The following is a 72,089-nucleotide window of genomic DNA, read 5'->3' as shown; positions in this document are numbered from 1 at the left end:
CATTAGTCCTGAATTTCAGGATACCTCAGACATCATCTATTTGAATTTGTCTATTTTCCCAGTGGTTTTCCCTCTCAGTTTAAGAGTAACCAGAATTATGCCCCATTCTTCTTGCCCAGGTTTTTCTCACTATTTACTAGCATGACTTTCTGACTCAATAGAATTGGTTCCACTCCCGTGTGTATGGCCCCAAGGAAATCTCCCTAAAAGGGAAAGGGAGACAACAAAACAGGAGATAGGCCATCCCAAGATTTGTTGGTTTTGAAGACAGAGGAAGAGATCCATCAGCCAGAGAATGTGAGTGTCCTTTGGAAACTTAACAATATATATAAAAAATCAAAATGTCTTCTCCCTTAACGCCCACAGATGGAATTCAACCTTACAAACATGTGACATGCATCCAGGGAGTTCCATTTCAGAGTATCATCTCCAGAAATGTGGCACTATAGATGTGTTATTTTAGCCATGAGATTTGTGGGATATAATGCAGCAGAGACAGGAAATGATTATCGGTCTATTAAGGGCTCTCAGAGGCTCTGTTGGAAGTGGTCAGAGGCTGGTAGGATAAGATAGTAAGAAGCCTTGTAAGCCAGGCCATCTGTAATCCTAGCTACTTAGGAGGCTGAGATCTAAGGATTGGGATTTGAAGCCATTTCCTGGCTGGAAAGACTGTGCTACTCATATCTCCAGCTAACTACTAAATATCCAGAAGTGGAGCTGTGTTCAAGTGGTAGAGTACTAGCCTTGAACACAAAAGCTCAGGGACAGCACCCAGGCCCTAAGTTCAAGACCAGCACAATAAAAAAGAAATAAAATGAAACCTGTATGACAAGGACAGTCATTATCTCTGGAACTGGACCTGGTTCTGTCAGCTCTACTACATGCTTGCACATATTAATCAGTTTCTTTAACAATCAACCTCTATCTCTCACTGGTAGAGAAAGGAGGTTTTACAAGGTATCACACTTAAAGGCTTGTTTGGAATGTTAAACACCTAATGTATTAAATTCTAAATTCTTGGTAACGTTTAATTAAAAAAAATTGTTTGTCTCTTGAAAACCTATTTTATGAAGATGGCTCCCGCTGCTCTTAAAGAATTAAAATGTCATAGAAGGTTTAAGGATGTAACTTGATGAGCTGGGTTGAACTTCCAGTAACAGTAAGACAAGTGGAAAGATGTTAGGTTTGTAAGGCCTTTAAATTGAAAGAAGGTAAATGAGGGCTGGGTAAGCTAAGGGATAGAGAGAAGATAAAAGCTCTTTAAGTAAGATGTGTAGATTCCACTGACTTTAACATCTAGGCAGGTAAGAATCTCTAGCTATTGTTGGATGATGTTGAACGTGAGGCAGTGTACTCTCAAACTAACACGTTGAACTGAAACCCTTCTGCACAATGATTTAAAAGATTAAAAAAAATAAAGAAAGAATAAGAGAAGCAATAGCTACCCCTAGTGTTGAAGAATTGTCCTGCAGCGGAGGACAAACAGCATGTCTTGCCTGCTTTGTGTGGCGTCTCTGAGCCTCTTAAAGTACCTGAACCTGGATGATCAGCTCAGTCATGGCATCACAGATACACAGATAACCCATCCACGATTAGTGCAGGAAACTCTACGTGTATTGACAGGAGCAGCATCACAGCATGTAGGTTCAGCTTTCAGCTCTATCCCTACCAAGTTCAGCAAGAAACTAGAGACCACAGGTTGCATGTAAGGCTATGATGACTTGAGAGGCACATTTCCCCCAGGAATCCTAGTGGAACTGGAAGGCCTCGATGCTTCTATATATTTTTTTTTATTTTTTATTTTTTTTGGGTCCGGTCGTGGGGCCTGAACTCTGGGCCTGGGCGCTGTCCCTCAGCTCTTCAGCTCAAGGCTAGCGCTCTACCACTTGAGCCACAGCGCCACTTCCGGCTTTTTTCTTTTTGCTTATGTGGTGCTGAGGAATCGAACCCAGGGCCTCAGGCATGCAAGACAAGCGCTCTACCACTGAGCCATCTTCCCAGCCCGATGCTTCTATATTTTTAAACAGACATGCACAAAAACAAACTTTGATGTTTGAATCAAAATCTCCAGGCTCTGACATTTAAAAAATGATCTTGAATATCATACCTAACCTAAAACAAGAAAACTTTGGACAAATTAAATATCAATGACTGCTGGTGTTTCCCGGAGGTGTGCTCACAGACATACACAAAGAATCTGCTTACCTACAGCAGAGGCTGTAAGTTACACCACAACAGGAGGTAGAAGAATCTACCTAGAGATTGTGATCCATTGCTAGAGGTTGAGTTTGAGCGCTTGGGGAAATAAGAGATTGTAGGGGCTGAGATGGGGCGGGGCGGGTGTGTGTGTGTGTGTGTGTGTGTGTGTGTGTGTGTGTGTGTGTGTGTGTGTAGGGGTTAGGGGAGGTAATATATCTCATACTTAGGAAACCCACCTGATTTTCTCTTGAAAAAGATCTGGAAGGATTGCCTCACGACTCTAGCAGGGGAGAGGGAAGAATAATCATAATCATGAAATACCCCAGGGTCTCCTTGATAACGAAGGCTGACTCTCCAGGAGAAAGACTCAGCTGAAGATCTACTGCGGTGGGAGATAGGCCACAGCCCCAGGATAGCTTATACAGATTCTGCACACTGAAGTCTCACTTACCTTAGTTCCTCTCAACCCATGGACATGTGTCTGACTTCCATGGGCTCTGCAAACCAAACTACAAGACAAGAAAGAGCACAAGGTAGACAGATCCATCATCAGAAGAAGACTTAGATATGAGTCATATGGTGGAGAGATTAGGCAAGGTGTTTACAGTAAGTGTGCTTAATAGTTCAAGAATTCTAATAAAAAGTGGAAGACAAGGCATAAGATCAGATGGGAAATGTGAGCAGAGAGAGAGAAAAAAAACCTCTAAGAAAGCAAACACTAAGAATCAAAGACAGAAGGACAAGAACACCTTAGGAATGGAGAACATCAGTCTCTCTCTCTCTCTCTCTCTCTCTTTATCACTCTCCCTTTCTTTCTCTCCCTTTCTCGCTCCCTGTCTCTGTCTCTATCTCTGTCTCTGACTGTCTCTGTCTCTGTCTCACTGGAATTGATCTTGATAATAATCCTTCTAGTTAGACTTCCCACCATCATTAGAAATGACATATACCACCAAGACCAACTTTTCTGTTGAGATGAGGATCTCATGAACTTTATTTTTTCCCTGGCTGGCCTAGAACCATGGTCTTCCCAATGTCAGCATCCTATGTAGCTGAGATAATAAGGATGTGTACCATTTACCATAGTGGTTGAAGGAATGTCTCATGGTCATTTTTGGCCTACACTACCTTATATCACCTAAATTTAGCCTAATTTATCCTCCTAAATTTAGCCTCCAAAGTAACTAGAATTAAAGTTCAGATTAGACTCATTGATTGTGAAGTTAGGTCAATGGAAACTTTCCAGACTCAAAGTGAGCTGTCAACAACAAGAACAAACAAAATGAAACAGGAACCCAGAGCAGCCCCCATTATCGAGCTATTTTAAACAGGACAGCATACTCATTATTGTTATACCAGAGGAGAAAAAAAGAGCTATCAGAGCACCAGATACAAGGGAAAAATGAATTCTTAGGCAAAATTTACAACTACATACATATTGAGTAAATCTTCTAACAAGGTATTGAATTACAGGACATAAAATTATATAGAATAGCACATACTTCCATGATTAATGAGTTAGAAGATAGTAATAGAAAAGGAGCAAAGGAAGGAAAAAAATGTGAAAATGACAAATCAAGGTAAAGCAAGGAGGATCGCGAACATCAGGTTGTATGATTAGACTAAAGTCCAAAATCTGTGATGAACTTTTGCATTAAAAGAAACTAGATTTGGGCTGGGAAGGTGGCTCAGTGGTAGAGCGCTTGCCTTGCATGCCTGAGGCCCTGGGTTCGATTCCTTAGCACCACATAAGCAAAAAGAAAAAAAAGCTGGAAGTGGCACTGTGGTTCAAGTGGTAGAGCGCTAGCCTTGAGCTGAAGAGCTGAAGGACAGCGCCCAGGCCCAAAGTTCAGGCCCCAAGACTGGACCCCACCCCCCAAAAAAGAAACTAGATTTATTCACACACCATAACACAATGCTGGAAATCCTCTCTGGTAGTTACTGTAAAAGTCTAGGGAAAAAGAAAACAGTGTCAGATACAGAAAAAGCAATCAGAAGTAAGCAGGTAATGGATTCACATTGAGAAACTCTACTGACCATCACCAATAGAAAAATACTCTAAGCAAAGCAATTTCAAATGTGAAGTTTTCAGAACTGTAAGAAACAACAACAACGTATCTAAACCTTCCTCTGGAGAAGAATAACAAATGTCTTAATTACTCCTGGTAGGACCATGAAAATCATAAAGAATTTGGCATTGATAAAGAGTGCTGAATAATGCAAATGTGACTGTTCTCTAATTTTCTGACTGGCTTCCCTCATGAGGTCCTGAATCCCACAAGTACAGTTGCTGTGGGCATCTGCCTGGCTGGCTTCAACTCTCCAATTACCAGTTTTCTTTATGGATGAATTATTTGAGTAGCTGTAGCTGCATGATTTATCCTGATTGTCTTCATGGTGCATCATTTGCAGATAGCATACTCCATGACAGCCATTTTTAGCCACAGCTAGTTGGGCTGCCTTTGATATACATGTAGTGTCATGGCCTGGCAGATAAATCCTAGATATATGAAGCAGCCTTCCTTTTGAGAGGAAGCTGAGGAAAAATTTTATAGAGTCAGCTCTATATACCTGCAGCTTCTACACCTAACGATTCAGCCCAACTATATATATATATATATATATATATATATATATATATATATATATATATATAATATAGAATAGCACACACACACACACACACACACACACACACACACACACACACACACACACACATATATATTGGTGGGGGGGCCTGGGGAGGTGGCTCATTAGTAGAGTGCTTGTCTCGTATGCATGAGGCCCTGGGTTTGATTCCTCAGCACCACATAAGCAGACAAAAGCTGGAAGTGGTGCTGTGGCTCAAGTGGTACGGTGCTAGCCTTGAGTTGAAGAGCTGAGGGACAGCGCCTTGACCCAAAGTTCAGCTCCCATGACCGACAATTCCAAAAAAATTCTATAGGGCTGGAAAGGTGGCTCAGTGGTAGAGTGCTTGCCTTGCATGCCTGAGGCCCTGGATTCCAATCCTTAGTACCACATATGCAAAAAGAAAAAAAAGCCAGAAGTGGCACTGTGGCTCAAGTGGTAGAGTGCTAGCCTTGAGCTGAAGAGCTGAGGGACAGCACCCAGGCCCAGAGTTAGGCCCACGACTGGACCCTCCCCCCCAAAAAAAATTCTATATTAGGGGAAGCTGGGCACTGATGGCTCATGCCTGTAATCCTAGCTACTCAAGTGGCTGAAATCTGAGGCTCATGGTTCGAAGCCAACCTGGGCAGGACAGTCTGTGAGACTCTTATCTCCAATTAATCACAGAAAAAGCTGGAAGTGGTACAGTGACACAAGTGGTAGAGAGCTAGCCTTGAGCAAAATGGAGCTCAGGGATAGTGCCCAGGTCCAGAGTTTGAGCCCCAGGACCAGCAATTAGGGAAAAATTGTATTTAAACTGAATAAGTACGGATCTTTCTTGTTAGTAGGCCCTGAAAATAGGTGGTAACAACTGTTTTACATAGCACTTAGATTGTACTAGTTACTATAAGTAATCAAGAGTGCTTTAAAAAAGAGTAAGGTGTATAGAAATGAAAATGCCATATGCCATTTTATGTTAGGGACTTGAATATCCATGCAGGTTGGTGTTTGCTGGGCATATTGGAACCAATCCCGTAGCTACTAAGGGCAAGCATACTCATCTCATGTGGAAAGATGGTCACATTGCTTTTACAATAGGGAGTTTTGAATAGCTGGGACAAAGGAGTTACAAATCAATGACTCTGTGGATCTGGTCCAGCCCCCCAGATGTGTTTTGCTTAAACTTTATCATGTCTTATAACATTTTAAATAAAGGCAAATATTCCTCAAAAAAGGATAGGCTTATATCATAATCCATTTTTTCTTTGAATATCAGCGAGCTTGGCAACTCTAGCCTTGCAATTCTGAGCATCAATCAGACCTCTTCCATAATCCCCACCTCCGGAAATGCATTCATTCACATTTAATCCCTGCTATCTTGCTGGCTTAATGTTTTTGCATGCTTCTTATTTCAATTATCCAGGGCTACCATAAAAAATATACCACAGACTATGTTATGTAAACCATAGAATTTTATTACCTCAACTCTGGAGATGATAAGTCTAAGACTGAGTGGTGAACAGGATGAGACAGCTAAACACCCTTACCACTCACTACCAGATTCTTTTCTTTTCCATCACATGCTTCTGATTGATTGGCTAGTGTCTATGGGAGGATTTTGTCTGGTTATGACTCATCACATTATGAAATATTTTTTAATGTACATCCCAGGGAAAGATTTTTTTTCTGATAAGGCTGCTATAGCTGCCTGATGGGTCCTCCAGTCTTATTTGTTGCTATTTGAATTTTTTGGAACAATAGGTATTTCATAAAAGCCAACCTTTTCCTATTTGACTCACTGATGTAGAGTTTAGAAATGAATGTGTGGGGAGCCCAGATCACTTAGTGATCAAGAAAGGCCTGGAATCTAAATGGTGTAAACAGATTACCCCATTGTCTAAAGATTTTGACCCTACAATAATTAACAATTTGGATTATTTGTATTCAGTGAGGAATCCCCAGAAAAATAATAATTATCCTGACTGGATATAATCCTCAGTAGTACCAGTCAATCTACCTTTGTCTGCTTGAAAAGAGTGGTTAATATTGGAACACTGAGTTTCCTTTAGCCCATGTCCCGCGTCTGTCCCGTACACCTGCTATGCAAGGCTCCCAGGCTGAAGATGATGTGCCTTTAATCTGCATATCAAATTAAACATTTACTTGAGCCAGTAATCAAACACATGTACCACCTTGCAAAAGAAGAAGTAAGCAGAGAGTAAGCATGGATCTCTAGGAAGACACCTTCATCATGGGAAAATACTTCAACTCTATTCTGGATTTCAGTCTGGTCATGTTCCTCATGCAAAGCAGAAAACCACTCTGTGATGACTAAGATAAAAAATAATGAAGCTGTTTTCCAGCTTGTCTAAGATGATGGCGTAATTCACTGATAGATGTAAAACTAAATGAATCCCTCCAGTTTGGATTGGAACCACCAAGCACTTATCAGAAATGATGCTCCGTTTTTCAGAGAAGAATGATAGGCCTAAGCTTAATCAACCCTCCGCAAATATAATATACATCCATAGAAATATCTGTAAAAATATATCCTGAGGACTTTATCTTGGTGGGAAATAATCGCATACTCAATTATACAGGACAGGAACCATTGAGCTTGTGTCTGGAGGGCTATTAAGTTCCCCAGGACATGCTATAATGAAGATAAACAGTTTAACCTTTGCTAGACTTGGGACCTGGTTACCAAAATGTCTCATTAGGAAGGAACACACTTAGAAAAGGCTTAGCTAAATGTATTATAAAGCATTGTGGCTCAACATGGTACCAGAAGGCTGGCTGCTTTCATGCTTTTATTTTTTTTTTCAAATTTATTGTCTCCTAGTCATTTTCCATCGCTAGAAAACTGTGCTTTTAATAAAGTTTTTTTTATTGTTGTTAACAAATTATCAGCTTAGATTTTGAGGATTAAAATCACCTGCATATTGGGATAATAGCTTACGATGTAATTCATAAACATGAGGTTTTTTTCTTTGTTGCTTTGTGCAGAATTTTGCCTTTCTTCTGTTGGTACTGTTGGCTTACTCACATACAGATTTTAGTATTTTGAATATTGTTTAGCCATGATCTTCCCTATGAAATGTATTTTTCAATTGTTTTAGAATTTTCTTCAAGTAGTTACACAAAGGACTTGCCATGGAACAAAGCAGTTTATGAAGACAATGTGTCTTGATCAAGTCATCCCCTTTTAACATTCTTACCTATCCCTCCCAATACACCCCTCCTCACTCTTTTCTTAATTTTATAGGATATACATTGAATTCTTGACTGCAGCTCTGTTACTATATGTCATCAATATCTGAATTTCTGTCCCTATTGTCTCTCCTCAATAAATATTCCTATCCCCTTTTTGATCTTCTCTTGTATTCCATAGTATTCTTCTTGAAACTCAATTTTGAACATATCACATTTTATTTGGTCTTTTGATCATTTCCTGTATTTGTCACAAAAATTCAAGGTATCTAAATACAGGACAGAGAAAGTGCTTCATGCTCTTACACTGGTCTGCTTCCAGCCTTGTCTTTAAATACGCTGAAATATTTGGGAGAAAAATGGAGCTAGAGAAATAGGAGGGATGGGTGGGGTTGGGAGAGATGCAGGGAGAAGGGCGAAAGGGGTGGCATCAGCCATGATCATTGTACTCACGAAATGACATTCTGAATTGAAACCCCTTCTTACAGCGATGGAAGTAGAATCAACATGCAGGAACTTCAAAGAAAAGGAAGAAGTCACTGGGAGAATCTGTGAAGGTCCCTCAGCATCTGTGGATAGGATTCTTTTGCCTGGATCATCTGTCCAAAGCACTTGTCAGTTTCACCTTCGTCCCCCGTCCTGCTCCCTTCCCTGCTTGCCATGCATCCTCTTCACTGTCCCTCAGGAGTTCCAGGCGCTGTCCAATGTTCTGTATCACCTGCCCCATCCCTGGGTAATGGCCCTGCCTTTATTGCATCTCTGTATCTAAACACTGTCTCTCCCACACATTGAGCGTTTGCTTAGGGCACTGTTCCACTGAGCAGCATTCTATCTCTCTAGAACCTGACACAATCTCTAAAACCTGTGAGAAATGACAATGAGCCTTGGAAGAGAGAATTAATGAGTTTTTTTTTTACATTGAAAGGGAGGTGAATATATTTCAGGACTTAACACATTTAAGGTTGTGCCAGTTCATGTATTCATTTGATACTTTATAATAATAAGAACTGTTACCTATTCTTAATAAGAAGTAAAGACAACTTAAATTAACGTTACTACAATGAGATGTCATTTCGGGAAGGCTGTGAGGTTTAATATTGAGAACCATGTGGGAAAGTGTTACTCTTGTACAGTACTTAGAGGGCCTAAGGTTGCCAGGTCCTCTTGCAAAAGGTATTTGGCAATATTTTATATAATTAAAATTCACAGATCTTATTACCCCTTAATTTAACTCCTATGAATATATTCAAAGATGTATTTAGGAGCATTCAGTCCAACACTGGGGAATGGTAGGGATTAGATAGAAATGGCAGAATGCATAACTACAGAGGGATGACCCTAACAGAACAAGGTGGAGTCATACAACACAGCGAGGCACGGTTAACATTGTGAAGCACACAGACTTTATCGTTTTAAAGACAGGAGAATTGGCAAACCTACAATGGAAAGATGGTTATTATCCTATGTACCCAACCAATGTGATGTGTGTTTATGATACACATACATTGTGTTGTTGAAATGATATAGAAATTAGGATGGGGAAATACCAAACCAATTTTGTTAAGTATCTCTAGGCCAGGGTGCAATTGGTGAGTGTCAGGAAGTGGCCAGAGGCCTTGATTATCTTTCTTTCTTAGGAAATTAATAGGAAGTGTTGGGTGATGGATACAGATGTCCCCCATTCTGGCACTGGAAGATGCCCGCACAATCTTATCAGCTAGAGAGGTGCACAAGCACCAGAAAACCAATGGCTGGGGAAATTGAAGGACAAACAATTGCTCTGAAGATGATGGAAACACCATTGGTTGAATGATAGTTGCTGTTGCTGAAGCCAAAGCATGGACAAGCAATCAGGCAGAACCCCAGGTCTGCTGATTACAGATAAGATTTTTTTTTCATTCAAGACTCAGTGTATTGAATATTTAAGTAATCAACCAGCACTCCTGGCCCATAAATATATTCAGAATCTTTCTCTCTAGCAAAAGAAAGGACCTACTCTGCTCTAAGACTTTCTCACCACCCATCCCCATGTCCAGGGCCCAGAGAACACAGAGTGGGCATCAGTTCTGGATAGCTAGTATACTGGTCTGCTATTAATATTTATATGTACTTTTGGCATGAAAAATAAATCTACACATATAAAGATAAATTGTATATAGTGCCTATAGAGAGCAGGTCAATTACTCATCATTAAAAATGGTTTGAAGTTTCTCCAGTAAGTAGGAATTTTACTTATAAGATATTCTACTACAGTAGACATTAGCTGCAGGCCAAAAAAATTAGTAACATGTTGTTTTATTTAGGAATTTACCTCATGAAACTCATTCATACCCACCTGTAGGGTTTTCTCATTCCAATGCAATTGAAAGTTACCTTGGATATGTATAATCAATCAGAAATATCTATTTTATATAATACAAAAATGTCAATTATACATATATGCTTTGGTAAATAATAATGTTTTGATGCTATGAAAATGCACCTACAGTATGTTTTATAATATATAAATAATATACTATACATAATATATAACATATTATATATATATAATCTAGGGAAGAGGACAGATATTGTTTACTTCATATTGTTTTGCTATTTGATATCCTTTTGGTTGCATAGAAGCTAGGACTACCTAGCTACCTGTTAGCTATGCTACCGGTTCCTCTGGAAACTTAGATAGAGGCTTGTGACCTAGACATGACTTTTTGAGTATTGAACTACAAACTGAGTGAACGGTTATCATACTTTGTCCGTTTCTGCCTTGGTAGTGGTAGATTTGTCCAGATTTTGGAGATGCCATCACTCCAAGGTCAGCTAAAATCCCACATTGTATTGCCAAAGCTAGTGGAAGCAATTGTAAAGTTAGATCCTGATGTCCTTTCTTGCTTCTGGGGGTGTTTATGTGTCCCTGATAGGCAATGCATAGTATAGCATCTTTTAATGAGATATTGTTTCAATCGACACATACTTGTCTACTTAGAGCCTCACAGGTAGCCAGACCTATCTACCTACATATACATATGGGGCTCTGCAGATTATATGAAGGTGAAAACAATGTTAAGTACTCAGAAGATTTAGTTGACAAAAAATTAAAGCTGGACATGATGGAACATATCTGTAACCCCAGTATGTGGAAGGCTGAAACAGGAAGATCCCCTATTTCAGGCTAGCCTTTAATAGATACCTAATTTCAACACACATTAAGTGTGCAATGTTCTTGGTTTATTTTATTTTATTTTTGCCAGATATCAATACACTGTCTCTGCCCCTTAGCCACAACAAAACTCCAATTTGCATGAGAGGGCAGGAAAAAAAGTAAGAGTGTATTTTTATTGATGATTTTTCAAGATTATCGGTAGTGTTCCATTTACTTTAAAATAAATATGGACTGCCGGTTTTCTAAACGCATGGGACCAGACTTTCTATTTTAAAATATTTCACAATTGGAGATGTGGCTTAAGTGGTAGAGCACCAACCATGAGCACAAGTGCCGAGTGAAAACACAAGGCCGTGAGTTCAAGCCCCAGTACCAGAACGCACACACATATTCAGAAGCATGTAACAGGGCCCCTCTTTCTCTCAAATAAAGGCCCTTAAAAGCTATTTTAGAAATGACCTCTTTCCTAGCTTGGGTCATTTTTCTTTGACATAAATACTGGAAAGTAAACAACAATAACAACAAAACAGAGGGGAAAAAACAATCACACTCCACCTTGCTAGATGCATTTTTCCAAAGTGAGATGTTTGTCCCTTTGTTGCATAAATGTAAGCCGTAAAGAATACTAAATGTTGACAGCTTTATTCCACCTGAAATTTACATTAGAAAGTTACTGAGCTATGAAAGGTACAATGTCTATGAGAGAACTCATCAAAAACACAGGTATAAAACACATACCTGCCTTTTGTCTCAGAAGGCTGAATGACTTTTATCTCAGCCCATAAATAATGGAGGCATCTGCACATTTATCTGCACACAATAACAAATCCCATCCTCCTGGTAATTGTAAAAACACTGAAGCCTGCTATTGACCTTGTATAAAATGTAGGAATGAACAAAAAAGACGAAGAAACTTTTTGTCTGTCTATCTGTATGCCTAATGTCCCATCATACACTCTGAAAACCATTATACTAAAAGCCAACGATGTGCAGAGGAGGAGGGAGAATATATTATTGAATAAAACAAAACTGACAAGTTAAATCAAAAGATGCATTCATCTACACCATGTCACTCAACACTCCAATTTGCTCTGCAGAAGTCCTTCTAGAGATACTTGCATTAAAGAAAGGCCGGAGACTTCAGATCTCAAAGCTATGGCTCACACTGTTACTACTTACAAGCTTTTACTTTGCCCAATTGTGGTAAATGAATGGTGTCTATGGATACAACTTCAAAGTATGAAACCCTTCTAACGTGGTTGGAGTCCAGCCATTCTGACTGAAGCACAGCAAAAAACGATTAGTAAATACTCATCGATCAATACTTGCAAAACTGTACTATATCTCCTACCTTTTCTCTCCCAGGTTCCATGGGCAAGGCAGTTTCTTTGAGCAATGAAAAGAAGCTCTTTAAGAAAGATGGGGTTTGAGCTGAAGGAAAGGGGACATCAAACCATAGGAATGTTTCTGAAATATAATTCAACTGGAGAGATCAATAGGAACCTGATGTGTGCCCTAAGGACCAGATGATGGGTCCACTTGGGAGTTTAAGGAAAAGTAACATTAGGTAAGAAATCCAGTGAACAATTGTGAATGATCTTCAAATACTCAGTAAACAATAGGAATTTGACTTGAAAGATGAGGGTCAACAAGCATTCAGATGATCAATCTCAATAGCAGCCACCATGATATTGATCCAAGCTCTCTGTTTCCCTGGACTCCTGAATTTTTGACATTAACAACTCATACAAATTGGCTCATAAAAGTAATTGTCTGTAGCCTCGCAGGGTTCAGGTAGCCATTCTGAACCATAAAGCAAGATGAAAGCAAGCTTATGCAAATAGTTGTCATGAAGGCTGTATAGTTTACATGTAAAAATATTCCAGAAATAATCCAGACCATAGATCTAGGAAAATAATTAAGTAAAATGGGTAGATTCTAAAGGAAAATGCATGAAAGGATAGGAGAGAGTAGACAGTTGTATATCCTAGCTGTAATCTCAGCTACTCAGGTAGGAAGGCTGTGGTCTGGGGCAGAAATACAAGACCCTATCTGAAAAATAATTAAAGCAAAAGAGGCAGGGGACATAGCTCACATGGGAGAGTGCTTATATAGCAAATGCAAAAAGACTAAAACCTACTACATAAGGCAAAGACTAAATGTTCACTTAAACACTTAACCGAGGCCAAAGGGAAACCCTTGTACCTAAGATATGTGATATCTCTATAAGGCTAGAACACTTGAAAATTTTACATGGATGAATTCAAATCAATCCTTTGTTTTTCTCTTTTTATGAAAGATTGAGATTTCACACACACACACACACACACACACACACACACATACACATTAAGACACGTGCTCTTAGCTTCTCCTCCGCCATCTTCCCGCCCTATAGGAATATGGTCTTTCAACTCTAACATACTCCTCTCTAAAAATGAGATAATCAGGAGGAAGAAAGCTAGGGGAAATCCCCAGCCTAGCTGAATTTATATGAAAAATATTGATTAGGAGTTATAACTTCATCAGTCACTTAGTACTAGGAAGAGTTTATTATAAAGTAACTATTTTCACTACTCTTCTGATTTTGAATTTACAATTGGTGTAATAACCTAAGTACAAAAGATATATTAAGCTTGATAGCAATGAGCCTGATGATATCAAACTTTAATTTTGTCTAAATTTCAAAACGCATTTAACAGGTATGTAATGGGATTTTACCAAAGAAAATAAAATAAGCATTTTTTCAAGTCTTCTTTAGTACATATAGGCACTTATTTGAGTCATTCGGATACAAGACTAACTGCAGGGTTTTCTTTGGGTATTTTTTGCTGTTGTTTTAATTCTTGTTATTTAAGATTAAGGCTGTTAATCAGTATCTCTATTTATTATGTATATAGTCCACCTACAATGTCAATAATTCACAATTGTTATGAGCTTTGCTGGTGACAATGTTATTTTTCAACCTTCATAATAAATTTACCCTTTAAAAAAGATTAGGCTGTTAGTTAATTTTTTTAATTTTTATTTTTTGCTGTTGTTGGAGATTGAAATCAGAGCTTGAACTCAGGGCCTGGGCACTGTCTACGAGCTGCTTTTGCTCAAGGCTAGCACCCTACCACTTGAACCACAGCACCACTTCTGTCTTTTTCTGAGTGGTTTATTAGAGATAAGAGTCTCACAGACTTTCTAGCCCTGGCTGGCTTCACACCACAATCCTTAGATCTCAGCTTCGTGAGTATCTAGGAATACAGACATGATCTACCACTAGTGCCTCTTAATCACTTAATTTATTAACCTCTTAACCAGTGTTGGGGATTTGGGATAATTAATAAGTATATTTCATAACTATTACTTCACTTTCAATTCAGGGCCTTATGCTTGCTAGGTAGGCATTTTACCACTGAGCTAGGTCTCCAACCCTGTTTTGCACTAGTTATTGGGATTTAAGGTCTCACTTACTTTATTTACTTATTTTTTTGGCCAAGATATACAAACGGACATTGATCCACCTATTCCATGCTTCTTCTTTCGCTGCATTAGTCTCATCCACATTCCTTAAGTCGTTAGAATTGGAAATGTGAGCCCCCAATGCCTAGCTACTAATTACACATTTTGCAGAATCATTTCTTTAACTCACATGCGCTATCCTATTGTATTAGTAGTATATAAAAACCCTCCTTCTACATTGTCAAAAACCTAGTATCAGAGATTAAACACATGAAGTATATTTGTAGCCTCCAGCCGTAATCCCAGCCATCCCATAATTATTCAATGGTTTGCTGGTGTTTTGAAATGAAACAATTTCAAAAATAATGTTGCAATGAGGATATGGGAACAGAAAACCATTTCCAACTTATTGAACTCTACACTACAAATTTTGCTCTCTGAAAGAACACACAAAAACAACTAGGAAAGGTACGTTTGAATTTGTGGCAACAACACAGAAAAAGCTGCTGCAGTGAAAGATAATCTTCCCATTGTCAACAAGCTGACAAGCCGAAGACAAGTTATTTATGGACCTTTCTCATTGTGAAATAAATAAATTAAGGAAACAGAAAGAGGGGAAAGAATGGGGCTTGAAATTATATAAAACTGCAGAAGAAAGGAGATAATTTACAGCTTCATGTATGTTTTATGATATTTACTGAAGCAAAATCACTACACTTTCCTGCTTGGTAAGTGAGGATATTTATTATTGCAGGTTGAAAGAATGTACCAACTCCAGACATGTTGGGGAGGTGGTCTTTCCTGCCTGGGTTGGCTTTGAACCATGATCCTCAGATCTCAGACTCTGGAGTAGCTAGGATTACAGGCATGAGTTACCAGCACTGGGCTTTGTTGTTGTTTTTTTTTTTTTTTTCTTTTTAAAAGTCATGGTAAAACTGTGTAGCACAGAATAACCCATTTTGACTCTTTTTAAATGTGCATCTCTCCAGGGAGCATAAAAGTCTAGTTCTTTGCATGGAAATTAGAGAAGAAATAATCTGGAAAGAAACAAACTATGATTAACGTCCTCATCAATTGCTCTTTGTTTGGCTTCAGTGTAGAAGATAGATCTTGAGAGACAAGAGGCCAGAGTACAATGAGTTTGCTGCTTAAAATCCAGAGTAGAATCTGTAAAATATGGAAACCTAAATTACGAAGAATAATGGACAGATTTTGCTTTTATACATGTCACTTTAAGTGTGGAATTGAAGCTGGAGGGGGAGGGGAAAGACTGGATACTTACAGGAGAGGACTTAGAAACTGGCTGAGCCCCATGAAACATGTAGGAAGGAAACTGAGTCTCAGTGAACGCAGAGTGCACTACCAGAAGTATAGAGGGCTAGTTATGACTGCAGGCTCTCTGTGATCAGATGCTAGGCTCAGATAGCCTTAAATTATCACAAATTCAAATGGTCCCTATTAAAGACATAAGGCATCTTTTCTCCTTTATTCTTTTGTAACAAACTAGGTTATCAGTGTCTTTGTCAAATAATGATTTACTAGAACACTTTTAAGATGGACCACTACATTGTATCCATCAAAATATGCCTTAAGAGCTGACTGAAAACTACAGGAGGAAGAAGGCTGACTTCCTCCGTGCCAACAATCATACCCAGATGATACAGAGGGTATCCTCAGGGTCATGAGACCTGCATCATGAGGATGTTCGGGCATCTTCATATATTAAGCTTATGTCCTGTCAGTTAAGACTTCCCCATAGGCTACCACCAGGTTTACCCATAATCCTTAGTAATTTTGTTCCCTTGGATACGTCAGGGATGGCACTTACTGGCATTCATTTCTCTTTGGCTCTAGCTGATGCTCACGTGGACCCATGATTCCTTTGCCTAGTCTTAATTTTTTTTTCTTTGACGTACCAACCTTCTGAATAAACAAGTAATAGATTGTTCTCTTCTTTGTTCACTAGACAAGGAGAGGTGTTGCTTTCCACAAATACAGTTTGTTTTTTTTTCTGAGACTGCATGTTCACTAAATCCCACTCTGCTCCTTTCTTGAAGGAAAGATATGCAAATGGAAGAAACAGCATGCTGAGTTGAAGGATAAATCCGTCACCACCTCTTCCAGAGGCTCTCCAAGTCAGAATACTTTGCCTTTGATTAAACAAATGCTTTGTTTTGTCAGGCTAATAAAATACTTGATATTTTTCTATACCCACGGATAGTAATACTTCCAATAGGATTTTATAAGGGAAAACAAAGCTAATGTACTATATAAATAATTTGAATAATACTAGCTTAAACATATGTCCTAGTGAGAACTCAATTTTACAAGAGACAGAAATTCAACTAAATAGGTTAAAAGAAAAGAATCCCCTCTACTTTTTTTTATAACTAGTCATTCAGGGATTAGAAGTTAAAAACAAATTATTTTCAGTTAACCAAGTTGTGAGAATTAAAATGGAGTCAATTTTGTCAGCCTTAGCCAACATAACAATGATGATGATGATGATGATGATGATGATGATGATGATGATGATGATGATGATGAAAGATAGAATCAGGAGGTTATGAAGAAAGGATCTTGTGTTCTTATGCTGATAATAGTTCACAGAACTCCAATCTTGTAGAAAGGGCACTGCAACAATACATAAAGCATTCTTCTGCTGTCTCTTCATCTTTGTGATTATTCATAATCTGTTTGATACATGTATACCTGCAGTGTTTAGTTGTGCCTGAAAAGTATCATTATTCTTTGGAGAACTTGTCTCTGATTGCTATTTAGGTTGCCGAGATTAAAATAAAAGTCTCAAGAGCTTCAAATGATATTTTCAACTGTGCTTCTTTTTCCTTCCTCCGAGTTTGGGATATCCTGTTTTCTATGTTTACTTCCTCATTTCTTTTTTGAAACTGCATAGTCAGGTATACACACTGATTTTTTTTTTTTCAGTTAAAATCACCTCATTTTAGAGGCTAGAAAAAAAGCAAGCTCTCCCCACAGCATCATCTAAGAAGTCTTTAGAAAGTATTTTGATTTAAGTCTTTTGGGCCCTGTATTCAATTCTGGACTAACTGGCTACATAAGTACAGAGATTAAGAAACAATCCAGTCAGATTACTTGAATGAGTATTCTGAAGCAGAAAGGACAAATATACCAGTCTTTGTTTCCTCTAACAAACCGCCCTACTTCTAGGAAAGATATCTATACCCTCCAAGTTTCCCAAATACTTAATTTGTAACATTTATACTAAACAGTGTATAACCTATTGTGAATTTTAGTTAATTATTAATGTATTCATATTCTATTAGGAAAACTTTTGCATTGCATCTACTTAAAAGACAATAGCAATAATTAATTTGGAGCAACTACTATTTCAACTTGCATGGTGTATGTGTGTGTGTGTGTGTGTGTGTGTGTGTGTGTGTGTGTGTGTGTGTGTGTGTGTGTGTGTGTGTGCACGTGCGCATGTGTGTGTATGTGCATGTGTGTGTATTGTGAATTGTATTGTCTACCTAGGAGATAGAATTGTACTATTTTTAAATGAAAAAAGTGTGATACAGAGACTGAAAACTTGTCCATGATTAACAGCTAATAGGAGGCAGAGTTTTTTTTTTTTTTTTTTTTTGTGCCCCATGAATGTTGTTCCAAAATACCTACAACTTTTTGGATAGGACATACTTAGAAAAGTGATGGTTATGGCTACATGCCAGATAACAGAAGACAGGACTGTGGAGTATGATAATGGTGGCGAAAAGGGATAAAGTAGATGGGTTTTAACGCTACCTTAAGGTGGTATAAACATCTTATTATATAAGCTGATCCATCTACCAGTGTTTGGCAAGTATTTAGAAGAAGAGCATTGTGGTGGGCTTTACTGTCAGATCACTCTGAGTATTTATATTTCTAACTCAAAACTTTCCCTGAAAGTCTTGGGAATTTACTCTCTACTGAGCATAAAAGAATTTTTAAGATAAGCCTTTGCAGAAAAGAAGCAATGTACCTGCGAAAGAGTTTGAGATAAAGCAATTAGTCACATTGAAATAAAAAATACTCCAAAAAACTGGGGGGACATGTTTCCCTACTTCCATGAACAATAATGTGAAGTAGAATTGTAGGTCACTGGCCTTCAAAACATGAAGTCCCATTTTCCTAAATGTATGTCTCTTATAGTCACCATCAATGTTGCCACTGAATATGGAGATACGCATGGCAAATTTCTAGCCCTCCAAATAATGAATGCAAGCATCCATGCAGATTTTACTTATTAGAGGGTATTAATCACTTTAGACTGTATTAATGAAATGAATAACTAAGTAAGGTTAGAGAAATCTTGTTAAGCTTTCAAAACCAAATGTAACATTTCTAGGACAGTAGTACTCAGTCATCCATTAAAGTGGGAGTAATTTTCTGTTAGCCTAGTGTCACTTCAACATTTCCAAAAGCCTGGGTGCTTAATGGTTTCTATTCTGGGAACAAATTCCAGAGTAGAGTTGAAAAAATAAAGCAATGGGAAAACGTGCACGAGAGTTCCATCAGCAAATTAAATGTGGGATATGGGGATAAAGGTCCTATGTGGTATAAATGTCCTATATGTGTTGTCCTTTTCTTTCTTCCACCCTTCTGTCTCCCTGACTTTATTCATAATGCTCGCTCCCAACATCGCCTTATGTTCTTTTCAAAACACACCAGCAGAGGGCGAATGTTCTTTGCTTAAATTCTATACTCTTAAAGCAAAGTGAATTCCCAAACCCTGCCTTTTCCTTTCTGTATGTGACAATTGCTGGATATTCTCACTTTCCTCGATATCCTTTTGCAGTTTTCCCTAATTATCAAGATGGTAATGAACACACCAAGAAATCAAGAAATTATGTTCTCTGTCTCTGTCTGTTTCTGTCTCTGTGTCTCTGTGTCTGTCTGTCTCTCTCTGTCTTTCTCTCTGTCTCTCTCTGTCTCTGTCTGTCTGTCTGTCTGTCTGTCTGTCTCTCTCTCTCTCTCTCTCACATGCACACACAACCAGGCTCATGGTCAGTTATTCTTCTTAGTCAGAAGGCTGAGATCTGAGGATCACAGTTCAAAGCCAGTCTGGGCAGGAAAGTCCATGAGACTCTTATCACAAACTAATCTATATTTATAGAAAGGGAGATGTGACCTAGGTGGTAGAGTACCAGCCTTTAGCAAAATAGCTAAGTGATAGCACCTATACAAAAACAAGAAATGTAAAAGAAAAACCCGTTTGTTGTTTCGGAATATAAATGTAATACATGTAACATATTAAAAAAAACAGTTATAGCTTAAATAACTTCTGGATCTAATTTTGTGTACCCATAAACCTCTTCCTGAGTGGGTCTGTAACTATCCAATTGTAAAGCTAGAAAATCAGAATGGCAAACTAATAGAAAACCAGGAGAGACAAAGCAGTGTTACAGAAGGAGTTACATTAAAGCTCAGGGAAGTTATGGCTCAATTTTAATCAGCATAATGTAGTTGCTCTGTGTTTATGACTATGGGCAGTCATTTTACCTTACAAAGCAAATGGTTTGGATGATACACAGTGGAATTACATGGATAGTTGTCAGGGACTTTAGGCAACTAACTACTCAAATTAATATTCAAGGACAAAACACAGTGTAATGTGTGCTACTCTTGAGAAAAAGTAATAAAATATCTAATTTTGGAATAAAAATAATTTCTTTTTTCTGCCAGTACTGGGTCTTGAACTGAAGGCCTGGGTTCTTTTCCTCTGCTTTTGCATTCAAGGCTGGTGCTCTACCACTTGAGCCACCACTCCAGTTCTGGCTTTTTAATGGTTAACTGGAGATAAGAGTCTTGCAGACTTTCCTGTCCAGATTGGCTTCAAACACATGATCCTCAGCTCTCAGCCTCCTGAGTAGGTAAGATTACAGGTGTGAACTACTGGCATCCTCCTATTTCATATCATTCTTTTAAATTTTCTTTTATTAAAAATATATTTGACAATAAAGATGATTCTGCTTGACTGTCTTTGTAAATGACAGTGCTCATTAAACAAATCTCAAGGTATTTCCAAAATCTATACTAAATAGAATATTACTGGAATTAGAACAGAAGGTGATGTACAAAATTATCCATCGTAATTTATGCATTTTAAAGTTAGTTTTGTGGCTAACATACTGTTTTGTCTCAAAATACTGAATAATTGATTAAATATCAATTCTGTACGTTTGACATTAGATCTTTGAAATAACGAAAAAAATCTGATTTCATCATGTGTGTATGAAATTCAACTGAGTCTGTTGAGTTATGATAGTGGAATGTCATGAAGAAGTGACACAAATATTGTTCCAGCTGCAATAAATATGATTGTGTTTTCCCCTGTAGAGGAAGAAAGAGGTTGGCAGTACCAGAATGTCTTATTTTTTTGTCAGTTTCATTCTGCAGGTAGCTGTTATATGTTTTATATTTTAGAATATATTACACAGTCAATGCGCCGAACAGTTTTTACAAAACCCAGCAGTTAAAAAAAAACAAAATAATTCCAATTTCCTTTTGGTACACTACCCTGAAGGAAAACTATAGTTAGACTATGAACATAAATGAGAATGTGCCACCGTATGCTAACCATACCAAATATATCTAATAGCAAATCCTTGTCAGGATAAAGACTTCATTAAAAATTACATAGCAATCTGTTATCTAGGCGTTTGAGGTCAGGCTTGTTAGATAAAACCTCCAACGTTCTTCACCATACGCTTGAATCACCATGTGGCTTCAGGAAGAATTTATGTGATTATTGATGACATAAATTTCAAAGGAAGTACAGTAGGGATTTAGGAAAGCCAAAGGGTCAGACGGGAACTCAGCTTAGTTCTGTGGTGTGACCTGGCTTGGATGAAGGTAAAATGGCAATCAGAGTTCATTAAGTACTGGTTTGATCACAGAAAGAAACATGAGCATCTGAGGGAAGACCATAAGTAGACTTTTTAGACCTATTAAAATTCGAACATTTGCATACGTAAAGAAGTTGAACCGATTTTTTCTTCTTTCAAGAAAATAGTAATTTAAAATATCATGGAGTTATTAAGATCTTTCCTTGGATTAGAATATAAGAGAAACTCGGGACTCAAAAAATACCTTTCTTGAAGATAATATCTAGACTACTTTCAGACCCCTTTCCCACCTGACAGCTGCTAGCTGCTTTCTCTCACACTTTGCCACTTGTCCCAAGCCTCCTCTGAGTGAAACCCATGCAATTGGTTCACACCAAGCCTTCATCTGTCTTAGAAATCTTGCCAAGACTTAGAGAAAGAATGACAGCAGAGACCAGTACAAAAAAACCCTGCTTTCACTGTATTTGATTTTGGTATAATTTGGGGAGGGGAAGGAAAAAACAAATCATTTAAATAGGGATACAGGTGGACCCATTGCAACAATGAGATGTACAAATGTTTATGTTGAAAAACGAACTTTACAACTTTGGTGGGGGGGGGGGGTCAGGAGAAGAGGGGGGAGGTGGGAAGGGATGGGAAGGGGAAACAAAGGAGGAGGCAACAATGCTTGATAAGAAATGTACTCATTATCTTGCCCATATAATTGTAACCACTCTGTATGGTATTTTTACAATAAAAAAAATAGCTGTCATTTCTAGATACACACCACATAAAGGCAACTAACATCCCTCGTGTATTTGTATGAATTAACAATGTGCTTATGTTCTATAGATACGTTATCTCTTGCATACTCCACATCATCTTTATAAGGGCAGAACTTCTACCAACTCCACTTCTGAATGCATGAAAACATCCAAGATAACACAACTTGTAAGTGACAGTGGTTGTTAGAAAAGTCAGAGCCATTGCTGTAGCCCAGGGAATTTTGCTTTCCCCACATTCTTGGGAGCTGCAGGAAAAAAAATGTTATATTACACTTTTGAATTGTGTCAAAGGACACAAAGGAGGTTCAGGACAGAAACAATGTGTTAAGTGCTTCTCTCTGAGAGCTCGGCAGGCAGCAAGGAGAGTCGTGGTATTAGCTTGTTGAACATAGAGGGGAAGAGATGAGTATCAGACTCATTCCTCAGTCCAGTGGAGCCACACAAGTAAAACAGCTTTTGCACTCATACACTGGCTCCATAAAAGCTATATTCTGTGGCTTCCATGACATTGCTTATGTTACATTTCAAGGTCCAAATAGAAAAGAAAGTTCTCTGGAGCCACATTTCAATGTCACAACAAAGGCTCAGAATCCAAGTTGCAGAATGATGGAGATTGAATTGGCATGAAATGAGAGACAGATTTGCAGCCTCTCTGTATACACTCAAATTGAGAAAATATTTGGAGCAATGTGTTGGGGCATGTTGGCCAAATAAAACACAACTGGGGCAGAGAATAAAAATATTCAGATTGGACTATTTCTTTAAAATTAGACTTCAGACATTTCAACTGGTGGTTCAACTCACGGAGAATGTGTTCCTTACTTTTACAGAGCTGTGACAAAAAAATATTGAGAAGGATCATTTCAAGAAGGAAAGATTTAGTTTTACTCACAATTTCCTTTGATGACTGGCTAGATGCATTGCTTTTGGTCTGAATTAGGGCAGAATATCATGATTGGTGGCACTGTGTGGCAGAGGTCGCCCCCTACAGGAACCAGGAAGCAGAAAAGAGAGACAATAAATTCGGAGTGGTCTTCCTTCTCCTAGTTAATTGTCTCTGGAAATGCCTTACAGCCACACTAGAAGAGTGTTTTAGAAATCCTTTAGGCCTTCCTCTGTCCAAATGAGATGATAACCAAGACCAAATCATTGTGGTATTTCCCCAGCATTATTAGTTCCGCTGTGTTCACATGTAACTTCATTTAGGGGACATGTATCCATTCAACAAATATGTCCTGAAGTTTCTCTACTAGGTGCTTTGAATAAATTTGTGAACCAGAAAGCTAAGTTAGATGGTATTATGAGATTTTAATACACTGGAAGGGCTAACTAATGAAGGGACACAGCAGCACACCATATGTGACAGGCTACAAACAGACAACAATAAATTCAAAGCAGCAATTAGATAATGACTCGGAGCTTCATCTAAGTTGAGAGAGAGGAAGAACAGTTATGTGAGGAGGGAATGACATTAAAAAATTGACAAAGATGGAATAGCATGAGGAACTCTGAAAGAACACTATCACAAGAAAAGTTGAAGCTCTTGTAAAGACAGTTCTCAGGTTATACCCAGAGGGAGAAAGCGTGATTAGAACTTCTTGAGTGAAGGATGGAGCTCAGGAGGTAAAGCTGAAGAAGAGGAAGGGCCTGACTGTATTTCAGCATACCTGGGCCCTAAATAGATTCTTATATTGATTTTAACTACAATCTAAAGCCACATTAAGCCTTTAAATAAGGTGATCCTATTACTTGTCCAAACAGCATATTTTTTCCTAGAAATATATGTGTTTTTTCCTAATTAAGAAATCAAGAAGGCAGACATAAATGAATAAATAAAGCAGAACATAAGGACGTCACTGGGAAAGAGGGGAGTCTGGATTTGATGGCAATTTTTAAACAAGTGCTCTGATTGTTGAGTGGCCAATGGACTTTTATGCAGGAGCAATGGCAGCAGTGAGAAGAATTAAGTCTTAACATCGGAGTGAAAGAGTAGTAGCTCTGACAAGTGTGGAAGTTGTGAAGGTTTGATTTCATTGCAGAAATGCACAGGAGACAGAAAAGTGTTGTGTTGGGTTTTACAGGTGATAGGTCTTGCTAAGGGGGAGAAGGAGACGCTCTTGGAAATGAGGGCTGCTGGAAAGAGTGCAATGAGCAATCCCTCTCACGTTTCTGATTCCAGCAGTTAGAAGGACGTGATTGTCAAACAGGAAGCATCTCAGGTTGGTAGAAAAGAAAATCTAATAAGTTACTTCGTAATAAGTAAGCAATGCCTATTTGACCCTAATTGGAAAAATCGATAGCGTCCATTGGCACAGGTTTGAAATCAGGGGGACATGGCTGAAGGTAGATGCTTGACAGGCATGCATGTATAGATGGCATTATTCTGAACCATTACTCATCTTTGGAGTCTATGAACAACTGGAAGTGTCAAGGTCATAGTTACTAGAAGATTTTTCCTAGTCTGGCCCACTCTAGTCAAAACCAACCTCTGTGTTTTCATATAATTCCATTCTGAGTTTTCCAGTGCCAGGGCATATGGCGGAAGGGAATCCATACTGTGAAGATTTATGCCACAGGGACCCATGTGAGGCATTGTTTTCAGCACCACCATGGTATCTAGCAGGTATGGAAATAGTAGGCCATTACATTGCCTGTCCTGGATGAATATCTGCTGAGGAAGTAGAGTGGAGTGGAACTGAGGAACAGTATATACAATCTGCCTTTAGTGCTTTAGTACAGCTGTTCAGTTGGAAGACCCTTTATGGTATTTGCTAGTATAATTTATCTCGTGTGTGTGTGTGTGTGTGTGTGTGTGTGTGTGTGTGTGTGTGTGTGTGTTAGTACTTGGCTTGAACTAAGGACCTGGAGTTTGGACATTATTCCTTAGATTTTTTGCTCAAGAACGGTACCCTACTATTTGAGTTACAGCTCCACTTGTGATTTTTGGTGGTTAATTTTAGACAAAAGTCTCATAGAATTTTCTTCCTGGGCTTCCAACCATAATTCTTAGATCTTAGCCTCCTGAGTAGCTAGGATTACAGGTGTGAGCTACCAGTGCCCAGTCTGTTTGCTTTATCTCCATGCAATGTTTTATAATTCTACAGTTCTCAAAATTGGTATGCAGAGCAAATAGTATCACCCTATTAAAAAGGTGGACCACTGTGAGAATCAAATCCATGGGGTGTTTTATGAATCTTCATTATTAATGAGTACTTAGACACTTTGGAACGTTTTATACCTAAATGATTTGGCACAAGTTTCTCTACCTAGTTTCTCTGTACTCACTCATGGCTAAGTCCATGTTAACTGGACATGTTTATGTATATTATTTGATTTCCACTATACTATAGAGATTTATTTGTTTGTCCTCTTTTTATACTTCATGAAAGAAACTAATGAGAGCAAATAGGGTATACATTAAATTTCTGAAATGAAAACCTTCAAAATTTCATTTCATTTCATGGAGATCTTTCTGTATCTCTAGCTAAGAAAACTCTTTCCTTGCTAGTCCAGATCTGAAAAAGATCTTCACACATAAAGAGTTCAAATGAACATATTTTCCAGAACTCCATGACAATCTGCTCCTCACTGCTACTTTGTACATTGCATCTATTGTTTTCAATCCTAAAGAGAAGAATTCTGAAAATAATGGTAAACATAAACAAATTATCATGACAAAAACTAGATGTAAAATGGAAGTAAATTAATTGATATCAGTGGAAAACTATCTTTTGTGTGTGTGTGTGTGTGTGTGTGTGTGTGTGTGTGCGTGTGTACACATGTGTATGTGCAAGTCCTGGGGCCTTGAACTTAGGGGCCAAGACACTATTACTAAGCCTTTTTTGCTCAATGCTAGCATTCTACCACTTGAGCCACAGCTCTACTTTGGGTATTATGGTGGTTAACTGGAAAAATCTCATGGAGTTTCCTGTCTGTGCTGGCCTCAAACCACAATCCTCAGATCTCAGCCTCCTGAGTAGCTAAGATTATAGGTATGAGCTTCTACTGCCCAGCTATCTTTCATTATTAAGAATTATTTTCTTTTTTAGGCTCCCTAAAATATTAAAAGCCTTTATGTATCCATTACCAATTTATCTCTTGTAGTAAACACATACATTATGGTAGAGAAGCAGTTCTCATTTTCATTTTATAACCAATACCTTAATAAAATTATTGAATTACTCTGAGTTTATATTCCAGTCTACATTAAAGACTTATTAGGCCTTTTTCTCTGAGTCTGGAGTGTCAGGCAAAATACCTGAGGAATCTTTTCAAAACACAGGAGACCAGAGGTTTTACTGACCCTGTGAACATGATTCTTTCCCTAGTGCTCTTGCTGTTCCTCATGTGCTTACAAATAGCCTCATGAGAACACTCTTATCTTGCTCAATCTGCTTTTCAGTAAAATTAGAAGTCTATTTATTACTCATGACACTTTTTTGGTGAGAGGAGGCATTGAGACAAGGTTTCACTGTATCGACTAGGGTGGCCTCAAACTCATCATCCTCTGGCTCAATCCTGTAAGTGCTAGGATTGCAGGCATGAACTACCATACGTAGGTATTCACTCATTTGATTTTTATGTAAGAGACTTAAAACCTACTTCAAACTGGCCATAAGCAGAGATGGGACTTGTTTTCTTACATTAAAGACAGACAAACAATTTAAGGAATAGAAAATCTTTAGGTACAGCTAAATCAAGAATCTCAAATGACATCATCAAGACCAGGTCCCTCTCTTAGGCTGGGTTCTTTGCTATGGTAGAGCTCCAGTCTGTTTCCATGGTGACCTCTTCAGGTGCTCCAGGTCTCATCTTCCACTGTCTGACCAGGGGAAACAGCATCCTCTTTCTGGCATTCTGGTAAGGCTGCAGGGGACTATTTAGCTTGCTTTTGTTCTGACTTGGGATTCCCTGAGAGCTATATGGTCTTCACTTGTTATATCAATATGAGAGCTTAGAAGTTTTAGGGCTTGGTAATATCAATGGGCTCCAACTGCCAGTCATCTCCGTGGAAGTGGATAAATCAAACAATTATAGATGAACTGGCTTTCAATTAGTTTATTCCCATTGAAAGAGGGGAAGGCACGAGAGTAAGTGGAACTTAGAAAGTTGAACTTACACTGTGAGGAGCTATTAAAGTCAGCCATTGTAATAAATTTATAATACCATGGTGCTTATACATGTCCAATCCCAGACAGAGTTGAGATTTATAGGCAATCATACATTATGGATCAGCTATAAAAAAGTTTTATGCTATTGCACTAAATTCCCAGAAAATAAAAAAATCTGACAAAGAAGATACTGCACTAAAAATAAAACCCTCTAGCTCGTGCTCAACACCTTGTCGTTGCTTTGGCAATAAACTGTGTATTTGTATTTAGACCCTCACTAAAGCACATTGAGACATTAATAGCAGTTTTCAGAAGCAAAAGTGGTATCTAGAAGGAAGAAAGCTTTTAGTTGGAAAGAAATTGAGTCAATTTTTCATTTTAAAGTCATGAAGGTTTAAGGGTACTGAAAACTAACCCAGCCAAAGAATGTTATTCCAAAGTAAAAGTACATGTATACTTTCCCTTGGATGACAGAGAGGAAATTTTTGAAAAAGCATAAACGTTTAAAAACTGTGATTAATTGAGAATAAAAAATAGCATTAAAGACTATCATTAAATACTGACGTTTTCAAATATTAGGGATCTTTATCATCCAAAAAAAAGAACATGAGAGAAAAAATGATACATCAAATAATGCTTCTTTACCAAACATTTATTGCAGACTAAGTCATCAAACTGGGAAAGTAAAAATAATTTAAGTCTCTAAAAAATATGTATTCTAGACTTCTAACTTACGCAAAGCTCAAACCAAGCAAGTGCTTAAAAGAAGTCTTATATTGCTATTTGCAGCAATTTTTATATGTTTATACTGGAGATAATTTCCAAAAAGAAATGGTTGTCATCAGAATGACTACTTATAGCTGAGCATGGTAATGCATATCTTTAATCTCAGCACTCAGGAAGCCAAGGTAGGAGGATTTATAATTTCAAGGCCATCCTGGGCTAAACTGCAAAGCTTTGTCTCAAGAAAAATAAATAGCTAAAAGTTACTTTTAAGATATTCTCATATTATCAACGTTGTAATGTGAAGAGATTCCCTACTGTATATGTAGAGATATCAACATATATACACATGTTTTTAAATGACATACATGCCTACAAGCAAATGATAAGATGATACGTTTGCATGTATCCTCTCCAGGTTAACGGGCAGTTATGGCTACACAGTCAGGAAATACTTCCTTCCATTCTTCTCCCCCACCAACCCTCATTTCTCTCTCATTTTCCTCTTTTTTCTCTTCTCCTGTCCTCATTTTTAATTCTTTTGTTTCTTCCACAAATGTTTATTAACACTTTGCCGAAAATAAACCAAATAGTTCACCTTCCAGTTGTTAACACAATTTATTTTCTGCAAATAATCTTCCTGGGAGGTTTCTGCTGCTCCCAGAGAATATTAAACACGAACCTGCCAAATGAAAGTGTCCAGATTACATTGTTCACCATATTTTAACTTTCTCTCTTAAAATAATGTCACACTGAAGAAAGAGAAAGTGTGATGATTTTCTAAACCACTGCCATGCTTTGCAAAATCTGTCCTTTACCTCCAGGTTCTCCATCAATAGCAATGTGCCAATATTGTATCACAGTTATTTTCTCAATGACTTTTTTTTCTGAAGGGTTTGAGAATGAGTATCCTTAAAGTGATCCTTAATGTGATTGTTGGTGACTGCTTTCATTAATTTTTTAGGGCTAAGGTAAAGTGTGCTTAGGAAGCTGGTAATAAGGGAAGACTACCTACCCTCGGAGTTGAATCCTAGGAGTATAATCAATTCATTCAAGATCAAAGAGAAATATGTACATCCATATTCAATCAACAGGACCTGACTGCTCCTGATGCAATTTTCAATATCCCTGAGAAAGGCGTAAGTGTCACAGAACATACAACTGTCAGGGATACAAGCAGAAGCTATTACAAATGCACAAATTGCTGTCTTCCTCCTGAAGAATTTGTCCAGGAGGGGAAATTGCCACAGTGAACATAGGAATGCATAACTTCAGTCTCACCATGTAGCACATCCCTATGGTTTGAAGATGCCCTCATTATAAATTTACATAAAACTGAAGTCTGATATCTCCCATTACTTCACTCCATGCCTGCCATGTGACTTTTAGATCACAATTTGGTACATGAAGCCTGAGAGCCAGTACAGGCTGCTGGGCACCATTCGGCCTTCTCAATAGTTGTAGCTCTCTACAACTCTCTCTCTCTCTCCCTCCCTCTCTCCCTTCCTCTCTCTTTTTCCCTCCCTCTCTCCCTCCCCCCCTCTGGGTTTGCCTTCTCTTTCTGTACATCATTGTTAAGTGTTGAGTTCTAGTGAACCTTCCCCTGCATTCCTCCACTACCATGTTCAAATGGTGCATCAGCATTTCAGCTGTAAGAAAATAAACCAAGAATCTCTAGGGGGAGAAACAAGTCAAGTTGGTGAGCTAAGACCTAAAGCTTCTGAATTTTCAAATTAGGTTTATGGTGGACTTCCAAATGCTAGAGCCATGAATAAATCATTGTAATAACTTCAACTTAGTGAGTAGTTATACTTAGCTGTACAGTATCTTAAGGGTTTTGCCAGTGGGATTGGATTAGCACATGGTCTGTGTCAAAATATATAATATCTAACCTTGAGGACTAATACATTGAGACTTGGAATCCAAATGCTATTTACTTTAAGCTAATAAAATAGCCATGTTTCTGTAACAGAACCATAAGTAAAATGTGATTAATAAATTTCCTTATTATATTTCTTGCCATTCTCAGTAGCTATTATTATTTATTTTTATTTTTACTAGTTGTATCAATAGTTACCTTTTAATCTAAGAAATATGCTAGGTAATATGCAAGCTTTAGAATTTTAAAATAATTTACTTTGATAATTATTTGCTTAATATTACTATATCTAAAAATTTTATTGTTATCTAGCTGGGCCCTGGTGGCTTACACCTGTAATCCTACCTAATCAAGAAGTTGAGATCTGAGTATCACAGTTCAAAGCCAGCCTAGGCAGTAAAATCCATGAGACTCTTATCTCCAATTAACCATCAGAAAGCCAGAAAGACGCTATGGCTCAAAGTGGTAGAGTACTAGCCTTGAGTGAAAGAACTCAGGGACAGTGCCAGGGCCTGAGTTCAAGCCCCACAACTGACAAAAAAAAATCTGTCATATAAGTATCAGATACTTTTTGGTAAACTTTAGAAACAATCGCTTAATGCCAAAACCTCACTGCTAGGGATTTATTCCACAAATAGATACACCTTGAATTATATGCTTTAGATAGATAGATAGATAGAAGACAGATAGATAGATAGATAGATAGATAGATACGTATATATGTATATACATAGATATGTATAGCTATATGTACATATATATAAGCTGGGGTATTAGATACAATATTCTAGCTATGAAAAACTATCAAAAGTAGATTGCTCGAATACAAAGTATGGTATAGGCATAAAATGGAGCATGCCTTCTCTAAAAGTGAATTAGGTATATCAGTTATGGCATCATGAAGATGTCTGGAAGTACTGCATTAGTTCAAAAAGAAATGTAAAGGACAAACGAATATGTATGTTTAGCCTCTCCAATACATAGAAAGGCTCTGAGACCCCTCGTGGCCCAAAGAAATAATTTCCATTCTCCCCAACAGCACAAGCAGTGACTGAGAACTCCAGCAATACCAAAAGGATAAAGCCGACCCAGACTGCATTCACACGGCTCTAGAAATGACTGCTTCATATAAACTTCTGCCTATACCATCAGACATAAGTTACCAACAGAAGATTTAAATAGGGTTATAGGGCTCCTAACGTAACAACCAGATACTCAAAATACAACCCAAGGTCATTCATCAGGTCAAGAATTACAAAATCACTATTTGATGAGAAAAATCATAAGCAATTGATTAATGAGTGAGTAATCGATGTCAAAGTCAAGGTGAATCAGAGGTGTGAATTATCCAGTAACATTTTAAAGTGGTGAGGGTAGAGATGATAAAAATAGCTATGAATTACCTTTACTATAATATAGTCAAGCTATAAAAAAATAACCAAGTGGTACTCAGATAACGTTCACTGTGCAGAGTCAATAGCAGAAGAGAAATGAAAGAGCATGGATTCATTTACCTGGAAGACAGATCTGTATCTTCAATCTAGCCAGCAGGACAAACAATATTAAAAGACAATGAAGAGAGTCTTGGGAAACGGTGGCCCCACAAAAAGGTTGAATATTCATGTCACAAATGTCCAAAAAGAAGACAAGAAAGCCCCTGAGGTAATTCTGAATAAGACATAAACATAAAGAAATCCACAGCAAGTCACCTCATAACTAAACTTGAGGCTAAAGACAGAAAAACCTCAATAACCTGGGAAGAAGAATGATGCATTATTCATTCAGGACTCAGTTCCAATGACAGTGCGTTTGTCATGTGAAATCAGGGAGGTCAGAAGAAGGGACACGGCCTTTATTCACATGCTGAAAATCAAAAGCTGTCCACAGAAAATCCTACACCAGTGGAAGCAACTTTCAGAAATGAGGGGGAAATAAGGTGTTCTCAGATGAACTCACCAAGAAATGGCTGCTATCATTACTACTTCTGAAAGCTGACTGAAGGAAGCAATCCAGAATGAAGATCATAGATGAATGAATAATGTAAGAACAGAAAAAAAAAAAACAGAAGAAAACATAACATACTGTCCTTGGCTTCATGATCTATTGATCACAATAAATAAAGCAACATAATCTGAGGTGGTGTTCCAAGAATGTAAAGGAAATATAGGATACAACCAAATTTAGAAGAAGGGAAGCTAAAGGAATATATTTGAAAGTATGTTTTCTACATTTTACCTAAAGCTACAATGTCAACTCAAATGGTTTGGTATTTGAAACCATCCATTGTAACCCATCTTATCCATACGTTTAAGAAGAAAAATAAGATCATGTAAAATGGTGTATGTGGAGTTATCTGACAAATTTCAACATCTACTCATGATAAAACCTTTAAAGAAAACTAAATAATACTTTCAACCCTTGATATAGAACCATCTATTTGGTACATTCAAGCAACCATCACAGAAGATCCCAATGAGATAGTTTGTGATCAACAGAAATCTCTTTCCTCATATTTCTGAGGGCCGAGTTCAATGTGGAGGCAGGATCGGTATCTAAGGTCCATTTCCTAATAGAGGGGCGAAGAGCCCTGTGACATAACTTTAATTATGGCCCTAATTTTATTCATGAGTTATCTGCCTTTGCAATCATATCACATACAAAATTAGAATTTGGGATTTGAACATATAAACACTTATAAAAGCATCGAAATACAAATGGCTAACAAACACATGAAGAAATGATCAATATCCTTAGAGATGTAGGAAATGCAAATCAAAATTAGAGTAAGTTCCTATCTCATTCCAATGAAAATGCCATCTATCAAGAAAATTAATAATAGCAACAAATGTTGCCAAGGATGTGAAGGAAAATAAACCTTTATTCAATGTGGACATGTGTAGCCACTATGAAAATCAGTATGGATGTTCATCACAGAAATAATAATATACCTTTGACTGGAATATAAATAAGTATACAGAAAGATAGCTACATATAGCTCAGTACACTTTGACTACAGGTGGGTTCAGCCTATGTAGATAATGTACCCAACAACAGAGGAGTGGATAAAGACAATATATATATATATATATATATATATAAAATATACATATATTATATACAACTTGTATATAATATAATCTGTATATTAATTATATATTTATAATTTGTAAGGAAAAATGACAATACATTGCTTATAGGAAAGTGGACATTATCCTGTTGAGTAAGACAAGACAAGTTAAAAAAGCCAAGTATTGTGTGCTTGATCATTTGGGGGATAGAAACCTAAAATGATGATGATGATAATCATAATGGGACATGAAACTAAAGAGGGAGGATACTGGGATCAGAAGGATGGGAAAGGGAACAGGAAGGATAGGGAGGGGTAAAGAAGAACATAGAGCAACCTGTCTTTCTTTAATACTAACAATGGATATGCAGAAACCAAAGGTAAAAGCACACTGTCATGTATAATCACTCAAAATATGTAAAAACACACAGAGAAACAGACACACAGAAAGAGAGAACAGATTGAAGATGGGGAGAAAGAAAGGGAAAAGGAGAGGTAAAGGGTGAGAAAGAAGAAGGAAGGAAGGAAGGAAAAAGGAAGGAGAAGAAACATTTATGCCCTTAAAAAGAGTATAGAAGCTGGAGCTAGTGTCTCATTCCTGTTATCCTAGGTACTCAGGATGCTGAGATCTGGGGATTGTGGCTTGAAGCCACCCTGGGCAGAAAAGTCTATCTCTAATAAACTACTCAGAAAAAGCGAGAAGTTGTGCCGTGGCTCAAGTGGTAGAGCACTTTTCTTGAGCACAAAGAGGTGCAGGGTCAGTGTTCAGGCCCTGAGTTCAAGCCCCAGAACCGGCAAACAAAAGTGTGTAGAGGATCTCTATGCTGAACATTAAAATATGCTGAATAAAAATATAAAAGTAGACCTAAATACATAGCTATAACCTATTAATGGTCTGAGAAAGACAACATAAAAACATGTCAATTATTTATCAATTGATATAATTATTGGTTTAATACAATTCCTACAAGGTTTTTATAGACAGATAAGCTTATTCTAAAATTTACATGAAAGAACATGAGTCAATAATAGCTGAAACAATTTGGACAATAATATTATAAAAAGGATTATTCTATAAATGTCTTCTCACTATATAGGTGTAGAATTTATTTGAAAATAAAATCGATGGATAGGACAGAAAACCCATCAGTGAAATCATCAAAATATGCAAAATAGATCCCATCTGATGGGAGAAAGAAACTCCCGCAATCAAAAGGATAAAGAAGCAATTGGACATCCAAAGGAAAATATAAGAGCCTCAGCCTAAGTATTATGTCCTGCATGAAAATTGTGATTTTATAATATGTAACCTAGATCATAGACTTCGATGTGAAGTGTAAAATTATAACATACTCAAAGAACAAAGAAAATATTTAGGTTATAGAACTAGGAAAAACTTCTTAGACTTCACACCAAACAGAATGACCCATAAAAGGAAGAATTGGTAAATTTGAACCTCATCACAATTGAAACTTTTTCTTTGTGAAAGACCCTTTGAAGAGAATGTCCAGTTACTAACTGGGAGAAATGTTTGCAAGTCACATGCTTAAATAGCATCTTTCATATTTGAAAAACATTGAAGATCCAACACTAGAAAATAACTTAGTTTAAAAATAGGCAAAAGGCAATTCTATGAAGATGGTGTACAGAGGGAAATACACCCATCCATGTATTCAACATCTTCAGCCTTAAAAAAAGATGACTTAAAACCCAGATGAGATATTACTATACATCCATTCAAATAATTAAAGTTTAAAAAATGACAATATCAAACCCTGGAATGGACAAAAAATGTTTTGGGTCACTCATGCCTTGCTGGAGGAACTGTCAAATGCTGCAGCCATACTGAAAAAAAATAATAGGGCATTTCCTTTTCAAAGGAAATATTGATTTACCATAGATCCAGCGAGTGCCTACCTGAGCATTTTTCCCTGAGGAATGTTCATAGAGGTTTTATTTATAATAATCAAAATCTAGAAATGACCTTAATGTCCTTCAGTGGCAAGCAACCAAAGAAAATCTGCCATAGCCATATCAAGAAACACTATAATAAAAAGGATGAACCATGGGTATGGACATGCAACTTTTACAGTTGATAAAAGATTATGTGATGCCATTGACCTCAATGAACAAATAGGAAATTATAGAGAAGAAGAGAATAGTGATTCCTGGGAGGGGAAGACAGCCACATGATTGATATCCTGTCAAAGGTTCCCTGGTAGGAGTGGTCTGAGGAGGTACCTGATCATCCTGTGATGGGCTGAGGTTCATTTGATAGTATCAGGGACAGAGTCTTGGCCCTGAGTTTAAGCCTTGGTGCTAGAATACAGACACATATAAAAGGTATTAATGCTTCAAGAGGCTGGGTGAAGGATCTAGGGATTCTGCTCTGAAATTTCTTTGAAATTCTTTAAAATTTTCTATGCATCAAAAAAAATGAAAGAGAAAATAGGAATGAGGGTTTTTATGGTAGCGTTTTCTTAGAGGAGCTGACTCAGATAACGTAAAGAAATGACAGCTGGGGCATCTCTCCCTCTGTATTACAAAATTCTCCTCCAGCGGTGGCACCACCGCCACTCACTGAATGCAAGGCATTTACAGGTCCCTGGACCCTGGCAGAGGAGCAGTTCCTCCTAGACTGACAAGAGCTGAATGGACATCAATTCCATACCATGACTATGACTGAAGTACTCACTATGGCAAGGTTAAGAAGCCCGCAACAGGAGAATAGCAAGTTAGGTAGCCACATGGGTAAAAAAGACCCTGTCTTAAAAATGCCTCTATGTAAATAAAGGCCAGTATGTCAGCACTACAGTGTCTCCCTAATAGGCATGGGACTCTGAGTTCAAAACACTGGTACGACCAACAGCAGAAAAACATGCAAGAAAAACATGCATATGGCCAGACAGATAAAGATGGTAGAACACTTGCTTAGCTCACACACACACACACACACACACACACACACACACACACATACATACACACACACAGAGAGACAGAGCAGAGGCTGGGTTTCATCACCAGCATAGAAAATAAAAGCAAAACCAACTACACAGAAGCCCCCAGCAGAAGAAAGGTGAACAATTAAAAGTCAAAGAGAAAGCAGACTTAGCACCTATTTCAATACTTTCACAGGTAAGCTTGAGCCTACAAAAAATGTAGATCTTCAAAGTAAAATTATAGGCTTTAAAATTCACAAAAAATGCTTTTCAACTAAAGATACAAAGGATATTTTTAAACTATTGTATGTGATGTGTAAAAGGTATTTATATAATGAGGTGGTCTCTTCCTTTGATGGAAATTACTATACACATTTTCTAATTAAAAGGTAATGCAGACCAGTACAAAATCATGTGAGTCTGTATGTTTTGTACCACCAGTGTCAGAGCTGGCATACTTGACTAATGGCTGGTCTCATCAGTTCATTGTTTGTTTAGAAGTCTAGTGTTGATACCTCATACTCTCCATTTGTACGGGCTTGAAATAGCTCATTAAAACATGAAACAACTGTGGCTGACAAAGGAGATAATAGTACTACACATATTGCAAAGTAATTGGGTGGGTTTATGGCTAGTGTGTATTACTAGAATACTATCAGTAAGAGAAGGAGTAGGTCATTCTTTAGGAAGATGCTACAAGGGCCTAATAATGAACGTAAGAATGTTCTTGGCACTTTGTGAAACAATATCCTGTTAAGGAATAATAATTCTATAACCCTCGGGAAAATTTTGGCCAGTGTAAGTGGCATAGCATCTCAGTAAAATGGCACCATTCCATGTTAGATCAGACAACTCCACCTCCAGCTGTTCTTACACCTGGCGAAGTAATAGAAGCATCAACGGAAATTATGGGATGCACAGAATGCTAGGTTCTACCCCAAACCTGCTACCTCTGGTTAGATGAGATTTATTCCCAGGAATGTACCTATTTTTAAATGCATTGGGATTACTCCAAAGCACAGCTAGAAATAGAACCCAATGAGCAAATTACCATAGTGAGACTGAATCAGCTTTCCTTTCAGGAAGTGATTTTTGTGAGGGAAGGGATGGGAGGGGAAAATCAAAGGAGGAGGCAACAATGCTTGATAAGAAATGTACTCATCACCTTGCTCATGTGATTGTAACCCCTCTGTACAGTATTTTCACAATAAAAACTTATTAAAAAAATAATTGCGGTGAACAGTGGCTCACACCTGTAGTCCCAGCTACTTGGGAGATGGAGTTAGGGAAGCCTATGATCCAAGGCCACCCTATCCACATCTCAATCATGAGCTGGTCCATACCAGTGATCTGAGCTACAGGAGAGGCGTAGGGAGGAAGATTGTGGTCTGAAGAAATTCTGGCCAAAAATTCAAGAACCTACTAAAAAAATAACTAAAGGAAAAAAAGCTAGGTATGTGGCTCAAGTGGAAGGGTACCTGCCTAACAAATATGAGGTTCCAATCCAAGTCCTGCCCAAAAGATTTTATTAAGAATACAAAGCAGTTAGTCAAATGCCAGTGTCTCACACTTCTTATCCTACCTATTCAGGAGGCTGAGATCTGAGGATAGCAGTTCAAAGCCAGCCTAGGCAAGAAAGACTGGGAGACACTTTATCTCCCATCAACTACCAAAAATGCCAGACGTGAGCTGTGGCACAAAGTGGTGGCAGAGAGCCAGCCTTGAGTAGAAAAGCTCAGGGACAGTGCCCACAAACAAAGAAACAAACAACAAAAACATGAGGTGGTCACCGTTTTCAACTAATTCTAAGCAATAAAATTACACTTCGAAGATTAAATAATGTCTTCAAATGACATGTTAACAATTTAGACTCTTTTCTATAAGACAAAACATTCTATTTCCCCAAGCTCTTCTATAAAGAGGGAATCATCCGTACTTACATGGAAGGGAGGAAGAGGTGATCACATTACTGAATTTGTGCTGGTGTGAGAAACATCAGGGTTTAAGGCTTTCTATATGTAAACACAGGTCTCCCACTAGACAGAGTAGGTAAGGGCCAGGCTCTGGTATACAGGAATCAAACTTTTAAATGCTTGTAGTATTTGACTCAGATAAATGCACACTCTGAGTTCTTTCATCCTCTTTTTTCTTATTTCTATCTCTTGAGTGTTGGAATCTCTGTATAAATCTAAGGCAACCTCCCCTAAATTCTAAAGATATCAGTATGCCATAGCTACCTCCTTGTGATTTAATTAGACTAAAATCTAAAGAGCCATCATTAATTATATAAGGTGTATCATGACTGACTGTTAAATCACCCTGTTCCAGTCCACAATCTAAGGGTCTCCCACTGGGTTTTAGTATATACTGCTTAAATTCTCATTTCTTGAAGCTAGAAATAGTCACAGGATGGGTAGATTTAAAAAGATGTCAGTAGGAAATAAAAGAGTATCTTGCTCTATAAGGGGATAACTCTTAATCTTATCCTAACATCATCAACTTAAATAATAAAGCGCTTAGATTTTTAAACAGATTTGCAGTTACATCCTGTGTTACTACCCAAGATGGTTGCATTTTAAGAGTTCTAAGAGACTTCTCATGCAATTAACTTGCAGGCAAGCACAAATGTGTGGAATAAAAATAAATCTAATTCCCTACATTCTCCATGAATTTATTAAGGAGTCATCAAAATGTTGGGAATTCAAATTTAATTTTACAGGAAATCAGGCTCCCGGAGGAGAATAATAAAATGTATAATGAATATGATTTCTAACCTATTTTGTAAATATGCGCATATACTTTAAACAATCAAGTCTAAATGAGAATTAAGTCTTACTTAAAATGTGCAATTATTAGAATACTTTGCTCATTAAGTAAAAAAAAATTAATGTGTGCTTCAAGGCTAGGCAGCAGTTGTTTAATTTTTTTAACAGTGTGTAAAACCATTCCTACACAGCCAATAATGGTCAGCACAAATGTAGAAGAGGAATTTCCAGGTTTGGGAAGAATCTCTCCCCCACCTCCCTCCACTGCAATCCAACAGAAAGCGTGTACATTCCCACACAGGTGTCCTGTGGGTGTGTCTACCACCTTAGCAGATGCTATTCCAAGTATAAATTAAAGAAGACTATTTTTCCTCTCATTTCTCTGACATCATTAGGATTATCACAAGACCAGATATAGCATTTTCTAAAATGTAATCCATCTTGGTGGTGTTCTTTTATATGACACTCTATTTCTTAGCCATCATTAACAATGCCATCTACACACACACACACACACACACACACACACACACACACACACACACAGGCACTTTTATGGTGAAAACAAAATCCTAAATTCAATAATTAGAGAGTTACATTCCAAGATCACACTGAATTCCAATTCTTTTTTTTTTAAACTGATTTGTTTTTTGGTGGGGAGGAATTATCTGAACTCAGGATTTCCAGGGCTCACTCAGCTTGTGTACTTGGTTGGTATTCTACCACATGAACCATGAGTTCAACCCTGCTTTTCACTGGTTATTTTCAGGTGAAGTCTCCCTGAGTTTTCTGCCTAGACTGACTTCAAAAATATAATCTTTTGGATTACAGCTTCTGAAGGAGCTAGCAGGGCAGCCTTGAGTCTTTGATACCCGGCAAAATCTGAATATCTTTGATCCTGACAAATGTGGTAGTTGAGTGCTAATTGTCACTATGAACATGGAGCTAATTAAGTCGCATGCATTACCTCCTTTCTCTTAAAGTTTAATAAATGTCAACACTTTAAATTTCAGTGAACTTTCATTTCTATTAGTTAGATATTTTGGAGTCATAGAAAGAACAATGACAGTACAGTTCCCTTTGAAAAGATTAGAGTTCAATAAACATGATAAAAGATAATCAGCTTCAGTGCTGTCCCCAAGCAAAATGACATGAAACAAGATTGTATGTCCTTATCTTGCTAGATGCTCACTTCCATGAGAGGATCAGAACGCTTGTACCACGCTTGGGGTTACAATGGTTAAGCAGACTCAAGAGGGTGAAAGGATTCTCCATCCAATCAACTCATGATCTCTCTGTGTGCTTTCTCCATGCTAGTTGCTTTCCTCATTTCTTTGTCCTTATTTCCTTATTCTTTGCTTTCTTTACTATGTTTGTTTGTTGTTTCTTCATTAAAGGGTAAAGGAAATAGGATGCCACCATGACTTTATTGCAGTTACAATAATGATCTGTTACAAAATGATCTGTGTAATGAAAACTTAATGAGATCTTTCATGATCCTTTAGTAAGAAGTTGTTCATTCAGGTCTACAATGTAGAACTTGGAACAAGTGAGCTTGATCCAAATTCACCCCTTCTGAAAAAGATTCACCTTCAGGCAGATGCTAGGTCAGTCAGTGTTCTCTAGAGAAAATAGAATCAGACTCTGTGTGTGAGACAGAGAGAGAGAGAAAGTGCTGGAGGGAGGGAGAGAGAGAGAGAGGAGGGGAGAAGGGAGAGGGAGGGAGAGGGAGAGAGGGAGAGAGAGAGAAGATCTTGTATCTGAGTCTTAAGATAGCTAATGATGAGAGCTCTAAGTCCTAAAGGTAGAAAACAAGTAAAGCCAAGGCTATACATTCAAGTCCTACTCCTTTTCCAAAGACAGAAGACCAAAAATATCCCAGCTGAAAACAGTGAGAGAGAATTATCTTTCTCTAGACCTTTATAATTTCTGTAGGATTTCAACAGATTCCATTGGGGGAAGGAAGCTTCCTAACTCATCCTACCCACTCAGATGTCAGTGTGGTCGCTAAGCATCTTCACAGACGAACCCAGAATGTTTATTCTAACATATCTGGGAACCCCAATGCCCAGTCAATGGATAGATAAAATTGGCCATCACAGAGAATATTTGTGCAAGTGGGATAGCATGGCTTTCTGATTATGTTTGAATCCAAATACTTGAAAAATCAAATCTTTTCTCTACTTACTAGCTACAAAACTTGGTCAAGTTAACTAGCTTCTCAAAAAGAAATCTCGATTTCTTAAACCATAATGAGATATAATGGTATACATAAGACTTCAATAAAGATGCAGTAAGCTTACTTTAGGAAAGAACTTATCAGAGAACCTGCCTTTATGGTTACAGGTGAGAGCCTCAAAGCATATGGAATACACAGAGATGAGCAGAAATTTGGCTTTGGCAATTTTGAATTTGAGAGTTATTAATCTTTCTAAAGTTACATTCCCTCTCATAATAAAATACTTCTGTTTCAGGTGTTATACCTGAAGTGCTTAAACAACTTTCTGCATAAGCAACTTTTGTTTTTCATTTCTGACAATAAGGAGTCAAGCTGTCAAGGACATTTGAGTATAAATCCTATGTAAACATATGTTTTCATTTCTCTAAGATGAATACTAATGATTGTGTTGCTTGTTCAAATGGTAAGTATATTGTTAACAACCAAAGAAAGTACAGAATTGTTTTCTAGTGTTTATAATATTTTCCATTACCTATAGCAGTATCTGGGAGGTACTAGTGGTCTACCTCCTTCTCAACACATTCTCTGTTAAGTCGTAGAAGTCTGTGTTAGGAAAATGACTACATGAAGGTTTTAACTGGGGTTTATCTTCACATATCTAAAGACTAAGATATTAATTCTTTACATCCATTTATTTTCCATTCATATAGAAATGACTTTGACCTTTTCAATATTTTTATCAACATGTTAGTCTTATTATAAAGCCATATGAGTTCTCCTTATATTTTGTAGATAAGATCTACAGAAATGCATCTTATAAATATTTTCTCCCAGCTTGTTTCTTTTTCTTTCATTTTTGTTAAACATAACTTTCCATCAGTAAAAAATTTTGATACTGATAATTTCAGAAGTTATCAATATTTTCATTTTGTGGCTCCTTAATTTTGTGCCCAAATTTTTGCCAAACATACAGTTATTTAAGAATGATATTCTTAGCTGGGCGCTGGTGGCTCATGATATAATCCTAGCTACTCAGGAGGCTGAGATCTGAGGATCATGGTTCAAAGCTAGCCTGGGCAGGAAAGTGTGTAAGACTCTTATCTCCAATAAACTACTAGAAAACCAGAAGTGGCTCTGTGGCTCAAATGAGCTAAAAGCTGAGGGACAGTGCCCAGGCCCAGAGTTCAAGCCACAACCAACAAAAAAAAGGATATTCTTACCTTTGGATTCCTACTTATTTTTCTGCATGATGTGATATAAAGAGGTAGGATCATTTTATTCTATATGCATAGGCAAGTGATTAAAGCAGTATTCTTTTTCACCTATTCTGCCTTGAATAGCATATTGTCTTTATGATTTCTTGGTTATAGGGTAAAGGTAAAATTTCTGGACCACTACAATGTGAATATTGGCAATACTAACATTTGTGAGTCTTAGCTTCATTGTGGATAGGCACCTTTGATTAAAGGTTCCATGTAGTATCCTTTTCTTCTCTATGAAAAACAAAAGTCTTACCGTTGTTAATCCAGATCTCACACTACTGAAGAACTTCCTCATTGTGTGACTGAGAATGACAGATCAACTATATTTTTGTTCTTAAAGATATCTTTCCATTTTTTCTACTTTGCATAGTATGAATAAAAAGTCTTCCACTATTCTTTACCTTCTACAATTTGCCTTTTCAATCTAGATACTTTTAGGAAGTTCTTGTTTTTATTCTTTTCCAGCATTTACTTAATATTCATGAGTGGTACTCTTAAAGCTCTTAGTCTTCTTGAGTTTTTTTTTGGAGATCCTTGAATCTGCTGTTTTCATAAGCAGATTTGAAAATACTTTCAGCATTTCCTATACTTTATTACTACACATTGCTCTATTTTGCAGTGTCCACTGATACATTTATTCATGTCCTCTCAAATCCTAGAAGCACTGTAGACTTTTGTTTCTCTTTCTAATTGCTACATTTTCCTATTGCTCGAACTTAAAGACTTTACTCATTTCTTTCTTGGTACTTTATAGTGTGCTTTTTAAATCTTGAATATTAAACTATTTGACTTGACTTCTGAATGTCTTCTGTCTTTTTCATATTATTTTAATCATGTTGTCTTTTAATATGTGAGGATATTTTTAAACTTGCAGTGATTAGTTAAAGTCTCTTCTGTCTAGTTCTGTCATTTGGGACTACTTCTCTAGAATGCTCTTCTGCATATGTGGTCATTTTTAATCTGACACTAAATACCGTAAATTTTATATGTATGGCATTGTATTTGGTGTTCTTACAGTTATCTGAGGCAGTTAAGAACTACCACAAGTATACACAAGGCAAATAAACTCTGTACCGCTAGGGAATTTCAACTTCACGTGCAGATCAAATCTCTGTCAAAGATAAATTAGTTGTTTCTCACCAGAAACAGAAGTATTACAAGTACAATAGAATGAGTTAAAATAAAAAGGCCTGATAGAAGTTTCCCCTCTTGTTTCTATGTCCTTCTTTTTCTCTTTCCAGTAGTAATTTCTGTCTTGTGCATTTAAGTATATACTTCCTGTCTTTAGGCATGTGAGCAGTCAGGGATTTGAGTTTGAAGGTCATGAAGTTTGGAATAACCATACTGGTGAAGATTCACAGCAGACAGACAACATAATAGCTTGAGAGAGGTTCAATAAAATAATTACGTACTAAACAAGAGAGGCAAATAATACTTGCTAGAAGGATAGAAACATATCTTTCAGCAATTTTAGGGTAGTGGACATGAGATTCAGCTACTACCCTGTAGCTAAGATAGATCATCACAGAACACCTCCTTCACCATCCCCTCCCACCAGGCTGAGATCTGGGTCTCCTTGTCAATAGGGAGACAGTGTGGCTTCACTGGTTGACAGAGTTTGTAAGAAGTTGCTGAGCCCTGTCATGGGAATGTGCCATTCTCCCTCTGGCAGTGAAACTTGGCACAGGATTGTGTGGCCTGGGGAATACTCCCATACAAAACCACAAAGTGGAGCAATGGTGCTGGGGGAAAGCTTCACCCTACCCCCACCCCACACATACACCCTGGATGCTGCTTCCTAACACACATTCTATTGAAAACCTACATATGCTACAGGAACTGGATGAACAACGACTACCTTAGGGAACAAAACCCTGGGACCTGTGGTGGCTTGCCTGCATTCTCTGTTGAAAAGCATTGTCACTGTGCCAGTTGGCAGCAAAAAATAATTAACAGCCTAGATCCACTTGATACAAGCAGGCCAAAGAATGGATATGGAGCAGGGAAGCAATAGATCAATGAGTGACAGAAGGCTTTAAATAAAATATTGGATTCATTACTAGATATTCTTGGTTTTATTTTAATGGTATTGAATGTAGCCTCCCTTGGCAAAATGAAACACTCAAGCCAATAAAAATTAGGTGCTTGCTTCTAACTTGTTAGGCAAAATGCCAATATGTCAGCGAGGAGTGGGTTCCTGCCTGTGGGGGAGAAATCTGGGGGAGATGCCTACTGCGGGAATAGAGGTTATAAAAAATTCATGTGAAAGAAGCCTGGATCTAAACTGGAGCTGCTAAGATGCATATCGGCTTTTCCTGATGATGCTCATGACATGGGCAACAAATATGCAAAGATGTTCACTAATATATCAATCATGGAATGGAGTCATTAACACCTGGGCATTGCTTTTCTATCCTTTGATGTGGGAAATGATTACTTCCTCTTTGTTGATTCCCTCCTATCTCTTTGCTGCCCCTTCCCACTCTAAAGCAATGGATCACAAAGAATTTTTTAGCATTTGCCCACATGGATCAATTGGGCAAGGAAATAAACTATGTACGCTTCTGGAAAAGTTGAGGCCATTCCCTGAACTCCTTAGGATTATAGAAAAACATGAATGCTGCATCAGATCCACATTTGGCCTAATGCTGAAAGGCCAAACCATAAAATCAATATGGAATCAAGGTTGAATTCTAAAATGAATAGTTACCATCATACGATAAAGCTCTGGAATACAAAAAGAAACATTGCATTTATAAAAATGCACATCATACTAAAACTTGTAAGTAATCTCATTGGCCATCAGAATTATTTTTTCTTCAGCACCAAGCTTCCCATATTACATTAGAAACATTAAGTTATTGGTCACTTGCCCCTGAGATTGGTAAAGACACACGTGTTTGTTGGCTAATTCCAGTATTTCGATGAATGTGGAAACTGTCTGGTAATTCCCAGCTTTCCATTATCTAAATGAAATGAACTTAAAACAGTGATTACCATCAAGATCTCTCTTCTGTCCTTACATTTTCAGATTTAACCAGTAGTAAAACTGAACATCCCAATGAATTAACCACACACTCTAAACATTTTGCAAGGCTTGAAGAAGATAATTTTTTCAAGGTTGCTTTGCTTTGCTTGTTAAAGAAATCTCTAACATTTTTTCAAATGTTATGGTTTCTCACAGTCCCCTGAGACAATTTTCTTCTAATATCTTTAAGTTAGGGATTTGGCAAAGTAGCAATGTTGCTTTTCTAGAAATCAAAACAGTTTCTACAAATGGGTGTTGGTATTTAAATCTGAGGCCACACAGCAATCCCAGCTCCTTTCCAAGAACACAGTGAAATGGGAATCTTTTATCTAGATGGCATGAAAAAAGTATTGGACAATTAAAAAAAATTAAACTCCTCAGCAAGGGTCAGATCATTGCAAGCACACGGGCTGAAAACTAACAGTGATGAGGCTAATGGAGGCACTTGGGCTTGTACTTGAACTCATCATTCTGCGCATTGAAGTGTATTCTTAAGGGTCTTTAGCATCACTAAGCAGATGACTTAAAAACCACAGAACTTAACTGAATTTCATGTTCTTCTAGTGGAAGTGACCCCCGTTATATAAAATTTTGGTTCTTATCTATGACTCGCCCTCTTTCCACAGGGACTTTCTGGAACATTTTCATTCCCCATCTCCTTTCTTGAAAAAACACACACATATTTCAGGCCCGATCTATCCTTTTCATTTACTGCAGAGCTCAACATCTGCTTCACTGCATTTTCCCCCCTTATTCTTTTTCCATTTCCCTTTCTATGTCTCATTTACATAGTTTATATCTTTCTTTCTTGCTTTTCTTCTTTCTTTATTCCTGCTTTCCTTCCTTAGTTCCTTAGCTCCTTCCTTCCTTCCTTCCTTCCTTCCTTCCTTCCTTCCTTCCTTCCTTCCTTCCTTCCTTCCTTCCTTCCTTCCTTCTTTCCTTCCTTCCTTCCTTCCTTCCTTCCTCCCTCCCTTCCTTCCTTCTTTCCTTCTTTCCCTTCTTGCTTGCTTGTTTGCTTTTCAGTCCTGGGGCTTGAACTCTGGGCTTGGGTACTGTCCCTGAGCCTCTTTGTACTCGAGGATAGCTCTCTACTACTTGAGCAACAGCTCCACTTCCAGCTTTTTATGAGTGGTTTATTGGGAATAAGATTCTTTTGGACTTTCCTGCCTAGGCCAGCTTCTGACCACAATCCTTAGAGCTCAACTTCCTGAGTAGATAGGGTTAGGGTCATGAGCCACTGGCACCAGGCTTATTTTTCATCATCTAATACTTTCTTTTCTTCTTGTACTTAGAACACTTCAACTACTTCTCAGTTTCCTCCACTCAGTGTCCTTTGCCAGTTTCTTCAGGATGGCTGTGGAAAGGTAGTTATTAGGCCACTATACCAATATATTACTTTTAACTAACTGAATATTTCATACCAGCTGTATGCATGACACAACAGCAAGAGGATTCTTTTTTCTCTCTCTCCTTCTTCCTCTCCCTCTCTCCTTTTTCCTTCCTTACTTCCTCTCTCCCCAAATTCCTCTATCCCTCCCTTCTTCTGTCTCTCTCTCAGTCTCACAAGCTTGATCTCTTGATATATGTCCTACATCACTTAGCACATAACAGCTGATTCATAAAACATTTAAAAGCCAAAGAGAAAACACTATCTAAACTTTCATTGTCTTCTGAAAAACTCAGCTAACATGTGAATGAAACATATCAGCTATTAAAAAACAATCTCAAACTTTAAATCTGAATGTAATTGAGAAACAAATTCCTTTGTATAGAGAGGCATACAATAGTAACTGTCAATCTAGGCCCCAAACACTCTTGTGAGACTCTGGTAAGAGAATACCACATATACCAGAAGCTGCTTTTCTCTGAAATCTGAGAAGAGAGTTTCAAGTGTGCTGGACAGACTCCCAGGACAATTCATCGCACCAGCTGTCGCAAGGCCATTCTACTCACCTCAACACAAAACAGGGGATTACCCCATGGACAGGTGTTAGCACAGAAGGAGCCATGCATTTTAGTTCCACAGGGGAACTCCAGCTGGAGTTGCACAGGCAGAGGATGCACAGAAAATTATAAAAGGACAAGCTATAAGTTTCTGATAGTTCAGGCATGGGGCTTGTCAACATGCTCTACTTTGGAGAACCAGAGAATAGAACCCAAGCATCATGTTCTTAAGGCTGTAAGAACGAGATATGCCCAGATCTAAATTTAGACTCGAGTCTGGTAGCCATTTGCTGCCAGACTTGATTCAGCTCCATGTTTCTGGGGGAACCACAAATTGATCCTTACAGCCTTGGTATGTTCTCATTTCATTTGGTCTCCTCCTTTTACCTTGCCTGTTCAATGGACTATGACCTACAGCCATCTGTCAACATCAACCAATCAGGAATGGGCTTCTACTTCACCCCTCAATTGCATAGGTAGAGCTCATTTCTCAATGAGCTAGAAATTACCCTGGGCAAGCAAGCCTGTGACTCTCCTGAATGTAACCATGTATCCAAGCTGTGACTCCTTGGTTTGAAAACTCTCTTTTTTTTCTCTTACAAGCTTTATTTTTCACTTGAACTATTAGTGAATTTTGATTGACACTATATACACATTCAAAATAAAATTCATTATCCTCCCACATGCAAATCTTCCCACAAACAAGTTTCCTATTTTGCTTTACTCCCAGCTTCATTAAAGTATTTCCTTAGTGGCCATTGGGTACTTTATAATATGCTAAGTGTGGGAATAAGAAAACCACAAATGTTCTTTTCTAAAGGAACTTACATCCCAACGAATGAATAGAAAATAGAAAAACAAGAAATTCTATAATACAACACTAAATAGAGGGGTACACAGAGGGAAAATATCAAACTACTTGGACCTGCTAGTAAGAAACAAAAATCTACCCACTTGGGAAAGCAATACTGCATTATGTTTTAGACTTGAATATTTATATTTCCAAATGACCTAACAATTCTCTTCAAAGATACAGACTCAAAATTCTTTTTATATGTACCAAAACATACGGGCAAGACTACTGAAAGCACCTTATCTATAATAACAAAAACAGCTAAGAATTAGCACCAAACATATATTAACTAATAATAGACTATGAGTGGATAAATTCTAAGATGAATTTTTGTCCCATTAATTTCTTGGTGATCCTAAATAACAGGATTAAATGAAGAGAAAAATCATTTTTAAGAACAGATAATAAAGATGTAAACTGTCATTATTCATACATTCCGCTCTATCTATAAAAATACAAGAGTCCACAAAGTTTTAGATTTTAAAGAATGGCCTTAGCGGGTTTATTAACAATATTAAATAATTAAATAATTACATTATTGTCACATTATTATTATTATTTGTGAGTGTGTGTGCATCCCACACTGTGTCTTGAACTCAAAGCCTTGTTTTCTTGCTCATGACTAGCCACACATAAAGTCCAAAGTCTTTTCCCATTGTTCCTATCCTAAGAGAGTTTTCTGATTTAAAAAGTACCAATGAGATGGACAAGTCGTTATGGCGAAAAACGAACTTTACAACCTTGATGGGGAGGGGGAAGGAGGGAGAAGGATTCGGAGGGGGGTGGGGAGAGGGTCGGAAGGGGAAACAAAGGAGGAGGCTACAATGCTTGATAAGAAATATACTCATTATCTTGCCCATGTAATTGTAACCTCTCTGTGCAGTAGTTTCACAATAAATAAAATAAAAAAATAAAAATAAGTACATATCTGGCTTCAAAAGTAAGCACTGTAGAAGAGGGGTATTGTCCTTCCAAGCACACTGCTTATACTCAAGATAACACTGACAAGCAAGCTGGGTGCTGGTGGCTCTCGCCCGTAATCCTAGCTACTCAGGAGGCTGAGTTCTGAGAATCACAATTCAAAGTCAGGCAAGACAGGAAAGTTTATACAACTTTTACCTCCAGTTAAGCAGCAAAACTTGGAAATGGAGCTGTGCCTCCAGTGGTAGTGTTTTCTTGAGCCAATAGTCCCTAAGTTCAAGCCCCAGTAACAACACTTATGTACACACATTGAATTCTGCTGACAAACAGAATTGTCCTTCCCAATGGAATAACATATTCTTGAGAGCATAAAAACATCTAAATTATTTTTACCTTCTTACATATTTTATAATAGCCATTTTAAAAAACTTTAAATAAGCTGGCATTAGTGACTCATGCCTGAAATTCTCGCTACTCAGGGGACTGAAATCTGAGGATCATAGTTCAAAGAAAGCCTGGGCAGAAAAGTCCATGAGACTCTCATTCCCAATTAATCACAGAAAAAGCTGGAAATGGAGCTGTGGCTCAAGTGGTAGAGCACTAGCCTTGATCAAAAGCAGCACAGGGATAGCCCAGAATTCAAGCTCCAGGAAGGAGAAAAACAAACAAAAAAAACTTTAAGTAAATGCACGCTGTTCTTTCAAAGAAAGAATCCACTCCTATATTATAAAAGCAAAGTTAATCTGTGTATTTATCATAAAAAGTACATTCTTCCTTTGCCTAATAGCATCTGCTTCTCCTTTTCTCTTTGGAAACTTCAGTTCTGTACCTTGATCACCTAAGTAGCATGGATGGATGGACAGTTATCTACTGGGGTATGTCATTCTCTTGTTATAACTTATTTTGACACACAAGCAAAGACATCTCCAGAGTCTGGTTAAGAAGTATCAAGAGAGGACTCAAATAGTGCCATGCCTTAGAAAGGCCAGGTCAAAGTTCAACAAAATGAACACTGAGAAAGTACCCCCTAAGTGCGGGCTCAGACAAAGAAGGAGAAGAGGTGGTAGACAAAGAAAGAAGAGAAAGGGGGTAGAATGCAATCGGGAATTCAGTGTATATCTGCAAAAGTGAGAAAGGTGGAGGAAGGTTGGGAAGGATGGGTGAGAATGATAAAAAAATAAAAAGGATGACATTGCACTCATATGCTCCTTTGTAAACTCTGCACAGCTAATTCAAGGTAATTTTTTTTAAAAAATCAAGAAAAAATATCGGGGGGAAAAAGAAACATCAAATGGTAGAGAGAGACATTTTCAGAGGCAGTAATAATAATAATAATCGGTAATAAGACATTAGCTGTTCACCAGAGTCATTGCTAGGTTTGAGCTTGCCAAGTGTCAGAAGTGTGAAATCAGTGGAGTACTTGCTTTCCAGTGATGTGAATAAAGATGATTGGAGGAGAAAAGAAAAAAAAAACCATCAGGGAGCCCTGATTCTATTAACTGTAATCACCACAGCATTTCCGCTCTCCGGTACAACACATTTTCCATGTAGCAATAAATGCTGAAGCACATTTCATTAATTCGTGATTTCCCCTAACCAGCAATGTGTATAGCTGCAGCTCTGTGAGTGTGTGTGTGTGTGTGTGTGTGTGTGTGTGTGTGTGTGTGTGACTTTATCAAAGCAGAAGGGAAAGGAAATAGAAGGGCACAAAGTCTTCTGTCCTCTCCCGGGAAGGTGACTCTGACGCCAGATGTTTGGGACCCGGTCTGCGGGGTGATGAGCCTGGTCAAAGGCACGCGTGGTTTGGGGGTTTGCATTCTCTTGGGGAAATCCTTCTGGGACCTGAGTTTCCGCCAGGCTTCCCTGCATTCTGCCGGCCAGCTGTGATGTCTCTCTAGAGACCGTGCAGTCAATCTGTCTCAGGAACTTGAAATTCCGGTCATTACCCTTGGACAGCAGTTTTCAGAGTAGGTCTTTGTGCAGGCCAGTCGTGGTTACTGGTATGCCCCAGTAGTGTCTCAGCTGGAGCTGGAGAAAGGGAGCAATCTAACCATGCCTCGTGAGAGAATGAACACAGGCAGAACACCTGTATGTAGCCACACTGATGACCCGTAAGGACGCCAGGTAAAAGCTCAGCCGTGTGGAGCATTTGCATGTGCAGTTACCTGTGGAAGCAGCTCCATCTCCCCGCAGCTATTACCTGTGGGAGACAGACATCCAAGGCCGTGGGACAAGGGGATCTGGCTTGGCATGGCATTGTGATTTTTATGATGATTGGCTGCCTTGGAGGATGGAACTCGCACGTTCCAGTGTGCACTACTCACTCCGAAGTCACACACATATTTAGATGTTTCTGCTGCGTAGCTGCACACACCGGGGCTTCATTCCACATGGAAGGAAATTAAAGGCTGTCATGGAAGATTTAGCACTATGTAAAAGCAAACGTTCCTCTTACATCCTATTTGCCCTTCACGGGTACTCGCTGCACCCTGTACCCCGTGTCCCCTAGGCCCGATCCGGGTCCATCATTTCAAAGTGTTTCTTCTCAGTACAGGCCATGGAGAGAGGGAAGCTAGGAAGAAGGGATCAAAATGAGCTCAGAGCACCTCGCCTGTCTGTAAGGACTCTTTTGTGCAGTTTGGGAGGCCCTCTAAATGGCTCTCTGTTTATTTACTGATTTTGATGTTATTGCAAAGGTGATATACAGGGGGTGAGGGTTACATAGGCAAGGTCAGGGGGGACATTTGTTATCCCCTCCCTCATTTTCACCCATCCCCCCACCCCACCCCCAAGTTGTAAAGTTCATGGCTGTCTTTTTAAACTCCGGTGTTATTAAACCTTCCCTCCCTTCAACTCTTCAGATCCGAGTGTATCGAAGTCGCATCTCTGCCGCCTACATACACTTTGGTCAAGCCCTTTAGCAAAGATGATCATCTTGGTTCTTTCCTTCCTGCTCCACCTCCAGTGACCTCTTTCCAGAACGTTCCCTCCCCTCTCCCCTCAAGTCCTGCTTTGCTTCACTTTCTTTGTTATCCACTCTGCCACACCCTGCTGGTATCCACCTCAGAGAATTCCGTGGCCAGTGCTGTCCACCAGAAACAGAATAAAGGCAATGCACAGAGGCAAGCCCCACAGGCAGCTTTGAATTTTCAAATAGCCATATTAAAAAGAAACAGATGATGCTCATTTTTTTTTTAATTTTATTTTATTTTATTTGAGAACATACTGTACAGAGGGGTTACAATTACATGGTCAGGATAATGCATACATTTCTTACCAAGCATTGCAGCCTCCTCCTTTGTTTACCCTTCACCTCCCTTCCCAGCCTCCCCCCTCCCCCCCACCCAATCATACCCCCCCTCCCCCCCCTCCAACATTGTAAAGCTGGTTTTGACATGACATTTTGTACTTCTCATTGTTGCAACAGGTCCACCTGAATCCTTAAACGACTTGTTTGTCCCCATCTCCTCCACATGTTATACTGACATCAAATATAGTGAAAGCAGGGGTTACACTGTGGGGGAGGGACATACAAGCAACCAAGAAATAATCTTATAAATGCGTTAGAAACACATGCATGAAAGAAACAAAAACATTAAAATACATATTTGAGGGTTCGTTTTCCTAACATCACATTCTCTGACTTTTTCCGCTTGGCTCATACCTATACTAGATATTGCAAATAAGGGAAACCATGGGACCTATGTTTCTTTGGGCCTGGCTTACTTCACTTAATATAATTTTTTCCAAGCCTTTCCATTTCCTAACAAATGGGGCAATGTCATTCTTTCTGATGGAGGCATAGAATTCCATTGTGTATATATACCACATTTTCTTGATCCATTCATCTACTGAGGAGCATCTGGGTTGGTTCCATATCTTAGCTATGGTAAATAATGATGCTCATTTTTTAACACCGTATTTCACTTAGTCCAATAGCTATGGGTACTGGTCCAATCTCAGGCCATCTTTTGTGTGCTGTGTGCCAGTCCTGCAGTTGAACACAGGAACTGAGGGTTATTCTTTAGTTTTTTTTTCTGCTCAAGGATGGCACTTTACCACTTGAGACACAGCTCTATTTCCAGCTTTGTGGTGGTTCAATGGACTTAAGAGTCACATGTACTTTTCTGCCTGGGCTGGCTTTGAACCTCACTCCTCTGATCCTGGCCTTCTGAGTAACTAGGATTACAAGTGTCAGCCAAAGCACCTAGTCAAATGATTTTTTACAATAACATCATGAAGGCTGTGCTGATCTATTTGGGGGTTCAGAGAGGTTCTTTCCTTGGAGCCCGCAGTGTAACAGGCTCTGCTGTGGGCCTGTGACATACACTGGGCAGACATGCACACTTACAATCTTATATTTTAGACAGGGAGCCAGCTAAGGGGAGCCATAGATACTGGGGAGCATGATAGATAGTGGGGGCCAAACAAGAGAATGGACAAGTTAGAAAATGCATAGGCCAAAAAAATAAAGCAAGGAAGGGAGTCAGAAAAATGTGGCAGGAAATGAAACCATATATATGCTGGTTAGGCCACCTGCTGTTTAGTAATGCCCTGAAAATGGCAGCTGTGCCGATCACTAGAGGAAGGATATTTGGTTTGGTAAGAGGGCAGGGAGATGGAGGGGTGGATGTATGTCAAAGTCAATCCCGCTTGGATAAATAGACAATGCTCATTAAAAAATGTGGGGGGACATAGCAAAAAAAGAAAAAAGGGGGAAGGAGGAAGGAGGATTAGAAAATGGATCAGGGAAATGAGGCTGATGGAAGCAGATTACATGCATGTATGTAATCATCCCAAAGAAAGCCCTCCCTTGGGATCACTGATAAATGCTACAGAAATAGTTTCAAAATAAATGTTTTATGACTGTATGGAAGACTCTACTAATTTTAGGGCAGCAATTCTGAAGAGATTTTCTACTTTAAAGTACTTATCTGAGTAGATGGTGGGTCTGTGGTAAAAAAACATACCATCAGAAGTAATGGGATCTTTATTTTACTCCTATGAGTTCCTGTACCTTCTGCCAGACGTATACCTTCTGTCTGCCTATACCTTCCTCCTGACGTAGCCTCATGTGCATACCATATCTACAGATACATGATGTTCTCAAGTGCAAAGTGTTCTTTAAAACATAAAAAAATTAATTTTAAAAAGTCATCATCTTGGGCTGGGAAGGTGGCTCAGAGGTAGAATGCTTGCCTTGCATGCATGAGGCCCTGGGTTTGATTCCTCAACACCACATAAGCAGAAAAAGCTAGAAGTGGCACTGGGGCTTAAGTGGTTGAGCACTTGTCTTGAGCTGAAGAGTTGAGGGACAGTGCCCAGGCCCAGAGTTCAGGCCCCATGACAGGCAAAATTTAAAAAATTTTAAAAAATAAATTAATCATGTGCAAAAACCCTGCAAGTCTTAAGATTAACTAGTCTCCAAAATAGGGGATGGGGGTACCACTTGATTCTAGAGTGTTGCTGGCAGGATCAAGGTGATTTAGCCACAATGTCTCCAATGTCTGCATGCATGGATGCATCACATTTTACCCAGTTAATAAAAATTATTATATATTATATATAATATCATGCATATAATATATATAACTACACATATGACAATATATAATGTATGATTATATAATTACACATGATTATACAATTATTATAGATAAGTATACATAATTATATGTAATTCTATATGATAATCTATGATATATGTGTGATATTACATATAATTTGGTAATATGGGTATGTGTTTTTACATGAAACTTGTGGAAGTGCCTGTCTTTAACAACTAATTCAGTTCCAGTGTTTGATTTTAATGATGCATGAGACACACTTTGATGGCCACCTCTAACCTCAATATGAGAATGTTAAATACTCAAGAAGTGACCTTAAAAATCACTGAGCAATCGCATGCTAAGTGAATAGGTTTTTAATTTGTGTGATATATTCTTGAGATATTAAAATGGATGATGTTTCAAATGGAACATTATCTAGTCATTCAAAATGGTTTTTTTCCATGCAATTATAAAATTTGAGTAATATGCACAATGAATTTAAGCTTGATAATACAAAAGATAAACTAGGTACTAGCTATATTAAACCCTGTTAGCTAAAAGCATGCCAATTACTCCTCAGAGGAAAGGTGAAATCATTGCAAACAACAGAGTTGTGGAAATGGACTACAACAAAGACGTTTTAACTATCTTCACATAAGGTTACATTTGTAACTGCTACTTATGGAAACTCTGCTTCTGTGACTAGATCAAAGACAGTGCTGGTGGTAATAAACATTACCTGATGGAGAAAATAGATAAACAGGCAATTTGTGTTTGAAGTACTACAAACAGAGTTTGGAAATTTCATAACATTGTCCCTGGAAGAGATTTGTCACCAATAGGCTACTTGATTAAAACACCCCCCCCCCCCCCACACACACACAAAACCCAATACAACAGTGATACTCACAAGACAATATATTGGAAATGAATTTTACAACTTGTGGAGGGGAGGGTTGTGAGGGCAGGATGAAGAGAGAAGGATGAAGGAGAAATGTACTCACTCCCTTAAGTATGTAAGTGTAACCTCTGTACATCACCTTGACAATAAAATTAAATTTAAAAAATGACTATCATTGAGTAGTTGTACAAAATTTTTCAATTCAACCTGTCAATTTATAAGTACAATGCACCTTGATCAATGTTTTATTATTATTTTTTAAAATTCTACATGAAGAGCTGGTAACTTTCTAAAACTGGGTGCAGTGCTTTCTAGCATCTGCTTACAGCCTGTTTCTCACATTGGAAGGCTGCATGGCCTGAAGAAAGGAAACGTAAGTGCCCAAGGCAAAACTGAGGTCCCACATGTTGATGACACTGAATAGATCAAGGTCAAGAGAGAATCCCTGCTGCACAGAAGAAAAAGGAATATTTAAATACATATTTTTAATGATAAAACACCTAACTTTCCTCCATTCACAGTAGAGTCCTAGCCTAATTTGAAATATGTATTCTCATCAACAGCAATTGGAGTACAATGGGCCAGGCACTGGTGGCTTATACCTCTAATAGCTACTCAGGAGGCTGAAATCTGAGAGTTGTGGTTCAAAGCCAGCCCAGGCAGGAAAGTCCATGAAGCTCTTATTTCCAATTAACCACCAGACAACCAGAAGTGGCGCTGTGGCTCAAGTGGTAGAGTGCTTGCTTTGAGCTGAAGAACTCAGGGACAGAGCCCAGGCCCAGAGTTCAAGCCTCATGACCAACAACAACAACAAAAAAAGAGTACATTGGATGTTATGATGTTTATACTGGTTGAGAAAGTCCTTCAGGTTTCCTGTTGCTTTTGTTCTTATGAACATGGTGAGTAAACCATAAAACTTTTAGGAACATCTTTACCAAGTGTACTTCTAGGGTTCTGAGATTTGTTGCTTCTTCCTTGGCACAGATTTGGCTTTCTTAAGGGAGTAAAAGGCCCTACATCTATGCTCCAGCTGTTCATAACGACTCAGCCTCTGATTTTATTATGTCGAATAGAATCTTGTGAAATAGTGAATGAAGGGTGTGCTCGATCGTTAGCTGTGTAGCAAAACGCTCCACAATGTCAGTCAGATAAGCATTTGGAATAATACTAGAGAAGTGTCTTGTGCATGAGATATTAATTAATTGAAACAATATTTTTGAAAGAAATAAATGAGGCAGATCAAACCTTTTTTTTTTTCATTGACTTTTTCACTTTGGTCAGGTGGCACATTAAAACTAAAAATTCAGTTGCCTTTTGAGTAGATATACTCAGACATAAATTTTTTTCTGGAGTTGTCTAGCTTTGTCATTCAGCTCATTCTTTTAAGGTGTACGCTATTTTTTTTTTAAAGTAGAATGATTCTTGAAGACATACAGAATGTTATTTTAAAAACATGTTTTGCATCATTTTTCCTGATATGACCAAACAGGACCACTAGAGGACTCTCTAACCTGAATTATTTCTAATCTCTGAGATGAGAATTGAATGTATTACATTTTCAACTCTTTGCCTGCTTATGAGAGCTGGAGAAACTTCTTTGTATTTGACATGATAGCTAGACTCACCTTAGCAGAGGAGAGGTTGCGCTTCCAAACTTCTAAGCCCGAGTCTGATTAATTTACACACATGAATGTTATTTCCCGCCAGCTCACCTTGTTCTACTGACTTACTTTGACAAGTTTACATGCTTCTGAGCGAGGATGGAAAATACAGATAGTGACCACATGCTGGCTTGCTCAGCCTGTGCAGAACTCTGGGAGCCGATCAACTGGAAAAAATTATTATGATTGGCAATTTTCAGCCCTTACATTTATCAAATCACAGGAAATAGATAAAGATTCAATTTTGAAGAATAACTTTCATATGCAAACTCTAGAGGCAACGTTTTTGATCTTCTGATGCATTTATTTCACTATCATGTCAGAAAAAATTTCAGGAACCTTGTCTTCAGAGCAGTGTGAGTTTAAAGACTTGTTATAGTATGTCATTTAAACATGTACGTTGTGTGTGTGTGTGTGTGTGTGTGTGTGTGTGTGTGTGTGTGTGTGTGTGTGTGTGTGTGTGTGTTTGTGGATGTGGATAGACAAATTCTGAGATGGGTTTCTATAAATGCATAAATGAGTTTTTACTAGATATGTCTTTTACTAGATTCATCTTAAAAGAACATTGTATTAAAATGCTAGCATGGTTTACCTTTGAACTTTTTCTATAACCTTGTCTATAACATTTAGTCCTACACCCTGGTTCAAAGTAAGATGGAATTGTGAGTAAATCCATGTATACCAGCAAGGTATCCTACCAACAAAAGCCTTGTAAGATAAGCTATGGCTTATAGAATGCAGTTCACCCAAGTTTTGAACTAACCCTTAAAATTTAGATTAATCTTCAGATGTTCCCCACACACATCAAAGCCCATAAGCCAAATGAAGAAAACACAATGGTGGAAAAAGTACAGTGTTCTGTAAGATTCAATGACAAGCATGCGTATGAGAAGAGAAAACAGCATGGAAGTCTTCTGCCTTTTCACTCATAATTATCTTTCTTTTCAGAATGTGTACAGAATCCAGAGACATAGCAGGAGTATGTACAGGAAGTCACTGCAGTAGTTTTCCTAAGGAGATGAAGTAATGAGGGATGCAAAGGGCTTGTGCTGTCAGGTTGTGTTAATGAGGACATAGCCAAGTGTCGTGGCTTACACTTATAACCCTCAATACTGGGAAGTCAGAGATCAAGGCGGCTAGCCAGGGCAAAATGTAAACAAGATGCTACCTCCACCAGTAGATGGCGCTAGTCTGTAATAAGCCTAGATACAAAGGAGGCATAGGTAGAAGGCTCACAGTGCGAGGCTAACCATAGGGCAAAACACGTGGGACCCTGTGGGCCAGACAAAACAAAACAAGAACATACAAAATGTCTGAGGAAGTGGCTCAAATGGTATAGCACTAAGAAGCATGAAGGCCTGAGGTCAAGACCCAGTGCCACAAACAAAGAATGAAAACATGGGAACCAACTTCATTTCAGAGTCATCACTGTCTGGGCTGGCTGGTGTTTTGTTTTGTTGTTCTATGAATGTGGCCATAACATAGGCCCAAAAGAAACTTCAGCTTACCTCCCACACTACTGTTAAGAGAAATTCAATGGCCTGGAAATTGCTTCCTGTAATAACCAACCTTCAAGGCGGATTCTGCCTAGGAAATGCTGGAGTAGGGCTAACCTTTGAAACAATTTTGCCACCTGGAAGACTGGATGCCAACTCTTCATAAAGGAGAAGGCGCTCATAGGAGATGGTAGCCTTTCTGAACTAATACCACACTCCAGACAACATTCACAGATGGTGGGCTGATATGTTCTCCACTAGTTTCGCCATTCCACTGAAATCTGCTGGAAGCTTCATAAAAGATGCTCCTGAGAGTGTTACATTCCCATGAAAAATTAGAACTAACACAGTCTTCAGGAATCGGGCATTGGCTGATAAAGTATCTGAGCATATGAAACCATGAAATGATTCCACAATCAAGTATTTGTTACAAGGGAAGCTGACTTTCATGGTATTGCAAAGAGGACAAAAGCAAGGTACAGCATGGTTTTTGTGATACTTATCTGGAAAGTAATAAACCATCTTACATGGTGATTTCAGACACACACGAAACGGCAACAGTATTCACTGTTACTCTGTTCCATTCACTCACTTTGTATTTATTTTGTAATTATTTTAATGCTGATCATTAACCACTAAATTGATTTTCTAACCTACTAATTGGTCATAACTCAAGTTAGAAAATCCCTTAAAGAATAGTGCAGAACAGGAATTAGTTTTCATAGCACATAAATTCTCACAAGAAAAGTCATAAACAGAACACATTGAAATAGAAACAGCAATTCTTTCTATGTGATGAAGGATCTGATTTATTTATTTTTTATTTTTCTTACCATTAATAGATTATCTTGGGTAATTGGTAAAATGTATTGTCTTCATCAAAGAAAGATTGACAATATATTCCGAATCTAGAATGCAAACTGTTATATACTGGAATCCCTTGCTGTGAAATCTTCTAAAGATTTTGGTATCCTTGTCTCTAATAGCCAACTACATTCCTTCCATCAATGGTTTCAGTAAGTGCCTTTCTACCAGCTGCAGACATGCACCTTAATTTTCACATGCAAATTCAAACTACCTCAAAGAGGACCAAAAATAAGTTGAAAGACAGAAGAAAGGTTGATCTTCAAAGACCTCACTGCCAGATATATTTGATATATTTTGATATCTATATCAAGGTATAGATAAATATATCTTGACACATTTGCTTAAAGGGCTTGTATGTGTGTGGATGGCAGGGGGTAGATATGGAGTCTTCTGTTTTCCCTGGGGCTAGATTTTTAAAATCCTAATTAATCTATACATTTCATTCAGCCTTGTAGAGTGGCGATAGTCATGTCCTGCTCTCTTCCTGGATAATAAACCAGCTGGGATAGTTTACATAAACTGGACAGAACTCTTGTAGGTGCCACAGCTATGTTGTCTCAGAAGGCGTCCTCTCAATAACTGTATCCTCACTTTCAGACATGTGCAGCTCTGATGTAGTGGTGAGTCAAAATTCACCTTTCCTTCCCTGTGTCAAATCCTCACATGACAGAAATGTTGAAACCTCATTGCCTGTCTAGTGACTACACCAGACCTAATGCTCCGTTTTATAAAACTATGTATAAGCACCTTCAGTTATTCAATGGCTTAAATTTACAAATCCACAAAGTGACACCCTTGGACTTGGGCACTGAGCATAGCTCCCAAGGGTAAATATTTGCCTGAGCAGTCTACATGTCCTATGCATATCTGTTCACCTAAGTTTTAGTGTTAAAGATCATCGTAAGTTTATTTAATAAAGACGATGGACAGAGCTTTAGAAGAGCTCACCTGTGCCCCTGGCACTGCTACCGTGCTTGTAGGGTTTACCCAAATGCCATCAACAATGTCCCTATTGAGCTTGACAAAATTAAAACAGGCAACATTTGTTTCCTGAAAGAGATGACAAGACTTCATCTTTGTGTGTGTGTGTGTGTACGTGTGTGTGCATGGGGGGGCGTGTGTGTGTGTGTGTGTGTGTGTGTGTGTGTGTGTGTGTGTGAGAGATGGAGTTCTTGCTTTGTAGTGCAGGCTAGTCTCGAACTCCTGATTTCAAGTGATCCTCCTACCTCAGCTTCCCAAATGCTAGGATGGCAGGCATGCACGTGCTCTCCTGGAGGAAGACTTGCTTAAAAGTGGCAGATGAATAGAAAACTTTGAGTTTATAAGTGGAGGATGAAAAAAATAAGGCAAAGGCGGCCCTAATCTTCTTCCATTAAACATCCCTGGGTATTTAATGTTTTTTTTTAAAAATTAGTTTGAAATATTAGAAAGGAGAAGATGTATGTCACACATCAATGTTTGTGTCTCAATCTCTTGAAGAGTGAGATCATAGATGTGCTATGAGCTTACATTCCAGAAAACCATCCTCACACTACCTGGGTAGAAACAGACCCTGTGCGATGGACAGCCATGTAAACATGGGCTTCACCGCAAAGCCCAACCTTCTACGCCACCTGTCTAGACTTTCCAGGCATTACACTGGACTCCCTTGTTTCAAGCAAATAGTCACCACTGATCATCACGAGTTAATCAAATAAACATTTTTGATGGAATTAGAAAAAAAATTTAAGAATACAGGTAGCAAGAAGCAACTATAGCTGTACCCCAGGTACTTCTTTACAACTTTTCTTCCCTTGAAACATACACTCATTTTCTATCTTATTTTCAAGCCTCATTAACTTCATCTTCTTGCATTTATATCCATTCACCTCTCCTCACAAGTTTCTTGCCTCTGGGAGGTATTTTTGTAAAACACCGATAATAGCATCTGATCAGCCCACCTTTGGGGGGTTATTGTGAAGATCTGAATGTAAAAGCATCATCTAAATGCAAAGTATTGTTATATCCATTATTATTCATGCTCAGGAACTGCTGCTCTGGCTGGCTTGAAGCCTGACACATCAACACGAGTAGGTAAAGCTGGTGAGGAGGTGCCTTTACATTTATTTACTGCTTGTACCTGGGCTTTTCCGTACAGATGTGGAAGTAGCTCTTTTTCTCGGTGAGCTCAACATGCGATCCAAACAAAAGGAAAGGAAAATTATTCCCAGGTCTTACACCAGGAATATAGAATGTTAACTCACTCCAGCATGGCTTGCTGAGCTTCATGTCTGTTCAAGTTCAACAGGGCTCTGACCCCAACATTTGGGAAGGAAGCCACAGCTGCTACCTGGAGTATTTTCCTATCAGTTTGTTTCTTTAAAGAATAAATCTCAATGGTATTAACTGTGCTTGGACACTACACACCATTGTGTGAAACATTGAAAAAAATGGCAAAATAAGAAGCAAGGAAATCTGCAACTAAAGGACTTGAAACCTTTTATTATTATTTTGTTTTTGTACTGTCCCTGGGGCTTGAACTCAGCTTCTGGATGCTGTCTCTGAAGTTTTATTTTTGTTTTTGTTTTTTCTCACAAGGCTAGAGTTCTACTACTACCTGAGCCAGAGCCCCACTTTCAATATTCAGTATTTTGGTGGTAATTGGAGATAAGAATCTCAAGTCTTTCCTGCTCAGGCTGGCTTTGAATCCTGATTCTCCTATCTCAGCTTACTGAGTAGTGAGGGTCACAGGCATGAGCTACTGGCTCCTAGCAGGATGTAATAATTCCTTACATCATAACAGAGCTCTCTACACCCCACAACCAGCCCTTTATCAGTCTACAAGAGCAGGGAATTTAATCTTTTAAAATTTTGTTATCGTTTTATAGGTGTTATTGAAATTTGAACTGTGGGTCACATGCTGGCGAGGCTGATCCTCTACCATGTGAGTCACACTTGTAGCGTGGCTTTCTGTTTTTGATGGTAATTTTAGGGATGGAATCTAGTAAACTTTTCTGTCTAGGTTGACCTGAACCTGGCTCTTCTGGATCTCAGGTTCCTGAGGAGTTAGGATTTTAAGTCATAGCCTCTGGCACCCAGCTTGATATCAAACAAAACAAAACCTGATAAAATTTCAGATGCCCAAAATGGTGCAACCATAAAGTAAGGGCTCAATTCAGGTAGTATTGCTGTTACTCTCTCTTCAGACATCTTCACTTTCTTTCCAGCCTTGGAATTTGTGCTCCTGCACTTCCTTTCATGGCCGACTCCTTACTTCGTTTGGAAGAGAGAGGTGTCGAAAATCTCATTGGTGACTTGCTCTGACCTCCTTGACAATAATTCCTCCACCTCCGAGTCCTGGCACCGTCGGTGACTAGCTCTGCCTGCACTGAGCACTGAGACCAGAAGGCATGGATTAAAGACTTTGTATGTCTATGGCAAGAAATCCATGAGGCAGCTGCCTATGGTCTTCTCTGCTGCTCAGTTCCCAGATAGGTTTCATGCCTATTTGTGAACCACAATTCATATCGTAGCCTAGTGGCCTGTGAGGTCTGCTGTAAGAATTCACCTCTACCATTTCTGTGCAAAAGCACAGCCCAGAATTCACACAAATAGACCCTAACACAACTTCAACTTCATTGGTAGACACTGACATTGGGATTTCATTTAATATTTTGCAAAATAGTACCTTCCTTTCTTTTTTCCTTTTCTTTTTAAACTGCTTAAAGTTGTAAGCACCCCCCACCTTTAATCTCGGAACCCCTCCCCCAGACACATATATTGGCTCAAAGGCCAATGTCCCTGTGAAATCATTTGGCTCTGACCTAACATAGTCCATGGGCTATAGTTTTGCCAAGTATACCCGATAAAGAGCATTTGCATTTGTCACTTAGTGATAAAGGGCAAACCTTTGAAAAGAACAAGACATCTTCCCAAACACTATTTAGCAGTGTTATCATTCTGCTTCCACCTGGGGTACCTGCAGGTCTCAGCTCAATTCAGAAAACATTTGCCAGGTATTTATTAAGTTAGGCAGAACCAGATTAAGTGCCAATCCAGGGGCAGAGACTACAAGTACCAGTCTACAACCGAAGCTAAAATATTACCATAATAAATCCGAAACACCACGCCTCTGAACTCAGTTTTCCACTCAAGTCCTTTCATGTGATTAACACAATATAATTCCTGAAAATGCATGTCTTAACCCTGAATCAAGAGTGATTCAGAAGATAATCATCATTGGCATCCATGTCATTCTCATTAGTGAACACAGAGGAAATACTGCAGGAAGTTTGAAATAGACGTGTGCATATTTAGTTATTTTTGAGGCTACAAATTAATTCTATGCTTTTAGAGTCCATAAAGTTTTAACTTACCTGAAGTTGAAAAATGATATAAAAAGATTCCCCAAACCAGCAAAGTAATAGATAGGTCAGCCCTAAAGTCACGATTAAAGGGGGAAAAGTTGTTGTTTTTTTTTCCAATATAGTAGTTTGAACTCAGAATCTCTTGCTAGGAAGGTATTCAGCCACTTGAGTCATACCTCCTATTCTTTTTGTATTGGTTATTTTTAAGATAGGATTTCACATTATGCTCAGGTCAGCTTGAACTGTGTGATCTTATTTGTGCTTCCCTGTGTGGTTGGGAGGACTTGCATATGCTACAAACCTAATCATTGGTTGACATGGAGACCCACATATTGTTTATATCTGGCCACTTTGAGCCAGGATTCCCTAATCTCTACCTAACAAGTTAACTAGGATTAGAGGCTAGAGTCACCATGCTGCACTTTTAGGAGTTCTTGAACATCTAGACATAGATTGATTGCTGTGGGTTCCTGATAAGTCACCTTCTTTGCATATGTTTATAAATATTTTAAAGTAAAAATATATTCTTTATATTTTTGTGCCAGTCCTGAGACTTGAACTCAGGGCCTGGGCTCTGTCTCTGAACTTTTGTGCTTATGGCTTGTAGTGCTCTACCACAGTTCCACTTTTGGTTTATTTGGTGGTTAATTGGAGATAAGTCTCTCACAGATTTTCCTGACCGGGCTAGCTTAGAACTGCAGTCCTTAGATCTCAGCTTCCTGAGTAGCTAGGATTCTAAAATATATTTTAATAAACATAAATATTTATGTATTTAATATGTACGTTAATGTCTATTTCCCTCCTGAAAATGTCAAGGACTTAAGATATATTTTCTGGAGAAATAAACTATCAGGCATCCATATCTGGAACTCAATAGTAATTATCCAATGAACCAATCAATAGCTGAATATGACAACTAGGGCGGAACTTGAAGAAAGGCAAACCTGTGATTTGGCAATCACAAAGACTTCTCTTCCATTTTCTCCATAACCCTTTATCCAGCATTGTACACACACTTGTGATGAAGATGACTGTCCTATTTCTGAAACTTGAATAGCCCACCTTTAGGTGAAGGGAGAATAAAAACGGGGAGGAGATGAAGGCCCCTGGAGTGAAAATTCATTACACACAGACGGTAGGCTCTTGGACCACAGCATTCATTTTAAAGCTCACATGCTGGTTACTGTGGGAGGGAAAACACTAAAATTCAACCACATACATTTAAAAGCCCAGGGAAATACAAAGAAAACTCTTCATTCAAAACCTTAGGAGGCTTGTTTCTAACCTTGATTCTAAAAGATGAACAGCCAGACCTCCCCTTCATTACAATGCTCACTGCTGCCCTCCCAATTAGGTCCTAGAACACATGATAGTAGGAGACATAAAATCAAAACTTACAACAAAATTAAATATCCAGAAAGCCTGAATATGTTTTCTGTTTCCTGGGCAAGAGGCAGATTTGAATGCGATTTCTCAATGGTTAACAATTCCTAAGAAGTGTGACTCACTTTCTAAGTAACTGGTATTTTAGCACAATCAAGAAAAAGAAAATTGTGCCTCCTCCTACAAAATATTTAGAGCAGGAAGATCCTAAGGACTTATTCAAGATTCCTTTAAGTTGTAAAAATTATGATGGTGGTGATGAACAGCCCAAGTGTAGTTCACTAATAAGACAAGATATTCTGTTGGGCACCACTGGCTCATGCCTGTAATCCTACCTACTCAGGAGGCTGAGATCTGAGGATCATGGTTCAAAGCCAGCCAGGGCAGGAAACTCCATGAGACTCCAATAAACCTAGAAAACCGGAAGTGGCACTGTGGCTCAAGGGGTAGAGTGTTTTCCTTGAGCTGAAGAGCTGAGGGACAGCACCCAGTCCCAGGGCTCAAGACCCATGACCAACAAAAAAAAAAAGAAAGAAAAAACGACAAGATATTCTTTTAGAGGGATTACTATGCTCTGGCTCAGAGCATAGCTAGTGAATAATACTATCCAGCAAAAGCAAAATATTAAGTCAGGAATTATAATCCTTACAAGCACTCTCTAAACTCACATTTGTCTGAAATAAAATGAAAATAAAATCAAGAAGTCATATTTATCTGCATATTCAAGTCACAGGAGATTGTGAAATGACATTGCTATACAATGCATACTATGTAACTGATTATATAATATTAATATCCATTGAAACATTTCTCCTTCTTAACAGTAGATTCACTGAATGTCTTATCCAAATCACATATAGTACAAGATTATATATATATATATTATATAATATATATGTATATATATACATATATATACATATATATACATATATATACATATATATATACATATATATATGTGTATATATATCAGGTCCTGGGGCCTGAGTTAATGTCCTTGAGTTTAATGCTAAAGACTTGAGCCACAGCTCAACTTTTATCTTCTTTTTGGTGGTTAACTGGAGATAAGAGTATCCTATACTTTCCTGCCCGGGGTTTACTTCAAAGCTGAATCCTCAGATCTCAGCCTTCTGAGTACCCAGGATTACAAGTGTAAGCCACTAAGACCTGGTAGTACAAATAATTTTAAGATGAGATTGAAATCTCTAAAGCAATGAAGGATGCCTTGATGATAATGAAAGTAATTTTGTGGAATTTAATCTCTAAACTACATACAAATACAATGTTAGCCGAGTCAGAATAGATCATTTAAGTATTTAATTCTCAGGAATGATGGTTAGGTCATCAATTCAAAGGGGAAAAGTCCTTTAATTTAAAATGATCAAAACAGACCATCTTTAACTGCTATAAGATGAAAAATAAAACAAACAAACAAATAAAAACCTCATCACAAGCCAAGGGTTCTGTGAAATCACGTGGTGCCACTTGATTTAACCCACAGCCTATTTTTTGCCATCAATATCTATATCAAGAGCATTTCTTTTTTGCATACCAATAAAAAGTGGACTGAGAAATGAACCACAATAGCTTAAAAAATACCTAAAAATAAATCTAGCTAATGAAATAGAAGATCTTACAATGTAAACCATGAAACATTGAAGAAAGAAACTGAATAAGACACAAGACGATGGAAAGAACTAATTAAGAATTAGTATTGTGAAAATGGATATCTAAAATAACCCCTGCAAAAATTCAAGATTTTATTTTTGTGTCATTCTTCACAAAAATAGAAAAATCAATGCACAAAAGACTCCAATTAGCCAAAGCTATCCTGAGCAAAAGAGAACCATGCTGGAAGTATAATATCTGACCTGATCATATCCCGCACAGACACACACACACACACACACAAAAGGACACATAGATCAATGAAAGAGAAGTCCCAGAAAAAAAAGCCCACATAGTTACAGCCATCTGATTTTTGACAAAAGTGACAAAAACCTATGTTAGAGGAAAGACAGCCTCTTCAACAAATTGTGCAGGAAAAACTGTATATCTACTTGTAGAACACCAAAACTAGATCCCTATCTCTCATCCTGTATAAAAATCAATTCAAACTGGATCAAAGATCTTAGTGTAAGCTCTGAACCTGCCCACCGGGAATCATACAAAAAATACCTGAAGACACAGACAGGCAAAGACTTTCAGCATAGGATTCCAATAACTCAAGAAATAGGAGGAAAACATTGACAAAATAAAAATTATCAGAATCTAGAAACAATGTACAGAATATGAAGAAAATTTTTGTCATCTATTCATCAGAAAATGGATTCATATCCACACTATAAAAAGAGAAAAACAATTTAAACACCAGAAGAACAACTTATCTGATTTATAATGGGATAATACATGGATTGGAATATTCTTTAAAAATTACACATAACAAATAAATGAAGCAAACCACAAACCACAAATGTTACAAAAGGTGTCCGGAAAAAAAATTTTTCCACTCTATTGGAGGGAATGTAAAATTAATGCAGTCACTATGGAAATCAGAATGGAGGTTCTTTTTTTATTGTGAAAATACTGTACAGAGGGGTTACAATTACATGGGCAAAATAATGAGTACATACATTTCTTATCAAGCATTGCAGCCTCCTCCTTTGTTTCCCCTTCCCATCCCTTCCCATCCTCCCCCTGTCCTCCCCAATCCTCCTCCCCCTGCCCCCACCAAAGTTGTAAAGTTCATTTTTGACAAAAGGACTTGTACATCTCATTGTTGCAATGAGTCCACCTGTATCCTTATTTAAATGATTTGTTTTTCCCCTTCCCCTCCACAAATTATACCGATATCAAATACATTGAAAGCAGGGGTTATACCGTGGAGGAGGGACATACAAAGCAACAAAGAAATAATCTTATAAATGTGTTAGAAATAATCTCATGAAAGAAAAAAACTTTGAATACATATCTTAGGGTTCATTTCCCTAACATCACCTTATCTGATCTTTTCTGCTTGACTCAGACATATACTAGTTATTGCAAATAAGGGAAAACATGGGACCTATGTTTCTTTGGGCCTGGCTTACTTCACTTAATGTAATTATTTCCAAGTCTTTCCATTTCCTAACAAATGGGGCAATGTCATTCTTTCTGATGGAGGCATAGAATTCCATTGTTTATATATACCACATTTTCTTGATCCATTCATCTACTGAGGGTCATCTGGTTTGGTTCCATATCTTAGCTATGGTAAATAATGCTGCAATAAACATAGTCGTGCTGGTAGCTTTAGTGTGGTCTTGTTTGTGATCATTTGGGTAAATGTCCAAAAGTGGGATTGCTGGGTCATAGGGGAGCTCTATGTGGTGTCTTTTGAGGAACTTCCATACTACTTTCCAAAGTGGTTGAACAAGTTTACACTCCACATAAATTGAGGAACTTCCTTGCTTTTTAAGTTGATCAGATACAATTTGCTTGAAAATCTTTAATAGATAGTGCGATCTTTTTAAATGAAGCTTCATCACTTTTCATGTCGATAAAGCTCACTCTATCACCTTTGAGGCCATTAGATTCACTCTTGGCTTCAGGAGTCCTTGTGAGTTGGTTCCTCCAATATTCCTCAGATTTTCTTCAACATAGGCAACTGTATTCTCCTCATATCAATATTGCTTAGAAAAATTGATCAACCACTTTTTTCTTGGCTAGTTTTCAATGCAATTTGTAAAGAACTTACTCTTTTTCTTTATTCTGCAAGTGCTTATTGGAAATTTAATAAATAATGATGTACTATATAGTACCATGAACAATACACAATGTAATTAATAATTATACTTCATGCTATTGATATATATTGAGTAGCCTAGAAATAATTATGTTGAATTCCATTGGACAATAAACAATTGTATCATTAGATTTAGGTATTTATATTTATGTTTATGTATGTATATATGTTGTAACTGCTAAGACTAGAGGAGGAAAATGATAGAGTATTAATCAGATCAAAATACATTGTCATTATACTTATGTATAAAGATGGCATAAGAAAACTTACTGAAAGCTACTGAAGAACAAGGCGGTAGAGGGTATAGAAAAAGAGGTTATAGTGGGATTAATCTGCTCAAAGTCCAATATATGCATATGTGAAGCACCACCATGAAACTCCTGTAAACAAACAATCAATATATAACTCAAAGAATGTAAAACAGGTGGGTTCTAGTTGTTTGTGGGGGAGGTTGGAGAGGGTGAGGAAGTGTGAATATAGCTGATGTACTTTATACACAAGCATTAAAATTTTTAAAAAAAGTACTGAAACCTGTTCAAATTGTTTCAAGAAGTAAGAGATGGAGATGGGGGAGAAGGATAAAGCTGAGGAGTCTCATCGCGGTACATCGTATGTCTGCATGGAGATGTACAATGGCACCTCCTAGGACAATTGCTAAATGCTAATCAAAAAATTGCATGGAAATCAAGGAAGCTAGAATTTGTAGGAAAGAGCACAGAAATGGTGGAAATGCACAGGAAAGCAAAGCACTTGTTCTTGCCAGCTGCCATGGTATGCTCAGGGAGCTATGAAGGCAGAAGTGCAGGTCACCATGTCACTTAGATGTTAAAGGACCCCTTTGTTTCCCAAGTATGTCATTTGGTCTATGCCATTTCATATTATTGGATAATAAAGAGATCTCCATGGTTAGTGGAGGTATCATAACTCCTCTTATTATTTCTGTAGCAAACATACTAATCTGTGTGCACCCAGTGAAATCAGTTCTTGAAGAAGAAAGCTCAAACTAACCCACTTGGAAGCATTTGGTTAGATTTCTTAAACAGAGACTATCTGGGTACTTTGTCCAGCTTCAAATATTTGATAAGATCTTTGTATGTAAGAAGTGTTAAATAATACAGGCAAATGGAGGTAATGATTAGAAACAAAATGCCTTAAAATTTCTGTTTTTATAGAAATTCTTGTTCTCCATGCTTAAGTTTACAGCCAATAAAGATAATGAAAGTAAAAGGATATGTATATACATGATTGATAGATAGATGATGGAGAACCAGATAGTTAGATAGATATAGAATAGATACATGAGCAGATGGATGGTAGATTAGATAGGTAGGTAGATGAGAGAGAGAGAGAGAGAGAGAGATTAAGCTTTACCCTGAACTAGGTATACTGTTAGGCAAAACTACTTTATTTTCCTTAACAAGCCTCTAAGGACAGAGGCTGTTAATACAATAGAATTTGAGGCTTATGGAGGTTTTGATATTTACAGACGATAACACAATATTTGAATACAAGTTCTCTGGGGAACTTGTGTAGTCTATCAGTCACTAAATAAATGTACATAGATGCTCAACAAAGTGATTTTCAACCTGAACAGAATCTATCCATAAAAAAATTAGGAAAGCCTTTTCCATTTTGGTCTTCTTTCTGCATGCATGCTAAGAATGCCCTTTTATTTTCAAAACTTCAAGCCCTCTGAAATTACAATAAAATCAATGTGCATTTGTAATTAAGTTCCAGATCAACAAATTCTGGGGGAAAAAACAAATGATAGCAGCTGGAAATCTCTTCTTATTTTAGATACTAATTGAATTATATAGCATCCAGTCACTGTTCAATTAGTCTAATTATGGTTAACATCAGTCTCTGTTAGGACGACAGAAGAATATGACTCTGCCACTGTTTTGGAGCTGGGTTTGTCACAGGAATAATAAATAGGCTATGTGCATGTCACAGGTCATTTCCATTCACCTTGCAATGGATTATAATACAACTATAATGGTAAAAATTACAATAATTTTCCCTAAATTCCTTTTGCAAACATCTTGTAGCCATTTAAATGACTTCATCTATGTATATATCTCTATACATACATGCAAATGTACATATACACATATATGTGAATTTACTGGGGATTGAATGTTGTATGATTTTATGACAGTTTTGTATCTTCATTCCACAAAAATAGAGCCAAGAAATCTTTACAGCTCTGGAAACAAACAAAACCTTACACTGAACCCCAAGGAAATTCATTTGATAGTGAGAAAAGCTGAAAAAAAATTTAAGCAGCTCATTAAATGAAATATCTACTTGAGCTCCATATAAAGTAGACAGTCGATGTTAAATTCCAGTGTGTACGTGCATGTTTGCATGTGTTGCATGTGGATAGTAAGTATAGTCTGAAAACTCTGCATTAAAGGTTGTAAAAACTCAGGAATTTAACTATTGGATAGTAAGAAGCTGACTCCAAACACTTCAATTACTCTCTGAAGAGCAGTTAAATTTTCTGCAACTCAAGCAAATATTATTGTTAATGTATTTACAGAGGCTAAGCTCATAAAACTTATATATGACAATAGCTCCTGACAACATCACTGAGAAATGTATACAAGAAAATATAACACAGATTAATGAAGTGTTTTTCTAGCTCTAATCTAAGGACTTTCTCCAAAGCCAGAAAATGGGTTAAATCCATTATATCTTCTTATCCAAAATGGCACCATTGAGCACTTGTAAACTACCAGCCCCTGTACATATTTAGTTTCAGAAATGGTGCCTTTGATTTGCATGACAATTGTCAATTTTAAAACTAACTCCCTCAATGTTTAAAAATCAAGACAACATAAAGTTAAGTAATTGCAACATAATTTCAATAACCATAATCCAGGAGTGGATTTGGAAATTTCAAGATGATGCTTATAGAACTTCACTGACAAGGGATGCAGGACCCACCAAAGAAAGTATTCCTTTGGGTGGATTATGGCTCAAATGCCAGACATGGAGTGAAGTCACTTTGTTGGGTATGAACATTCATGAGAAAGTAAATTCTTGGAACAAGCCTGGAACGTCAGTAAATGGCATCTATGTAATTATTTAATGTTGCTATTGATTTGTCTCCTGAGAAATTTGGATTAATTGTGAAGTAATGAAAACAATATAGTTACATATGAAATATAAG

This window comes from Dipodomys spectabilis, unplaced genomic scaffold, assembly GCF_019054845.1.
Source record: "Dipodomys spectabilis isolate Male_0828 unplaced genomic scaffold, ASM1905484v1 ptg000054l, whole genome shotgun sequence".
Taxonomy (NCBI): domain Eukaryota; kingdom Metazoa; phylum Chordata; class Mammalia; order Rodentia; family Heteromyidae; genus Dipodomys; species Dipodomys spectabilis.
Note: the sequence above shows the minus strand (reverse complement) of the source record.